The 72,089-nt window shown below is 36.4% G+C and overlaps 2 protein-coding genes across 3 annotated transcripts; both read right to left on the reverse strand.

Moving 5' to 3' along the window:
• Positions 1-5,079: 5,079 nt before the first annotated feature.
• On the reverse strand, positions 5,080-5,754 carry LOC131155963 (uncharacterized). The gene has a single exon (XM_058109439.1). The coding sequence runs from the start codon at positions 5,752-5,754 to the stop codon at positions 5,080-5,082; it is 675 nt and encodes a 224-aa protein (XP_057965422.1).
• An 884-nt stretch (positions 5,755-6,638) lies between these two features.
• Positions 6,639-36,272, reverse strand: LOC131157627 (uncharacterized). Of its 2 annotated transcripts, none has more exons than XM_058111937.1 (26): positions 36,019-36,272; positions 35,568-35,735; positions 33,134-33,299; positions 32,859-32,975; positions 32,633-32,766; positions 32,394-32,553; positions 29,789-29,856; positions 26,406-26,504; positions 26,149-26,264; positions 13,142-13,316; positions 12,944-13,054; positions 12,791-12,869; positions 12,545-12,688; positions 12,310-12,423; positions 9,803-9,924; positions 9,605-9,687; positions 9,397-9,521; positions 9,182-9,302; positions 8,865-9,002; positions 8,489-8,585; positions 8,272-8,397; positions 7,927-8,019; positions 7,624-7,729; positions 7,363-7,502; positions 7,158-7,244; positions 6,639-7,081 (listed from the first exon to the last, which is right to left on the reverse strand). In XM_058111937.1, exons 1-26 carry the CDS (start codon positions 36,175-36,177, stop codon positions 6,947-6,949), a joined length of 3,183 nt encoding a protein of 1,060 aa, XP_057967920.1. In that variant the 5' UTR covers positions 36,178-36,272; the 3' UTR covers positions 6,639-6,946. The 2 variants fall into 2 exon arrangements, with proteins under 2 accessions (XP_057967920.1, XP_057967913.1); XM_058111930.1 differs by having other exon boundaries at positions 26,406-26,534.
• Positions 36,273-72,089: the final 35,817 nt, after the last annotated feature.

Below are 72,089 nucleotides of genomic sequence, written 5' to 3' on the forward strand. Positions count from 1 at the left end.
TATAGGTAGCAAATAGCACACTCTGCTCCTCAGAACACTGCAGTACTACAAATATTTTCTCAATCTCCTTAACCCAGTTTTCAGCAACTGCCGGATTTGTTCCCCCTGAGAAAGCTGGAGGATTCATCTTTATGAATTTTTCTATCGAGCTACCGTGGCCTGCTGACGGACCACCCTGTTCCCTCGAACTCCTGGTAATTTCGGCCATAACTTGCTGTGCCACGCTGCGTAAAATTGCATTTGAATCATTGCCTACAGCGCCTGAGGGTCCAGCACCCTCATTCCCACTAGCATGGGCATTACTGCCACCAGGGTCCATCCTGAAAAAAAAGTAACTTAATTCAGAACCTCTTTTCTATACATATCACCCAACCAACCAATATAGTATATATTCCTAATTAATTCATCCCTCCTGATCTTAATTCAAGGTTCAATCCTGCAACCTAGATACCTAACCCGAAGATAGTTTACCATGACTTTCCTGAAATCTTCACTCCAGGAAAATCACACAAACCACCACAGAAGTCCTACATCTAGACTATAAAATCAGACCTCAAATTCCCTTATCCTATACTCTAGTATTATTACTACTGCACTCTAGAGTCTACAGAACCCAGTATCCTAGGCTCTGATACCAAACTGTAACGACCTGCTTAACTTATCAAATAATAAAATATTTATAATAATAAAGTCACCCGAACCCGTGGGTAACGGGGATAAACCTTTCACATACAGCAGAAACCTAAGCAGCAGTAAAATAAATTGCATTCCACAAACCATAAATATTACATAATACCAGAGTTAACTACATTCCCAAAATACTGTATTTACTTACAATCTCCAAAATGTGCAATGTATATAACTAAGACCCCACAACAAAACAATTTCATGGTCCTAGTGCAAGACTTACCCTCCTAATGGGGTAATCCAACAAAATCAACGACGGCCACGACTCGCTGGTCCTTCTGGATTTCTTGAAAATCGTTTAATGTTCGGGGGTGAGACACTTCTCAGTAAGGAAAAATAAACTAAATACAGCTGTGTGGCAACATGAATACTTAATGATAATATATATATATATAGTACAATCAATATACCAAAAAATATTCATTATTCAATATCTGCAAAAATGTATACTTTCATATTTATAATAAAACATACTAATCATAGCTGTCTGGTATAGCTAATAGTACTGAAAACATACCTAGGATGAATAACTAGCTGATGTCATGTATTACCCCCCATGACGGGTTGTGCAACCCGAAGGCGGGACTCGACAATGGCTGGCCGACCACTGCCGAGTCAAAAATGTTTGTAAGTGCGATGAGCTCGCCACACCCTGGTCCAGACTACCAGGTGGACGTTTACACTCTACACTGAAAGTCACATCAACTATCCATCTCCCATCCCCTCGTAGGGTGGTTAGCACCAATCTGATCATAGATATTTGATTTATATAGCTAGGGTACCGTGCTCCTGAATTGAACTAAACTAACATCCGAGTTCTGATAACATATAATACATGATAATATAGCGTTTAACATAAATGGATTGATAACATTTTCTATAATTTCATAAATACGGCCTCGCGCCGAAATCATACGTAAAACACGGCCTCGCATCTGCTATCAATCACAGCCTCGCGCCAAATACCTCATACATATCATTTTGAATAATAAATCATTATCATGTATTTTCAACATCATTTTGTGTAATAATTCATATTCCTGAAAACATGTTTCATTCATAACATAATCATATCATAATACTTCTCACGTAAAGTAATATTCATGCCACACATTTGCTGTATAAAGCCATACTTTATATTCTAAAATCATAATTTCTAGAATCTCGTATATATACATACATTTCAACATAATAGCAGTATTTTCTCAAATGTGCATTTTCTCCGTAATATACTGATATAATACATGCTTTACTAAAAATTAATTTACTGATAAATAATAATAATTTGCATGGAAAATAACTGCTTTAGTTTATTCCCTTACCTGACACTGAAAGAAACCCCCTAATATTTCTAGTCCTGCACTCGCAGGGTTTCCCGTTCAATTTCCTGAAAATAATAACTCGTAGAACTAAACTTTGGTATTTTTATGTGAATATCATTTCTTATAACTGCAGTAGGACTAAATTTGACATAAAAAGTCTTACCTCAACTCAGGGTTGAATTTTGACTAGCTTCCACCAACGATTTGCTCCGGCAGATTTGGAGAGAACTTCCCAAGGAGCGTCGTGGTGGCCTCAGATCGTCGATCCGACGAACGACGAAACCGAAATCGAAGAGAGAAGAGAGAGAAACCGTAGGGAGAGAGAGTGATTTTTTTTTTCTAAATATCTGCGTTAAAAATCCAATTTTTACTATTTATATGGTTGAATTCGTCGTTGAGACACGTCACCTTGTCGACGAGTCCTGTAGAAAGTTCATCGACGAACCTGTACCCTCGTCAATGAATCTTAGACTTCCAAAAATCCTCTCTCGGTATTTTCTCGTTGACGAAACTTGGATTCGTCGACGAGGCCCTCTTATATCCTCATCGACGAATCCCCTGTGTTCGTCGATGAGGACTTGATTAATTTTCTTGGTTATTTCTCCCAAAATGCAATGTCGTCGACTGCCTCCTTCTATTACCGTTTCCATTTCCTCTCCTCTCTATTTAAATTACATTATTATGATTCGGGTCATTACATGAAAGGCTTCAAATTCGATGCACGTTATCATTAATATGTGACAAGAGAGAATACCTAACTAGTATAAACATGAACTAGCATTTGCCACAAGAACTCCACTAGAACTAAGTTTTTAGAAATTGATTTAACTAGTGTTTGCGAGCATGAATTTCGGACTTTGAATTTGAATTTGGGTAGATTTGAATAAATTTGAATGCATTTTTATATTACTTTTTATCTAAATTCAACACAACTCCAAATCCAAGACCTCTCCAAACATAGGGTTAGGGAATCCCGAGTTTGGGAAATAGCTTTCAATCATGAGATTGGTTTTGAATGCCCAATGGCCTATTGATTTTGAAAAAAAAGAATTATAAGTCATAAATAAAATTTTGTAGAAATAATATGAGGAAAATGTTGCAGAACTGAAATTTGTTTCAAGGCACGTTACAATGTCGTTTTCCTTATAACGTCATTTGCCCACACCGAATTGGAGTGTATTGGGTTAGCAATACATTTTCAAGATACAATGAAGCCCATAATATGATATGATATCATTTGCGTTATACACAAATGAAAACTGATCACAAACACCCTTAGAGTAATTTAAACAAATGTTCGGGAATTCTATTTGTGCAGATAATAGAATCCAGATTTGAAAAAGATATAATTTGTGGAAATATTTGTAAGAAAGAGAAGGAGAGAATGATGAATTTTTTGTTGTTTTTTGTGAAGTTAGTTTCGTCTTTATATAGACAGAATCATGCTTTTTTCAAAAGGTTGCATCTGTTCCGAAAGGTTGCATCCGTTTCGAAAGGTTGCATTTGTTCCAAAAGGTTGCATCCGTTTTGAAAGGTTGCATCTTTTAATCAATTTTAAGAGATTATTCCACCTTATCATTTATTAATGACCTTTCCTTTTCTACTTTTTCCAATGTGGGAGAAACTCACATAACTTTAAATGCTTTAGAAAATTCATCAAAGGAAGACTTTAAAAAAAGCCACCCATAAAATCATATATAATAGAAAATATTTCAACATTCCCCCATCATTTTCAAAATATAGATGAAAAATAATTTATTTAGATAAGAGATAATTTATGCATAAATGAAGGTGTTTTTAGAACTTGAACCTTCACTTAGTAAATACATATCAAAGTTAATCAGGATTATATAGTAGACAAACTTTGAACTAACAATCCTCTTTTGATTAACTGGATACATATCACACACAAATTGTTAGATCTTTGGGTGTTACCAAAAGCCGATGCGTGGATTGGCCTTGCGTCTATATCCCAGTTTGATGAGTGATCTAGAGATAAATCCATTTCTCATAGGAAGCGGCACCATTTTCGACACTCATATAGGTAGGTTTATCAAAGGTACCCTTGTAATTAAAGTACCTCATAGAACCTTTTATAAACCTATTAAGAGCTTAAGCTCAACCTTCACCTTTTCACATTATAGGTACAAAACACTATTTTCCTGATGATGGATTATGTGATACACATATACTTTTTAGTGCTTTCAGTCACTACATATGATGTACTTTGCTCATTGAACTCAAGAGCTTGAAAATTTCAAGTGTTGAGTCGAGTTTCCATCATTGGTGACTATGAGTTATGGATTTAAATCCTATCCACTTTGATGTTTTCCAGACCATGTATCTTGCAAGTCCTTTTGTTAATGAGTCAGCCAAATTTTGGCTTGATCTCATAAAATCTACGGTAATTGCCCCATCAGTAATTAACTACCTCATATAGCTATGTCTTAGGCCAATATGCCTGGATTTACCATAAAGAAAGTGAATCAACAATATAAATAGAAATATTCACTTTATTGATATTAGGCTTAAATATACCCTCATATATATAGCATTTTCCCACAAAGACTCCACCCTTAAAGAGTACAAATTTGTCAGATTCAAACACTAACTTAAAGTCAAACTTATTAAGTAGGCTTCCAAAAACTAGATTCTTCCTAATTTTTGGTACATGGCATACATCAATGAGAGTCAAACTTTTTCCAAAAGCAAATTCAAAAGTGACATCTCCTTTGCCTTTGACTACAGCAGTGGACACATTTCCCATGTAGAGAACATTGCCATTTTCCACCGGTTTATACTTTTAGAATGAACTCTTGTCTTTGCAAACATGTCTTGTTACACTTGAGTCAATCCACCATGCACAGTCATCTTCAACAACATTGATTTCAGAAATTATTGCCACAAACTTGTTAGAGTTTGTTTCATCTTGCTTTTTCTTGAGAAGACGACATTCACTTTTGTAATGTCCAGGTTTTCTACAATGAAAGCATAAACCTTTCTTTTTCTTATTTTGATTCTTGACAAAATTGTACTTTATTTTTCGATTCCCTTTCTTGGGATGTTGGGACTATTTAGAATTGCCTCTTTCTTCCATCATATGCACTTTGGAAGTATGCTCTTCTGCACCTTTTTGGTTCTGCCTCAACACTTCCTCAATTTGGAAATGTTGGCCCAGTTGTTCAAGAGACATATCATCCTTCCCGTGTTTCAAAAATTTTCTAACATCTTTCCAAGATGGATTTAACTTATCAATAATAGATGAAACAGAAATGCATTCATCCATCTTCATATTATGTTGATTAAACTGGTTAAGGATATGCATAGTTTCATGAAACTGCTCTACAACAAACATATTATCAACCATGATATAATTAAAAAAATTTTCAATAAAAAATTTCATACTAATCGCATCATTTGTGAGATACTTAGCCTCAAGTGCATCCCACAACTCCTTTGTAGTAGCCATATTTTGATACAGATCGAACATATTGTCTGACATTGAATTGCAAATGTGGTCTTTGCATATATAATCATCTTGTTCCCATTTAAGTCTTGCACATCCTTCAACCAAAGTCTCATTCTCGTTCATAGCAGGTTTGGGGGTGGTCAGAACATACATCACTTTGAGACCCACAAGAAGAAAATGCATCTTTTTCTGCCAACACTTGAAATTACTTCCATCGAACCGTTCAAGTTTGACAAAATCCATAGCGAATTCCCTCAAGGTTGAAGAACCAGCCATTTCGCAAATAACGTTTTAAGATTGTAAAAATAAGATGAGGAAAATGCTGCAAAACTGAAATTTGCTTCAAGGCACGTTACAATGTCGTTTTTTCTTAAAACGTTATTTACTCCCACCAGATTGATGTGTATTGGATCAGCAAATGTTTCTAAGATACAATGAAGCCTAGAATATGATTTGATATCAATTTGCGTTGTACACAAATGAAAACTAATCACAAACACCCTTAAAGTAATTTAAACAAATGTTCAAGAATTTTATTTTTGCATATAATAGAATTTAGAATTGAAAAAGATATAATTTGTAAAAATTTTTGTGGGAGAGAATAATAAGTTTTCTGCTATTTTTCGTGGAGTTGGCTCTATCTTTATATAGACAAAATCATGCATTTTTCAAAAGATTGCATCTCCTAACTAATTGTAACATATTATTCCTCCATGTCATTTATTAATAACCTTTCCTTTTCCACTTTTTCCAATGTGGGAGAAACTAACATAACTTTGAATGCTTTAGAAAACTCATCAAAGGAAGACTTTAAAAACTCACCCATAAAATCGTATATTTTAGAAAATATTTCAATAGGATCTCAAATACATAACCATTTTACTCAAATTTGGCATGAAATATGATGGTTTTATTTATTTTCCAATGAAGGAGATCTTCAAAGTATTTACATTATTTGCATTTTAAAATGTTCGCAAAAAATAAATATTAGAGTAATTTGCAAATCTACTAAGTCGAATTCTCATTAGCTTTTGCTTAATTATTGAGAGCTAGGCATGCTTTGTGCGTCTTGACATGAGCTAGTGTGAAAGAATAATGTTTATGTGCTTAATTCAGTGATTTGAAGCTATATGTTGTCTAGTAGGGACAAAAGACAGCTCTTAAGGCCTTATCCAAGGACTCCATAAACCGGACAAAAGACAAAAGCTATATGTTTCCCTTAGCATACACCTAGAAAAAAGGAATGGACTTATACTAGATAATACAGTGTTTGATTCTTTTCTAACCCTACTCAGCTCAAAATTACAATTCCCCGCAGACCTAATTCAAAAACAAAATGATCTATTACCCAATACCCACCCCGGTGCTCTATAAATACTATGGTGCCATCCTGTAGAAACAAAGGGCAAAAAGAGCACAACCTACAGTCACAACAAAGATTCTCTACCCTGAAAAATACTATATATGCTTAATTCCCAACTCTAGGGGCCTTCAGAAAATAAACACTCCTCACAAACCCTCTTCCAACATCACCAACAGTTCTTAGCACACCAACTGGATCTTCTATGTCCCCGCCCATTCCCACCTCCTCTCGTCCTCGTTTCTGCAACACCAAATAACAAATAAAAGGGGTTGTTTTCGATACTAAATGAAGAGTACTGTGTGTGTATCAAGCATACCTTCGACTGGGATCTCTCCCATGTTAGGCCAATAGCATCACCTCCCAGAGAATCATACCACACCTTGAACACATTCAGGAACTCTTTCTGAAAATATATTATGGGAAAAATGTCAGCAAGAAATAGCTTTTGTGTTAAGATCAATGTCAAAAAGCTTGTGGGGAGAGAGAAGGAAAGAGATATTAAAGTTTTGCCTGATACATGCCTCTAAATCTCCAACAAAGCATCTCAGCGGATCAAAGTTCACCATTAGCTTATATTTCAGTTCCTCGGGGCGCTTCATGTCTTCAGCCAGCAAGAAGGGATGGAAATCCTTGCTAACATTCCCACTAGCCACATGCCTCCCTGTCCATGACATGCAATTAAGAGAATTGTAACACTCCTAACAACAAACTGAATAGAAAACAAGAAACATTTTGACAATAGAATAGCCATGACAGTTTCCAATATCCATCAGAGAAAATGCCTTGGTTTGGTTCAGATGGGAATAGAAGCCGCTGGGGGAAAGCCAATCTGTCCCTGTGGAGTAGAATTAATGCATCATAGTTGTTCAAAGGAGTTCGGAAAAGGCACTGCAAGCCAAAAATTGTCACAGAAATCCATTATTACAAAAAAAAAAATGAAATAAGGTCGGTCCAAATTGTAAACCTTCCATTTATAGCGGTGTGCGGTCAGTGTACAAAACTACAAACAAAAAGAGTGACTAACACACAAAGCAAGTCACCTAGCGAAAAAAAAAGTGTAACCAAATTTTTTTAACGTGTCTCACCTCCCAACCATAGGAATCAATTTGATGCTGCAATATGAGTTTGGTCAACAAGTTTGCACTGCTTCGAGCATAGGCCACCAATCTCCGCAGTTCCTTTTACATCAGCATTGTCAAAATGTCGGTTGAATAACAAAATCAGCATATTCACAAAAGAATGCATTTGGCAAGTCAGACTACTGATTAATAAGGAAGCATGAACAAACTTTTTTTAACCCTGGCACCCTTGCTGGGGCCCAAAGTAAGCCATTACGCCAAAAGTTCATGCTCCGAACAATGAAGAAACAGGATACTTCATCTTGTAAAAGAATAATATACAAACAAATTGAGGCTGAAACAATTACTTACAGATGATATTGGTGGGAATCTGGTCCAAGCTTCAGATACCCTGTCATATGCTGTGGCCAAGAACATTGCAGGGTTTAAATTTTGTGCATTTTCTTCACAAGCCTTTCTACTTGACATGAAATTCTCCTATCAAAATGAGGCACATTAAAAATATAAACACAGGCATGCAAGGAGCCAACATAAAATTATAGAAATAACAATCCATTGTGAAGCTTACAGTAATCTCTTTTTCATCATCTGGCGTCAGATCATTATTTATGTCAACCACCAAAGGAGAAAAAGTCCAGTCATACTCAGAAATTAACCGCAGGAACCTGCCAACCAAATTTGGTAATGCATATTATGAAATTGTCCACCCCAAACATGTGCATATAGGCACAAATAAGCCAGTCTAATTTGGTATATGAAAAAAAAAATTAAATTAATAGCAGCATATTAGTTTTATCTTGTTTAAAATTTAGTCTATTTTTCAGACATCATTCAGAGGTATAAATGATCCCTTCCAAGCTTTCAGCAAGCAAATTTGTGAAGACCAACACAAACATAACTAGCATTTACTTCCAGTAGAATGCCATAGGAATGAGAAATTCAACCTCAAAAAACCTGAGACTCGTGAATGAGGAGCATAAAATGGTAATGGTGTTGAAAAGACATATGCAACCAACAGCTCAACTGCCTCCTCTACTAAGCAAGCCGAGAAGAGATGCGAAGCAATCCATCGCTTGGCAAGCCTACCAAAGAAAGAAATAAGATGCACATTCTGGTATAATAATAATAATAATTACAATTATTATTTTAGATTACATATTCAAAATCTCACTGAACGACAGACCCATATGTTTTATTATTATTATTATTATTATTATTATTATTATTATTATTATTTTACATTACATATTCAAAATCTCACCGAACGACAGGCCCATATGTTGGATAACGTCCTTGCAAACCATTGATCATGCTAGAATGCTGGCTGCGGAAAAAAAGTTTCTTATCTGCAGAGAAGACCTGCTTCCCTTTATCACTTCCATCTATAATTAAAATGGGCTAAATAAGCACATCATCACAAGTATCTACATACCACATCCATAAATAAATAATCATAAGTCAAATTGAAATCTTTACTTTGCCTGTTCAGCAAACTCAGGCCTCTCTCATGCAAAATTTTAAGACGAAATGCATATCCAGACATAAAAACATCAACATCATCCTCAGTAGCAGTACATGTCATTCCACAACTGTTCTGGAGACTGCCACAATACAGTATCATCAGATAAGTTAACAAAGAAGAATATAGCTGCCTTCATAAAAAGTCAAACACAGCCTGACCCACCTTTCTCCAATTTTTATAAGGAAAGCAGATTTAGTCTTCTCCATCGCTACCTCATCCAATGGCCAATTCCCAGAACCTTCCAACTGGAGATCAAAGCAATAACTAAGTATTTAACAAAAATTCAATAAATAAGTACTTATAGACTACAAATAGCACTAGGAATGCAAAGCGAGATTGATTGATTACTGCATATCATGCCTGAATCATAACTTCCAGTGGTTGAATGCATGTTGAAGTAAGCTTTTGTAGTTTTGAAACACCACCCTTCTCGTATGCTAGGGGATGAGGTTCAGGAGGATATACCGAAGTAAACCGAAAAGCTGTAAAGAATACTAAACTCAGAGATTTTACCAATTTTTTTTTTTTTTAAAACATTCAAGTTGAAACATTAAAAGAAAAAAATAATAGAAGCCCAAAACCAACTTGATTTGACTACTAGGATTTTTCTACCAAAAACATAACCCAAAAATATGAGAAGAAAAATTGTTCTCTTAAGAGCTTTTCAATTATGGAACAAGAGATTTTTGGAAATTGTTCATTGTATACCAAACCACAACAATGGAACCAATTTTTTATTTTTTATAGAAGAAGAATATGCTAAGAGAGAAGAAAAGAATTACAAGCTAAAGGAGGACCAGAAATCCTTAAGAAATAAGAAAGCATCATAATAAAAGAGTACAAAAGAGGCAAATCAGAAAACCTAACAAAAACTAAAAAAGCCCCTTCTTAAACCCTTGTCAACGTTATTGATAGAAGAATTTAAATTAGCTAGCTCACACTGACACGCTCTCCCCTTGCTTTTACACTAGTCCAAATAAACTTCTTTCCCTCCAGGATCAGAGTCAATCATAAACCATTCTTGAGTTCTTGCCCAACAATTGTTGAGCTTCAATATCCTTTCCAGTAACCTCCCTCCTAGTCCCCAACATTTTCAGCCACATTATGCCCAGTATCTTCACCATTATCTTCAAAGAGATTAACACCTACCCTTCAAGTGGACTAGCCTGCACATGGGAATCCAACAAAATCTAAGTCATATGAAACATGGCCATAATGCTCACAAGATTCATCAAGTAAGAAGCCATCATCACATGCAAAACTGCAGTCGATATCACTTCCATTATCAGACTCATCACCCCATTTCTTTTTATTCTTGATGGGTCCGCTCTTGCTTTCCTTCCCACCTCATTTCAGCACCAGTTCATTTGGAGTTTGAACAACACAACCCTCAGAATTACTTGACAAACCCAGAGAGTTCACCATAATTCCCTCCATCGCTACCTGATGAATATATTTTTAACAGACCCACCCATATCAATCTTTCCTCCCCAGAAACAAACTTATTCCCACCATTATAACCCAAAGTCTCTTGATATCCATCTTTTCTGTACAATTCTGATCCTCCTAACTTCCACAACTGCCGATTCCCACATTATTAACCGCTTTATTCAAGAACTTATTGGACAACTGCACAACACAGGCACTAAGGTCTTCCAATTTTTAATTCAGACTCGGCATTAAGATGATTATTCATACCTGATCTATCAGCATTAATCCCTTGACAGATTGCTTGGTCCTGCTCCCAATGTTCCATCATTCTGATTTCGAAAAGGAATTTCCAGAGAAAGATCTGCTTTATTTGAAACAGAAATAGCCAAATGATAATCCTTCTTATTCTCCACTTGCATAGTATCCATATCGTCAAAGCAAAAAAGCTCCTTCATTGTGTAAGCCATACCCCTACCCTTAAAGAGAAATCCCTTCTTGTCATACCTAGGATTCGCTAAATGTCACTGCTGCCTTTCTACGATTCAGATGCAAATCAACAGACCCCTCTACCTATTACACATAAACCTCCCTCCCCAGTCAGCAAAAGAACCACAACAGTTCACTAACAGAGCCAGGTATATTAAAACATTTTAGAACATCAAGCCCTTCCCTCTCCTAGCAGGCCCAAGATGCATTTCAATTACTCAATAGGTCCAACAGCCTGATCAGAAGGCCCACTATTCTCTGGTTCAAACATCACCATGTTCTTTGTCGATGGTTCATTGGCAGGAAACCCTAGAACTGCATATCTCAATGACCTGCCGCCAACATTTCTCTTCAGTCAAACCGTACTGCAGCTGCTGGACAGCCTTCTCAATATTGCAAGACCAAACATTTCTTTGAAAAAAGTACAACAAAATATAAACAGAAGCATGACATGAAATCATTCAGCTTCTACACATAATGAACAGTTCAATGTCATGCAAAGCTTTCTATAAAGTAACTATAAATCCACAAAATTTTGTGATACATAGCTTTAATGAAAAGGAAGAAATGACAAGAAAATGTTTGCCAAAATTCATTACTAATTCCATCCATGAAAATGCATTTCACAATCATATTCTGCAGCAGCAACATTAAGATTCAAAAATATTGACAAAATATCTCAACCACAATAATTTGTAGCTGAGCACAAACAGAATATAATCCAAGTCTCACTAAAAACAAAAGATATCAATAGTATCAAAACAATGAATTTAAATTCCCACTCAATTTTTTCTAAGAATTAAACCAGAGAGGAGTGTGCATCTTGAGCATAAATACGAAGTTGTTGATATCTCTATTATAAACATGGTCCAGCGGATTATTGACCTATCCCTAACCCTAATACAGCATTAAATAAAGGAAACGCAGCCCTTCCAGAAGAGAAATGAAACCTGGGTCTAAAGGCTGCACACTAGATATCCGCAATGGAATGTCTTGGAGAAGGTGCAGACGCTTTGACAAAACTTCAAATGCCACAAGCAAACTTCCAGAAAATGATATGGGATCTGTAAAATAATCACAATTTTTTTGGGGAAAAATGAATAATTTATGAGAAAATAGTAGAGAATAAAAAAGATAGATATGTCTTGAAAACTAAAAACAGAGTGAAAAAGTAGCATTTATTACCTCCACCACCGTGAAGCAAAGAGAAATCAAGTTGATCCACAACATGCACAATATTTTCTTTTGATATGGAAAGATGTTGCAAAAGAACATGCTCAGTAATTCTTTTTATGATAAGATGTCTTTCCCACTGCTTGCATTCCCATACTATAAATTTAGGAAACAATAGTTATGTTAATCATTCTGTTACAAATTGACACAAGGATCAGCAGCCAACTAAGAATCAATCATCCATCAGTACCCCCTCACCTGTGCTTTCAGCAGTTGTACCATCTTTAAATCCCCGAAGCTCTGCTTTATCTCCCCAGAACTTACGGAATTTAAAAGCCTAATGCAGAACATGAATAACATTAGTAAATGTGCTGTGAGGCAACTGAAATAAAGATTCAAAGAATCAAATACCTCCTCTTTATTTTCACCACTAGGACCAATGTCAACCATTCTAAGTGCTTTGTCTAAAGAGCTGACTGAAATTCCAACAAGCAACGGCTCTCTATCGAACATTGAGAAACCCTAAAAGCATAACATTATGAGAACAAGTTTGTCTCAGCTACAGTAAGGCTATCAATCAATGGTTGAAGATTAAAATTATAGCCATACATTCTCTATATTGCAGTCTGTAGGGGTGTTTCTCCACGTAACACGTATGGACTTTGCCCTATCTTTTAACCCTTGATGCAGAAGAAAATGTATCTTCAGCTCGTACATTCTCCAACACTCTTCGTCCAAGCAAAATCCTGACGCGCAAAACTCAGCATTTCCCTTCAAGTTCAATCTAAAGAAGAAAAAACTCTCAAACAGCAACAAAGATACACATCTACTGAAAATAACTGAGAAACTCTACAAATTAGATAACAAAATATTGCCAGGGCTCTGGCAACTAGCAATTCGCAATAGGCATGCATTAACATATTAAAACAAGTCACTTCTCTAATCAGACCCATATGGCTTTTATAGATCTAGAGAAAACTTATGATAGAGTACCTAGGGAAGTGCTTTGGTGGGTATTAGAAAATAAGGGAGTTTGCAATAGATATACAGAGGTCATTGAGGATATGTATGATAGAGTAGTGACTAAGGTGGATGAGTGGTTTAACATTAAAAGATAAAGTAGGAAATGAACATATATGCAAAAATTTAGGCATAGCACCAGTTAAAAATAAGGTAAGGGAGGAGCGAATTAGATGGTTTGGGCATTTAAAGCATAGGCCTAGTAGAGCACCTATGAGGAGGAGTGAGTTAGTTATGGTTTTTGGCATGTAAGAGTAGGGGTAGGCCTAAAATAACTTGGAGTGAGGTAGTGAGGAAGGATTTAATAGCCCTTAATCTAATAGATAAAAATGCTCTGGACCGGGTGAATTGGCGGAAAAGGATTTATGTAGTCAACCCCACTTAGTAGGACTTAAGGATTGTTGTTGTTATATCTAATCAGACCCATACATGTGCTTTTAGTTGGCAATTGACAATAGGCATGCATTAACATATTAAAATAAGTCACTCGATCTAATCAAACCCATACATGTGCTTTTAGTCATTCCATAAAATGTATTTCTCTATAACGACATTTGGTTAACCATGCATTAAAATTTCAAACTACCATAGTGATGTAGGAGTAGGACAAGAAGCAAGACATGGGAAGATCTTTGTTGGAGAATAATTAAGAATTGGGTCAAGGGATTGCTGGGTTTAGTTAGCAGTTCATTGTATATTTAGTTTAATTAGTATAGGACTGTATTTGGGGGCTTGTTTGTAATATTTGTGTATCTTATGGGTGAATTTGTAATTTCATGTTGTTTTAGGGGTATATGTGTAATTTCATGTATTAAGAGACTTTCTTATAAATACTGTGTGGAAGTCATGTCGTAAGTTGTTCAACTTGAATTGAGAAAGTGAACATGTCTCCCCTTTTGTATCTTCTTTCTCCTCTCTTCCCTTTCTTCCCCTTTCCTCCCTTCTATCTCTCATGGCTGCAGATCCTTAATGCTACCCCTGCATCATTTGGTATCAGGGCCCAAAATCGATTTCATTCTTTCATTTCAATGCCCCCAAGTTCCACTTTCACTCTATTTCTTCCCTTCTTTTTCTCTTCCTTTTTCTCTCTTTTGTTCTGTAACTTCTCTCTCCCTCCTTGCTCTGCCTTTGAAAAAAAAATTCTGTTTTTTTTCTCTCCTCTACTCTGCTCTATTCTCAGTGTTGTTTTGCACAACTCTTTCCTTCTGCCCTCGTTCTTCTTCTTCTTCCTTCCCCATCGTTTTCTGTTCTGTCTGCCCTTCTCCATCCTATCTTTATCTTTCACTATTCTGTCCTTCTCTGTCTGTTCCTAATCCCCTGCTATCCAGCAGCATTTTCTTCTGATCCTCTTCTTCTGTCTCCTCCTCGTCTTCTCTTTCAGTTTCCCTCCCTTCATTCTACCACTCTGATTATGATTTCTGGGTCTCTGTTCTGAAATTTCATTTAGAAAGATAAAATTCAAAAAAAAAAAAAAAAGCAGTTCTGAACTTTTTCAAAATTCCAATTAAGTCCCTCTTTTATCAAACACCCCATTCCTGGAAGACTTTCGCAACATCTCCCACGCCATCATAATCAGAACCCCCTGAAACCCTCTCCCCTAAAATTTCATTGCTTACTGACCACCAGAGGGCCTGCATGTGCCGGCTGAAATATTTCCAGCCAACCACCCTGTGAAAATCCCAATCTCCTGCATTCTTCTCATCACAACACCACCCCATTGTAATCTCCATTCCTTTATCTCCCTTCGCCCCAAATAACATTGCTGGAAAGTTTCCATCGGCAACTCACACACACCATGCACGGGCAACGCACATGTGGAATTTTCCCCATGTCCTGCAACTTAAACTTGGGGTTCTCCCATGATATTTTGATCTACAACATGGTATCTTGTTGCTAGACATGAATTTGCAAGTGTGATATCTTGATATGAAAAAAGCTAGAAATTGAAATATCACTTGAACCATCAGCACTTTGGAATGTGGATTTGTCACTGACAGCAATAAAAATCAGGTTGCATCGCTGCGTTTGTGAGTTTTTTTTTGTGAATTTGTTTAGTTTCTGCATGGACTCTAGACCACATGTGAATTGAAGATGGTTCTTGAACATTGGGAATCAGATCTGTGGTTTGCAAAAATAAATCAAGGATGGTTAGCAAATCATGTTAAGGGCTTTGGGTGAATGGCCTACTGGAAAAATGAATGGCTTGTCATACTCTGGACATAATATCAAGCCATTCCATACCTTTCAAAAGTGTGGAGAAAATGTGTGCAAATTCATCATTGATGGAAGATATCCTATGAACGTGGTTTCTAGAAGTGGAGTACTCCTATGAAACTTCATCCAGAACCTCACCAAGAGCCTTACAAGATACCTTGGGTTGATAACTCTACTATACATGTTTGTGAAAGATGTTTAGTTCCTATACACATGGGTGACTATTTTGATAGTGTTCAGTATGATATCATATCCATGAATCTTCGCCATGTACTTCTTGGTTCTCCTTGGTCGGATGATTTGGGTGGGACTCAAGGATATGATAACACATCTTCTACTATAATGATAAGAATACCATTTTGAAGCCCACTCTACCAACCAACCAAGACAAAGAATCTACTAGAGTAACTCAACATGGTGACACTATAAGCAAGGAAATGCATCTGTTTGAAGACATTCAAACTCTTGCAAAAATTCCTAATATTGAGCTTGTCTTTCTTGACGAGTTCATTGATGCCAATTCTCAAATCAAGTCTATGCTGCTGCCAAAGGAATGTGGTTTCTTGCATCACTCAAGCACCACCTTTCGAAGAGTCCAAGTTTGCTTCTTACTTCTAATCCTCTTAACATTTCAAAACTTGAAGCCAATTTTTTCCCAAGTGGGGGAGAATTGACGTAAGACAAAAAGCAAGACCTTCGGAAGATCCTTGTTGAAGAATAATTAAGAAGAATTAGGTCAAGCACTTGTTGGATTTAGTTAGCAGTTAATTGTCTATTTAGTCTAACTTTTTTATAATAGTATGTGAAAAGCCATGGTGTAAGTTTTTGAATTTGAATTGAGAAAGTGAACATGTGTTTCCCCTTTGTATCTCCTCTCTCCTCTTCCCTTTCTTTCTTTCCCTTTCTTCCCTTCTATCTCTCATAGCTGCAGTCTGCAGATCCTTGATGCTGTCCCTGCACCAAATAGGAGTTGTAACTCCCAACCAGTTTCTTAGTGCCAAGTGTTATTTTTCAAATGACACAACAGAAGGAAATTCAGTAAAGCACAACCCAAATGATACGTTGTTAACATGTCATTCTAGTGGAACAAGTTTTTAGACACCAGAAAGTAAATGTTACTTAAGCACAAACCCATGAAGATCTAGTGATCTACAAATGTAGGGGAAATATTTACAAAATATTTGTTTAAATTGCAGCCAATCCCATACAACTACAGACCACTATAAGTGGTGTGACAAAATCACAGCAGTATAGACCACTATGGGGCACTTCAAACCACTACAACTGCATAGGAGCAGCTACAAGGTCACCACAGCTGCTATAGTCATTGTTAGAGCACTGAAACTGCTCTCTATGCTTTTCTTCTCATTTTCTCCCATTTTTTAATCCTTACATTAATCCCAATTGGAATTTTCCTCAGTTTTCAATATTAACTTTTATGATTATGATACTATAAATATGTCATAGATTACACAACATGACTATGTAAGTTACATTACATGCTTATTGTGTTCTATTTCATTAATTTTTTACTTATCAAATAATTTTATCATTTGACCTGATCAACTTATTTATTGATTTTGTATAATCAAACAATGGTCCGTTCATATTTATGGTCATAAAGTACTGAAAAGTAAGGGTGAGCCTCGACTCAATGGTAAGGGAGTCACACCAAAACCTGAATGTCAGAGGTTCAAATCATGAAACCGATCACTCCAAGCATGAGGTAAGATTGCATACATCAAGCCCTTCCTATAATGGCTTGGGAGTCTCATGCACTAGGTGTCACATTACATTTTCATGTAACTAAAAATGGAGAAGAAATATAATTTTCCTTGCCAATAGCATTTTTAACCAATATAAAATTTATAATCCTTACTAAACAATGTGGCTGAACTAAAAGAACCAAAAACCAAAACACACTAACATCTCATTAGGATGGACTGGGGGCATGAAACTCTACCAAAGCAGAAAAGGTTGTGCATGCATGAATACACACACACACACACAGAGCTATTTTTTTTAGATAATAAAAGATATATTAGATTGAGAGAGAGAAAGCACAAACAAAGTGGGCAAGAAATCCACCCAAAAAAATAAAAAATAAAAACAGAAAAAACAAAAAAGAATATAAAAGTAAAAAAAAAAAAAAACTTAAACAGCAATAAACAAAAAGAACAATTAACCAAGTAAACCCCTTTTCAATTGCTTCCCATTGTAATTCACCAACCACTTCAAATTTGCTATCTCCCTTTGACCCTTCTTCGCTTTGAACTTAACCGCAACAAACCGCACTTCCATTTCTGCAGCATCACTCATTTTCAAATCCAATTTATCCAATATCTTTTGGGCTTCAAAATCCTTCCTAGAAATCACCTCCTCCGGTATCGGTAAAATGCCGTCATTGCACTGCATTTTGTTATCCAATTCCTTATTATCAAACACAGAAACCCCCTCCAATCCTTCCAATGGAGATGGATGAACATATGAAAGGTCCCCAAGATCATCACAGGATTCAGAAACATATCCATATTGTTCCCGAATCTCATCCAACAGCAAACCCCCATCACACTCAAACTCACTTATGTCATCACTGTCATTATCTGAAAATCTCCCCATTTCTTTTCCTCCTTTCCTTTGCCAACTCCATTACTTCCTATATCCTTCATCTTAGCAAGTGCATCTTCCACAATACTCAATTCACCAGCAATATTTCTCCTTAAACACACAGCTGTTACACCTGCTTCCCCACTGTAACATAAAATACTCCTGCTTTCTGCTACAGCTTACACTTGAGACCATCTTAATTGATCTTCTGTTTATACCAAGAATATGAAACTACTAGCAGACACTCTCTAGCTCACTCATCACGATCTTGTCTTGACCTTCATGCTTGCTGCTCATCCCTGTCAACTCACTGATGGCAGTTTTGCACATCTGACTACCAGAATATGCTGTTATTTTACCCTACAATATTTACACTCACTTCAATTTAATACATGAGCAGGTACATTGTTTTGGACCATCTGGTCCACTCAAACATCTCAAAAACTAAAAGATTTATAATCCTAAATACAGTGAGTTCGTAGAAAGCATCCGTACAGACACCAAAATAGTCAATGATGAAGACAACTGATATGTGGATGACAGTTCTTTCAATAATGCATTTGGCACAAGTTAAAACAACTCTTTACAATGATTTTGGAACTCGAAGGATCATGATCAGACATACTGATTATATATTCTCTTTGGTCTGTATAATGGAATTGAGAAAAATAATGGAAAACATGCAAATATGAAAAAAATATCCTTTGAATATGAATGAAGTCAGGTAGCTAATCCCAAGAACTTTTCTTAGAGCCAATTATAACACAAACACCCTCCAATGTGGCGACATGGGGACGTAAAAAGGAAAGAGAGGGATGGGGTCACCTGCTTTTGGCATAGCGGGCCCCAGTGGGAGGCCTGCACAACGGGCTATTAGCTTGGTGGTAGAGTGTGACCCTGATAATTGCATCGTTGTGTTTGGGCTGTGAGGGCTCTTAGCCACATGGATAGTTCAATGTGCTCACCAATGCCAGACCCTAAGATGTGGATTATCCAAGGCACATTAGCATGGCACACTCCACATGTTCTAACCGGGGTTTGAAACCAAACTTCTCCTCAGGAGGATAGATGATGTAGGATGGTTCTAAGTAACCCTAGTCCTACGGTTGACCCTTTTTGTGGCACACACACAATATCACAATCTATGAGAAGAATTGAATTAACCAAGCATGAACATCACAAACATATTCTAATGATCACAAGTTGTTGAGATTTTGAAAACATATATGATTTGGTTCAAAGCCCTTAGTTGATCAATTCATTCAAGTAATCAAGTTCACTTTAAAAGATACTATATTATAAGTCTTAGATCACAAGTTCTGGCGTACAAATCAAATATCCCTAAGCATGGAACTAGCAAGCATGTTCATGTTGAAAATCAAGGAAGATTCAAAGAGAATGAACAAGGTTTTCCAATCAAGGTTTCGGGTAGTGTTTCAAGGCTTACAAGATACTTTTAGGGACTGTTTTAGATAGTCACAAACACTAAAATGAAACGAGTTTACCAAAAGGTTCGGAATGTCAAACACCAAGACACACGAGTACTCGATCACACCATGAACAAGCTTGTTGATCCTTACGAATCTTGAGACAAGAATGAATCTTGAGGTGGTTGTGGTTGTGAGCTATGAAAGAGGTGTGGGTGTGTAGTGTTGATGACGACGTTGATGTTGTCATGGTCTCTCACCACCCAATCTCCGTGGAGACGAAACGTAGCCTCACACTGCTCACTCACAAGGAGAGGAAAAAGATTCACAAGTTCAAGCAAAAGCTTCTTTTTTTAATTGATAATGCAAGATACCTTTTACAATACAAGTGATGGTATATTTATAGCCTTACATGCACACGACTTCTTAAATGTTTAAAGAAAATACAAAAGTAAAATAAAATATTTAAAACATAGGTAATGAGGTTCCTAGGAAATAGTTTGTCAAAGGAAATAGGTGCCTAGGAACTATAATAATTATGATAGTGGAGTCTAGGAACTTAAAATGAAATAAATGCTTCTTGAAAATGCAAGACTCTTTGACTTGCAAGCTGTCATCCTCTTTCCAAGCTAGCTTCTAAGAGAAGTTTCAATTGGTGCAAATAAAGTTCACATCAATGATGGACTTCAGGTGGTCGTCCACGTGTCACAAAATCCGTGAAAGATACTCGAGGTGCATGTTGATACCTATCATCTCTCCCTGACTAAAAAGAATTCTCCTCCGGAGAATTAGGTCGAAAATACTCGGTATACAGCTTCGGGTTAGAACACTTAATTACTACCCAGTTAAAGGCAGAATTGGTCTGTGTTACCAAAGCTGGAATCGAGAGTTCGATTACGCGAGGGGAAGGTACGAGCACCCCCTACGCGCCCGTTCTTACGAACGGTACCTAATTAATTATGAAATTATCCCTAAGTAAATTAAAAAAAAAAAAAAGTCTTTAAAATTACTTTTTTTGTGAATTTATAAAATATATGAGCAAAAAAACTAATCACAAAAATATACATAATATATATTCCCTCAGAACTAAAGGTATGTGAAGCCCGAAAGCTCGTACCCCCTTTTGAAATCATAGGGATGAAAATCGAGAAAATACTTTACAAAATACACTCCCAAATTTTGGAAATCTTATAGGGTTTTTCTAAGTATGAAAATACTAATTTGAGAGGTTTTTGGAACTCAAATAGTGTCAAAAAATGATTTACAAGTCTGAAAATATTTTTCTCGACTTTTTCTATTTTTTATGATTTTTTATATTTTTCCACATTTTGTTGAATTTTGAAATAACAAAAAGACAATCAGTGAAAGTCAAATCAAAAATATTTTTTAGAATTTTCCCCTAATATTCTATTTTTTATGATTTTCATTATTTTACAGAAATTTCAAATAGCTAATAAAGAAAATAGTATAATACTAATACTATATATCATAACATATAAATATTATATATCCAAACCTCAATGATACAGCCCAGGTATTAACAATGAATCCAACCTTAATAATATACCCCAATATGGAAATAATTAAACCTCACGTAAATCATATATAATTTACACAAAAAGAATGAAGTTATGGAAACAATTCGAATCATGAATCTAATTATGAAATATACACAAAAAAAAAAAGTAATATGCCATAAGATGGAAACCCTAAAAATAAGTATGGAAATAAATTGAATTCAATCAAGCAATATTCAATAATATGGAAATCTTAAAAGTTAACATACATTATATGGAAGCCCTAAAAACCAATATACAATAATATGGAATTCCTAAAATAAATACACAAGCTATATGGAAGTAATCAAACCCTAAACATGCAAACCAATCAAAACCCTAAATGTAATACATATAAATATAAGCATGAAATAACTACAATGTGCAAACAATGACAATATTAAATAATGTGCAAGCAAAGGTAGTATGACTTTAAATAATACAATGATAACGTTAAACACAATAAAATACAACAAAAATAACGTGGATGTACAATATGACGATAACTTGAATATACAACATAATAATAATAACATAAGTATGCGATATATAAAATATGACAACATAAATATGCAATAATAATAATTAAAACTCTACTACAATAAATGTACAAACACTTTGACAATAATATAAGACAAATACATAATAATAATAATAATGGAAATTCTATAATGTATACACAACAACTATAATATTAATAAATATATAATAGCAATATACAATAACCAATCTTTAAATGTTAAAACCCAAACAAAACCAAAAATATATATATGTATGTGTGTGTGTATATATATATATATATGCATGTGTGTGATGGCAGGCTATGTGCGTGTGTTCACAATCTGATGCATGCATGGGGGTCACCGTGGGTGTGTGTTTTCTGTGTATGTGTGGTCGTGAGAGTTTGTAGCAGACAGAGCTGGGCGCGTTAGTGGCTGGGAACTCACAGCAAGGGGCTTAACGGAGGCCGTGAGAGGAGTGAGAAAGGAGCACAAGGTGATGGTGGGGGGATGGTCCTCGGCTGCAACAATGACGACGAAGAAGATGACGGGCAGGACTGGAGAGCTTGGAACTTGGCCGTGGAGAGTTGTCGGAGTGAGGGCAGTTCAATTGGCCGTGAGGCCGTTCGGCTGGGCGGCAAGAGGAGCAACAAAGGAGCTGTTTGTGGAGTTGGCAGTGAGGATGACGACGGTCTGTGCTGTGTGTGGCCGAAGGGCAATGATGACGGCGTGGGTACCATGGCAGTGTTCGCAGCTGCGGAGACGATGGTCATGGAGGTGGTTACCGGGATAGTTGCTGGGGCTGTTGTCTGGTGTTGAAGCTAGGGCTAGGCAGAGAGGAGTGGCCGGTTGACAGTAGTGCCCGGTTGCAGGAGGTCTTCGGGTCTGCTGGTGGGAGCCACGGTGGCTAAAGGGAAGTTGCAGAGGGAGAGTAAGAGAGGGAGAGCAAAGAATAGGGGGAGAGAAAACGATAGGGAGAGAGGCTGAGGGAGGAAGAGAGAGACAGAGGGCCGAGAGACAGGGCGAGAAAGAGAGTTAGGGAGAGCTTGAGAGAAGAGAGATGGGGCTACCGGCTGGGGGGGTTAGGATTTCTTTTTTTTTTCTTGTTCGTGCGCGCCCCCCCCCCCCCCCAAAAGGTTCCTATCTGTGTGTATCCTGCTATATATAAAAAAAAAAATTCAAAACCCTAAAGAGCCCCCTTTTTTTGTTTTTTTATCTTTTTAAAATATTAGTGATAATAATAATAATAATAACAATAATAATAAATAAAAATTAAAATAAGAATAATAATAGTAAAGTAATAATAATAAAAATAATGATAATAATAATAATAATGGTAACAGAAGAATGATGGATAGTAACCCCTTTGTTATATTTGGCTCGGGCAAAAATAGGGTGTCTATAATCAAGAATATCTAACATGTAAGCATTAAAACTTATTTTCCTGAGAACTTCGAATGGTCCCATTTTTTGGCATGAAGCTTTCTTACCTTTCCTGAAGGAATCCGTTCAGGGCGAATTCAAACCACAACCATATCACCTTCTGAAAATTCCTGCAACCTGCGATGTACATCAGCAATAGACTTATAATGCTCATTGCTTAAATTAATTTTAATTATTATCTGAGAGTGTAAATCATGTATGTGCTATGCAACATCTCTCTTCAAACTAGCTATGGTCTTATCTCTACCGAAGTGACCCGCAGCACCTCCAACATGTAATTCCCAAATCAGTTGGTCACGTAGAGATGTGGATGGGATACACAGTCTAGCCCCTCTAAAACGAAATCCATCATGAATCACAAAGTCTGGGTGAGATTTAGGAACTTCCTGCAGCAAATCAGAAAAAATATCACAGAAGGCTTTACACTGAGAGTACCGTTGCTTGATGCTATTGAAGCCAACAACTTCCACCTGAAGAGTTTGTATGGTGGCTACAGCTCGGCTCAAAGCATCAGCAACCTTGTTCTCAACACCAACTCGGTGTTTGAGTACAAAGGTGTACTGTTGTATGTACTTGACCCATTTCATATGTCTATGCCCTAGCTTCTTCTGAGTATGTAAATACCTTAGGGCTTGGTGGTCTGAGTACAAAACAAACTCCTGAGGAAGGAGGTAGTGTCTCCAGTGTACAATGACTGTACTACAGGATAAAATTCCCTATCATAGGTAGAATATAGTTGTTTTGCCTCATTCAACTTCTCACTAAAGGAGGCTATGGGGTGTCCCTCCTAACTAAGTACTCCTCCAATGCCTACACCTGAGGCGTCACATGCAACCTCAAATAATTTCTGGAAATCTCAGAGATGTAGCAATGGTGCCTTAGTCATTAAATCTTTTATATCCAAAAAGGCTTTTGTCGAAAATTTCGACCATGTAAATTCTCCTTTCTTGAGGCAGTTTGTAATGGGGACCATGATGGAGCTAAAGTTTCTAATGAACCTCCTGTAGAACGTGGCTAACCCATGAAAACTCCTCGCATCATGTATGTTTCAAGGAGTAGGCCAATCTCTAATGGCTTTGACCTTATCAGGGTCAACAGAAACGCCATGCTCAGGTACAACAAAACCAAGGAAGATGACGTGTGCAGTCATGAAAGTACACTTCTTTAAATTGGCATACAACTTTTGCTCCCTCAAAACCTCAGACACTCTCCTCAAATGGACAAGGTGCTCCTTCTTAGTCTGGCTATAGATCAATATATCATCAAAGTATACTTCAAGGAAGTGTCCAATGAAAGGACTTAATACCTACGTCATAACTCTCATGAAAGGGCTCGATGCATTAGTTAGCCCAAATGGCATGACTAACCACTCATACAACCCATCCTTCGTCTTGAAGGCAGTCTTCCACTCATCTCTCGATCTGATCCTAATCTGATGGTACCCAATATGATGTAAGACGGTTCTAAATAGCCCTAGTCCTACGGTTGACCCTCTTTGTAGCACACACACAATATCACAATCTATGAGAAGAATTGAATTAACCAAGCATGAACATCACAAACATATTCTAATGATCACAAGTTGTTGAGATTTTGAAAAAATATATGATTTGGTTCAAAGCCCTTAGTTGATCAATTTATTCAAGTAATCAAGTTCACTTTAAAAGAAGTTATATTATAAGTCTTAGATCACAAGTCCTAGCATACAAATCAAATATCCCCAAGCATGGAACTAGCAAGCATATTCATGTTGAAAATCTAGGAAGATTCAAAGAGAATGAACAAGGTTTTTCAATCAAGGCTTCGGGTAGAGTGTCAAGGCTTACAAGGTACTTTTAGGGGCTGTTTTAGATGGTCACAAACAATGAATTGAAACGAGCTTACTAGAAGGTTCGGAATGTCAAACACCAAGACACACGAGTACTTGATCGCACCACGAACAAGCTTGTTGATCCTTAGGAATCTTGAGACAAGAATGAATCTTGAGGTGGTTATGGCTGTGAGCTATGAAAAAGGTGTGGGTGTATGGTGTTAACGATGAAGTTGATGTTGTCATGGTCTCTCACCACCCAATCTCCGGTGAGACGGAACGTAGCCTCACACTACTCACTCACAAGGAGAGGAACAAGATTCACAAGTTCAAGAAAAAGCTTCTTTTTTTAATTGATAATGCAAGATGCCTTTTAAAATACAAGTGATGGCATATTTATAGCCTCACATGCACATGACTTGCACATGGCTTCTTAAATGTTTAAAGAAAATACAAAAGTAAAATAAAACATTTAAAACATAGGTAATAAGGTTCCTAGGAAATAGTTTGTCATAGGAAATAGGTGCCTAGAAACTAGAATAATTATGATAGTGGAGTCTAGGAACTTCAAATGAAATAAATGCTTTTTGAAAATGCAAGACTCTTTGACTTGCAAGTTGTCATGCTTCTTAAAAAACCAAGACTCTTTGACTTGCAAACTGTTATCCTCTTTCCAAACTAGCTTCTAAGAGAAGCTTCAATTGCTGCAAATAAAGTTCACATCAATGACGGACTTCGGGTGGTCATCCACGTGTCACAATATCCGCGAAAGATACTCAAGGTGCACATTGATCCCCATCAATAAATGGGGCGGTTCAGGTAATATCCAATGTAGATCCAACTTTCTATTTATTCGTGGGATCTAGACAGTCCGGCCCCCGGAGGGGGGGCACCATGGCTCCTCTTTTCTCGAGAATCCATACATCCCTTATCAATGTATGGCCAGCTATCTCTTGAGAGACAAACCAGAACTTGTTGAACATCTCTAAAAATGAAGATATAAGTAACAACTGTATTGTGCATTAAATTAGACACACACCTGATGCAATAGTCATATTTGGCAGGGAAATCAACTTTAGTCATAAATATCTTCTCGAATCCAACATCTTTACACTTGTATAAGCAACTAATTGTCAAAGCAGCTTCTTCTCGGAGCTGAAAGTTGTAAAAGTAAAAAGTTTTAAAGATGAGGTCAAATTGTGCAATGTAATCCAAAGAGAGCACAAAACATCGAAGTGAATCCACATATGTACCAAATTAATGGGAAAGAAAGGTAAATATGGTGGTAAAAACTACCTCAAGAAAACCATTCCTTGTCATCCGGAATGCGAAATTGAAGTATGCAAATGGATCACATATGACCACTGGGAATGACTGCTTATATTTCATCCTTTTCTGCAATATAGATAATGATTGCATACTGAACTAGTACAGGCAGAATGCAAATTATGAAATAGCAAAATCGTAATTATGAAGAATAGTATATAAGCCGCAATGAAAAACATGGAAAAGAGAAACAAACAGAAAAACCATGCACACAGATTCACACATGCAAGAGGAAGAAAAGACAAATAGACAAGAAAATAAGTTGTAGTGTACAGAAATTACCAGAAACCGAACCAAAATCAGGCCAAAATAAGTTCAGTTTGGTCTTTCAGTCTTTAGTTTCGGTTATGGTTCTGGTCCTTAAAAAAAAATGGGTTTGATTACGAAAAGCCAAAATAATCAATAAAATATAAAAATTTTGTATATATCACACACAGTGCATTTATACTCAATATATTAATTTATTTACACCTTTATTGATCTATACATCTTCCAATTAATTAAGTTTTTAACTTTAATATAATTTTAAAAGTCTTTGGTTTGACTAATATCTGAAGACTGCAACTCTGCAAGAGAAGGCAAGGCAGGCTGGAGTTTTATAGATGTCTAGGGTCTACACTATTCTGTATTTGGGAGGATTGAGGATTTCTGTGTTGTTGTAGCCTACAACACACTGCAACCTCTCCTTGCATTCTTCTTGTCCCAGATCAGTCGAGTAGAAGACCAATAAATAACCCTGCAGTGCTCTTCTACAGCTGCATCTCCAAGTCATGGGCCTGCTGTTGACTTAGGCCAAAACTAGGGCTATTATTACTTAGAAATTCTTCATGTCCTTAATGTAGTCAATTTGTGTAGTTAAAATTTTTAAAAACCGAAAATAATCAAACCAAACCATTGAACTAATGGATTGAGTTCTTCTCAAATGGACGGTTTACAGTTCAGTTTCAGTTTAGAATTTTTCACTGATCGGTTTGGTTGTTGGTTTATGCAGACCGTATAAAACTGAGTACACCTCTAAATACAAGTGGATCCACCAAACTCTAAGGTTGCAATAACACACAACTAGATAATTTGGCAGCAATATGGGGATTTAAACTGACACTTTAATAATTTTTGGATTATATACTGATATGTCCTAAAGATTATAAAAAAGACATGGATATCCCGCTAAGGAAACATTTGGTTGGCAAAATGTCTATTCCTAGAAGTAAAGTGGTCATAGTACAGGAAATAGGGATTTCATAGTTTACAAAATGAAAAGTATTGTCAGTACAAAACAAATGACAATGCCAAAAAAAGATTTATTAATCCATTACATGGAGTCATGGTCTTAAATTTCCACAAAATTGTAGAAATTTCCGATTTATGTCACCCTCAAAATCGAAATGGCAGCCGATTTCCGTCTTGCATGATTTCCATTGAAATCTCAACAAATCATCCAAAATTTATCAAAATCTCAAATTTTTAGCGAAACTTGTCGAAATTTTAACTATACGATAAAATTACATCAGAATTCAAATGAGAAATTTAGGAGTGAAGTGAAATTTCTATCTTAATTTATTTTAAGAATTTTATCGAAATGAAAGATTATTACAAGTGCTTTTGAAATTATATGAAAAAATAAACTTATAGTAACATTTTATTCAACCATTCATGTCTAAATTATCATTATTTGTATAATAAATAATATTTAAATGATTTATGAATTTCATTTGTATTAACTGAATATGTTTAATGTATATTATCTTACAAATATGTTTGATACACATACTATTTTACAACTTTTCCACCTCATACAAAACATAGATGAATTTAATTTGTAATATATTATTCCTAAAACTTATATTATTATGTTTGTTAACCATTTCTAAAGTTTCACAAAGAATTCCATGTTTTACTACTAATTTCTTTCATTTTTTCAAATTAAAATCAAAATTGACATCGAAATCGAAATTTATGTCCTTTTAGAGCTTTGAAATTTGAGTTGAAATCGAAATTTAAGACCTCGCATGGAGTAGACAAGGAATGATTATTCCCAAATTTCACAATAGGTACGGCTATTCCTATCCTATCTCATGTTTGATGGAATAAAACAAAAAATTTTGCATGATGACTTTCTAGTAAGTTATTATATCTCAATACAATTTCTATTCTATTCCCACCTTATTCTATTCCATGAACCAAATGTAACCTAAGTCTTCAAAACAGACAAAGATTTCATGGAAAATTATTTTTCATGACACTTATATCGCCTCGTCAGTTGAGCATCCATTAGAATAGCATAAATGTGCTAATGTGTCAAAAATACTAAAATTTAGATTTTAGACCATTCTGCTTGACGTCAATCAGACATTTCGCCCCTGATGTCATTCAAAAAATAGAGATGGATAGCCTGGGTGTACAATCAAAAGGAAAAAAAGGGAGAATATGAACAATATTTGTACAAGGGAAATGAACTGCGCCAAGGGTGATTTGGCAATGAAAACACCAATGATCACTGCCAGGGAAGTGCATGGACTGCATGGTGCTATGGAGTGAATCTGAGTCAACAGAGACTGGCCATGGAGTGGATGATCATGGTTCATATAGCTGGGGAGAAAAGAAGGCAAAGAAGCTTACATCACCGTCAAAAACCATTGTGGTCGATAGCCTTCATGGCTGTGAAAATCCCTCCTCAAACAATTGTTTTTGTCTTCAAATTTGCTTTCATCCTCTCTTAATCCCTCCATCTTTGGCCATGAAGAGTTCAACCTGTGCTCTCCTAGAATTCAGCTTGTTTATATAAAAAAAGACACGGTCTCCTGGAATCCTGGCTGGAAACTGTTCTCTTATCAAAAGGCATACCTTCAATTTTTTCTGGTCTTGGAATTGTGCATAAGGCCACTTGAAAGGAAAGAGGAGCTTTTATTTGAGACCTGAGAGGGATTAAATACAAAGGCCTGAAAATTGCTGAGCGCCCCCCCCCCCCCCTTTCTTTCTTTTTTTTTTCTCTTTTCAGTGTATGAAATATTCCATTGTTAGGAAGGGCAAATTTATCTTTATAAATTGTACATAAATTTGTTATCCAGTTGTCACTAGAATGGGAGGTTTGCGTCATTTTTGGAAATTCATGAGTCCATTTCTTTTTTATAAACCTCAAGGGAGGTGAGGTCAGCCTGCTTTGCCCCACTTTTTAATACAATATTTATATTTTAGCTCCATTTCTATACTTGAAGAACAAACTTTTTGTTCACCAACTATTTTGAAAATAAAAAATAAGAAATAAATTGAATAAGGGAATGACTTTCAGATATTAATATGCAATCCTAGTTAAGAAAATAAATTAATCAACAAAGGGTTAGGAAGCAGCACACCTGTTCTGATATATTTTTTAGGCCTTGAAGCTGAAAACAAAGCCCATTATCCCATAATTTTGAAGTGGCTGCAAATACAAAATCAGTTATTATAAATAAAAATATTCTTATTAAGTAATGAAAGATTATGCATCATAGAGCTTGCTGAAAATGAAAGGAGAATAAAATAAGTGAAAAATAGCCCCTCAGTCCACGAGGAAAATACATAACATTTTTAGCAGCAGTTGATAGTTACCGTCAGTCCATCCATAAAGAAAACAAAAAATATGGTTGGTGGCAGTTAATGGTTACTGTCTCACTGACATCCGAAAGTAAAATAAAAAAAATAAGATTAGTGGCTTCGTTCTTTTTATCATCTTATGGATGTTACAGGAAGCTCAATAATTTCCTCATTCTTATTTATAACTTGGTAATTTTTTCCTTCCAAAAAAACATGTAATACATTTTTTATGCATTTTCTTTTTATTTAAAAATAAAATTTCCAAAAAACTTACACCTCACTTATGCCTTTAAGCACTTAAAATTGGCCCAGTCAATTTTTATAAATATAAACATCACAATAGGTAACCAAAACTCTATAAATTGCAATAAACCACAAATTTGTTGCACAAATTTAGCTGTTATAAGCCACTGCTGTGTTTTTTATTAGTAAATATGCAAACACATAATAAAATATCGCACACAATCATGCAACAACAACAATAAGCTTCCTTGGGAGTCAAAATCCTGGAGAACAGTGAGCCAGAAGCCCAAGCTCTACTGTCTATATGAGAAACAACAACAACAAGAACAAGTCTTAAGTCCTACTAAGAGGGATCAGCTATATGAATCATTTTCCACCAATTCACGCAATCAAGGGCATTTTCCAAGAGCTGTTAAATCCTTCTTCATAACCTCATTCCATGTTATTTTAATTCTACCCCTACCTCACTGTCTACATGAACACAAATAATAAAATAAACCTAAAAATCTCCTGCAAGGACTTAATCAGAAAAAAAGAAGTAAATCTGAGTCTCCAATAGTAAACTTAAACAAAACAAAGTATTATCAATTTATTTTAAAAGCATGCAACTATACTCCAAATTATCAATTCTACTAAACTAAGATAATGTAGCATTTAATTTGATTTTTATTTGGCATAACAAAGAAGATGGAAGTCCCTCTATTGTAAAATTTATGAACTTTAGCAAATAGCACCTAATTCAATTATTTCTTCCTTGCACATACTACTCGAAATAGACCCAAAAAGAAAAGAGAGACTCATCTAATGTCATGAGAACAAGACATTTCCCAATTTGTGAAGATCTCATCAACAAAGATGACTAGCTAATCAAAAAAATTTGTAAACCTTGCCACTATGAATTTGAGTGATATTTATTTTTCTACTGCACATTTGGATATTTATCATGGTACATTTCAGAACTGAAAAAAAAAAACAGAAGATACATTGACACATGCATATGTAACATAATTCAAGCAGGGTAAAATTAGCAACATTTCAAGTAAATTTAAAGAGGTAAATAATTGAATATCATCCCTAGGTGTATCTTTTAAAACCAATGATAAAAAGTTTGAAAAAAAAAAACATCAAATAACTATCAATTCTAGAAGTCCACAATATCCAAACAAAACAACCCCATATGACAAGCTGGGGTCGCTCAGCAGGAAGGTCACTTATGGCCACCCCTCACCTAAGCTTTGGCTCGAACTTGAGTCCCCCAAAACAACTACAGCAGCAGCATCAGCAACAACAACAAGAATATAAAAAGGTAAAAACAATTGCACCCATGCTTTATTATGCAAGTGGAAATTAATAGCAGTGGAATAATCAAGAAAATAATAACACTAGTAGATTTCGATATCTTCGATCTATTATGCAAGCAGAAGGGGAAATTGCAGAGAATGCAATACATAGAATGAAAGGAGGTTGGGTAAAATGGAGGAGTGTGTCAGGTGTGTTGCATGATCGTAGAATACCCGTAAGCCATAAAATTATTTTTTAAAAATAAAGGTTCTATAAAACAGCTATAAGGCCAGCCATGCTTTGTGGATTAGAACATATACGTAATATAAAATAGCAATGGTCGGAGACAAGATAAGGAAGGGGCGGCTTAGATGGTTTGAGCATTTGAAATGCAAGCCTAGTAGTCAATGGTGCGCCTATGAAGAGTGAGTTCTTGTATCTGGTGTTAAAAGGGGTAGGGGTAGACCTAAAACAACCTAAAATGAGGTAGTGAGGAAGGATTTAATAGCTCTAAAGCTAGAGGAGAAAAGTGTCGTTGATCGAGTGAATTGGCTGAAAAGGATTCACGTAGCGGACCCACCTAGTGGGAGTTAAGGCTTCTTGTGGTGGTTGTTGTAGTAAAAAACTTTGCCCCATTCCATCAAGCTCCATACTAAAAACACCCAATTATCCCATTCAAATGGATATAAACTTCTCTCTACACTCTAGGCTTTGTTGATTGCACTATGGCCTAAGGTTAAGGTGTCTAATTGAAAACAAGAGTTATGTTTCTCAGGCCAGTTCCTATTATTGACATCCTGATAGGCATTCTTCTGCTAAGAAAATAAGCTCAACTATGAAGGCACAAAAACTAAATCATACCAATAAAGTCCAAGGTAACACGAAATATCTGCATTGGCTTCATTGAACGGTTAATGCAATTATTTCCAGATTCTGTAGCAAGGAATGCCAATAGGACAGAGATTAAAAATCCATTCAAGCAGTCATAAGCGTATATTGAACTCCTCCGCCGAGCCCAAACCTACACCAACATAAGAAGAATTTAGTTCCGACTGCTTTACATAAAGCTATTGCCATAAAACCAAAAACTTACGAGCTACCTTTATCAAAATCAAAGCCTCTCCTAATTCCTTCCATCCTGAAAAAGTTTTATTGACAAATTCTGCATTGTCCTCAAGAAACATGTCTTCCAAAATACTACTATTGTACTTTGGTGTAGCTAGAGAAGTGATCCCTTGGAATTCCAAAAACAAATATGATTCAACCATAAAAATCAATGTATTGCTCAAAAACAAGAACATGGGTAGACAAGAGGCTAAATAATACCTAGCTTCAGAGAACAAAAACTGTTCCGTTTCAACTTCAACTTATAAATCTTAAACAGGGATTTTGCTGTAGGAATGATCCTTACAAAAAGCCCATGATTTTCAACAGCCTTAACAGCTGCATTAACAAAAGAAATGATAGCTTAATTTCAAATGTTAAGGCACATGAGAGAATTGCCTGCCTCAAAATTACAATATGACATCCCATTTCTTCAACTCAAAGCAATATGACTAAATGAGAAAGCATAATGAATATTGTAATAAAGAACAACAGACCTGGATAGACAACCAAAACAGGTTTTCGAGCCTCATTCTGGAAGGTGGACCATTCAACCTTATTTACAAATGAGGAAAGTTTCAAATATTTCTTGATTATGCACAGATAAAGGCACCGTTTGGCATGATAGCAGTAATCCAAATAATCTTCCTTGTCAAAACATGCCTGCCAAATGGAGAAAACTACATTATGTCATCCAATCATATTATCAGCTTTCCTGCATGGACTTTATGAATCCAATGAAGTTCAAAACCAAATCACCCATGGTTAAGGAACTAATAAATATTGTTTTCAAAAATTATGAAAATAACAGTAATCAAGTAGTATCTATTGATCTTCAATATTTTCCATCGTCAGCAAATAATGTTTGCTGCAGCTATAATGCTCCATATAAACTGTTGTGGCCCTTGATGGCTAGTGACAACATCAATCAGTTCTCAAGTTTGGTTTAATCCCACCAACAGTCACCATAAGAATTACCCAATGTCACAACATTTCCTGCATTAAATAACCTGGTTGAAAATTCATGATTGACTACCAGGCACTGGTCTCACCTATATATTAATCTCCTCAAGTCTCAATCATGCTGTTGCCCCTACCACCATTGTCATTATAGTGTGCCAAAAGCATAATTGTTAGAAACTTATGATTCATGATTCAATTCATATGATTGTGTCAATTCCAAACCAAATTGATTCAAATCTTACTAGCAAATCTAAAATTCGAATCTATCAATTCACCTCATGAATCTAAGGAATCAATTCACACAACTCTAGACTAATCATATCCTGACAGACCCAACTAGTTTACAACCCCAAAAACAGCATCTCTTCCCCCTCCCCCTTTATTGCCTTTATTTTTACATGATCACCTTCAGTTTTTGTCTGCATCAGTTTTGTGCTGAAAAATAGGAGAAAATAGCACTTAAGTCTTATGTTGCCTTCACAAAACCATTCTACACTCTTGGAGGAGTATAGTGTCCTGCCATTGAGAAGAAGGGGCAGAGCACTCATTGGCTAAGAGGGGTACTCATGTTTCGTTGTATTGTAAAGATTCAAAAGTTGATTTTTTTTTGTTTTTTAGTTTGTTTAATAATTATCTTTTTTTAAGTTAATTTTTCTTTTTAACTCGAGAAATAATATGCATGAAATATTATTTTTTTAATTGTTGATAAACACCAAAAGTTCAGTTTTTTATTATTCTTTCTTGATTCCGTCCCTTAAACAGCACAAAGTTCAATTTTTTTTAATAATATTTCTTGCTCAATCCTTAGTTTTCATTTGTTTAGGGAAAGCATACACATGAAATATGAGTTTTCATAAATTTAAATGCACTTTACCATTTTGCTTGTTGTACTTATATCAATATATGCATATCATTTAGAATTGATTTTGGAAATTTACACCAAATCTAACGATTTGATCTACTCAATTTGATTCTCAAGTCCCAAAATTGGAATTTTGATTCATGATTTGAATTTCAATTTGACAACAATGATCAGATTCAGAACTATGTTCTGTGACATTGAGAATTTTAAGGATGCCTTGATTTGAACCTCCAAAAGTCTTACAATCAAATGTTTAAGCAAACATTACCTCTGATCCCAGGCAAAATTGGGCAAATTCAAAGATAAACTGCATGCGCTCATTATCTTCTTACTCTATTTCACTTTTGAAACTTGTCAGATTTACTTTCCAGTTTCCAGATTAACTGGTAAAACTCAACACAGTGACAGTTCAATAAGGGATAATGTCAGTGTGCAACACGTATCGGTCACCAACAATCCAATGACACAGTCCCTATCACTTCTTAGGTGTGTCCGGCTTACTTTTACTTTTAGACACATGTCAGACACGGCAAAGCTAAAGTGTCCTACACTTACATGACACAATGGGTATTAATAAAAGAAAAAAGTTTAAAATTGTAGGGACCATGATGTGATATTATCAAATTTTGATGGATTTGTACATGTAAAAAAAGAAATATCTAAATTAACTGAACTAGTGGCTTGCATTGATCACATTATCGCAAAAACTTTGCACCAATCTATGAAGAGTCCAAAAACCAGAGGGATTAAACATCATATGCAAGTTCAGTGCCACTTGAATTCTATTTTTTATAAAGGACCATATTAGGATGAAAAAATATGTCATTAACACAATCATTTCTAAACTTTATGTTTTTTTTAGTCTCTGTATCCTTGACGTACTGTGTGTTGAATTTTTAAACATGTATATTGTCGGACACACTGCCCATGTTTTTGCTTCATAGAATTTCAAATTATTCTTCCACTTAAAATTTTCCAAATTCCAAATTTGGTACAAATGGATACAATTCTGTTCAAACAGGAACCCCCAAATAGATCGTTATGACTCCATTTCAAAGAAAAATGATAAAAAATAATGACAATTACAGGGGAGGAAATAGGCGTACCTTGGGTAACCTAATGAAAAGATCGACATTTACATCAGGCTTCGCAATGCAACGCATAGGATAACTGCCACCAATCACAAGAGATTTTGGCCTTTTGAACTTGAATCCAACATTGTGCGCATCCGCGCCTATGTCCCTGACAAAGCCCGGGGCTAAATCTGCCGTAACCTGCCAAAAATACAGCACAAACAATTCAGTGTCTTCGAAGGGTAAGTGATAGTATAACTTAAAAAACACATTTTCCGTTCGGTTACAGAGAAAACAATAGGAAAACTAAAGAAAGGAAAAGAAAACTTTGAATTACTCGTCTTTTGGCTTTTCAAAATACTAAAGCAACTGAACTGAACGCGAAAAATTAAGTAAACGCTTTTATATGCTTCTCGCATACTTTCTCGATAACCAAACGGAGATTTAGTGATTCAGAAAAAAGGAACGGAGAACTCTAGAAGACCTCTAAATCTTCAGGGATTTTATCAATGGATTCTTTGATGGCCGCAACAGCGCCATCGACAAGTTTAGTCGTGGCAGGAGTGTAGTCGAGCTGCACCTCCTTCAAGAGCGCTCTCACCTTCAACTCCATTGGTTCAGTACGCGAAGAATCGAACTCCATAGCTCTTCTTCGTCTGTGCAACACCCTTGCGGCTCTAGGGCTGAAAACAGGGTGGCGGGAGACAGAAAGATGACCTTTTTCAAGAGCTCCATGAACAAACCATTATTATCATTTGTCACCAAAGAAACTTTTTTTTTTTTTAATTGGACGCCCCTTCGTGGTTGGGCTTCCAAGCCCATTGAGATTTCCTAACGAGTTCTATATTTAATTAGTGAGCTATTTGAGGGCCTTAAATAAGCCCATTGGTAGTCCAGCCCACTTCGATTGATTGTTTCATTTTAGTTTCGGCCCAGGTTCTCGCAGCTCTAAGAGGGCCCGAAAGGGTGCGCAAGGTCCGGTGTAGTTGGGCAAAAAAAAATTGAGATTTTTTTTTTTGTTTTCTTTTTATTTTTTATTTTTTATTTAGCAAAAGAAAAAAAAAACACACACACGCGCGCGTTGGCAGCATATTTTGTTACAAGTTTCTATTATTAGTTTTTTGTTGTTCCACTAAAGTCCCTTTGTTGTGGAAAGTCTATTTTCCATTTTTAATTTTCAAAATAATCACATTTAAGTAATTTTTTAATTTCACAACATTTGCATAAAAAATAATAAATAATAATTTTTTTGTCATTATTCTCTTGTGAAAATAGTTTTTATTTTATTTTTTTTCAAATAATTATGAAAAATACCACTCCATATTTATGTAGATATATTGAAAAATATTTATTATTGTTCAAATTTTAAATTTATTAGCATGGATTTGGTTTGCGAGCACGAAGTTAGAGTCTTAAATTTGAATCTATGCAAATTTAAACAAATTAAAAATATAATTTTATGTAGCTTCTTACACATTCAGCCCAATGTCTATACTATCAAACACTAGGTATACATTATATGATTTTGAAAAAATTTAAATTTTGATCTTTTTTTATAACAATTTTGAATCTAAAATAAAAAATAGAAATTATTTTGCACAACTAAACAATTTTTTTTTTATTTTTTACCTTTTTAATGAAATTTTGGAAAACAAAAAAATAAAATAAAATATTTATTATTCTTAATAAAATTAAAATAAAAATGAAAATTATTTTTTTATGTTTATAAACGCTTGAACTACTATTTATAATCGGCAAAAAAAATATCCTACACCACTTATCATAATGAAAATTATATATACATATGACTATTTTCTAATATATTTTAAATAAAAATACTAATATTTTCTAATTAATTATTATGCTAATTATAATTTTAATTAACATTTAAATATTTTTTGTTAATCAAAATAATTTAACATTTTCAAAATTGTTAATAAATTTCATTAAATTTATAAACGCTTGAACTATACAATTCATAATTGGCTAAAAAAATATTCTACACCACTTATCATATTTCATTTAAAAGGTTCTCAAAAAGGTTGTTATACAAAAACACTTTTTACAATACCTAAGTACAAGTCAAATACCACTCTTTTATAAATATATTTATTTTACATAATAAATCATACGATTACTTTTTTTATGTATTTATAAACAAGGCTAATACAAGGTTATTGATCAAACTCAACTAATATATGGATAAAATAAACATGCATCTTCAAGAAATGATAATCAATTTAACACAAATAATGTAAAAAGGTACATTAAAAATGGGAAACCCCCACTATCAAAACCATATACTAAAAAGGATCACTTGAACTTCAATCAGGGCCGGTTCTTCCTAATACGAGGTTCTAAACGAATGATTTAATTAGGGGTCCTTAATATTTTGTTTAATTTTTATTTTTATTTAAAATTAATTTTTTTTAACTTTTTGAGATGCAAAATCAATAATTAACGTTTTATATTCAAGATTTTCAAGTATTTTTTTTTTTCTATTGATAACATGGTCAATCCATTTAATCTTTCTTGTGGCATAGTTGACCACAAATAATTTTTTATAAGTTTAAGTTTTGAAAAACTTCTTTCTACAGAAGCTACTGTCACAGGTATCGTTAATAAAATTATATAAGCACTAAATGTATTTGGAAAACAATCTATCTTTTTTATAAATATACTGAAACTTGAAAAAGAAAGAATTAAATTGCATTTACTTCACATTTTAAAATACAATTTCATTTTCTTGATAGTGGGAAAGTCAATGTATAGGAAGATAGCATCATAAATAATGTTAACATTATTACATTAAAAAAAAAATTTTGGGACCTCAAAATTTTTGGGACCCTAGGCAAACACCACAACAGCCTTAAGGTCAGACCTACACTGACTTCAATCAAATTGCCAATTTTTTTATACTAAAATTATCTAAAAAGATACTTGATTTTTTTTTTTTTTGTAAAGTTAATAATTGTTTATGCATAGAATATATTTATTTATTTTTCTTATATTAGTTCAATAAAATTAAAGCATATTTAATGACCCTATTTTTAGTTTGATTTCATTCTCTGCAAGCACTAAATAAATATATCAACATTAAAAAAAAATGTAGTTACAAATATAATTTTGTATTATTTTTTTAATTAGAACAAAGGCATTTTGGAACAAAGAAATCAAAAATTTTATAATTTACTAGATTAATCAACAAAGTAATTGTTCAACTGTTTTTTCAAAATATTGAGTAGGACTCATCCTTAAATGCAATTTAAATTTACTTTTGAGTATAATTATGGTACAATTTCTTATATATTGTTAACTATCTTTATAGAAAATAATTTATGGGCATGGCATGCACATGAAATTTGGTTTATAATAATTAATGTAGGGTTGAGATGTATGAAATCATCTAAATTTAAGGCATAGTAGCCTGCAACAAGAAATGCACAAAGTGACAATTTATGCATGGCTAGCACATAAGGTAATAATGACACAGAGATTTTGAACACATCAAAGTGTTTGGTTATGGGCTGAGAAATATCATATCATACGTTTCATTTATTTTAATATTAATGGTTTTGCTTTATGTTGTAATTCAATAGGTTTTAAGCCATTAAAGGTTAAAGATTGAAAGAACCTTTCTTTAAACCTCAAATTTAGTGAAAAAATGTTTAAGTTTTTTTTTTAAAAAATTGAAATAAGATAAGAATGGATTATCTCATGCATGGTGTTGAGGGATAAGTCAACAGGCCTAGGTAGGTTAATTGGCATTGGCAAAATGGTTGCCAAGTTGATCGAATTTGGAAGGTCAATAGGACCTTTTAACTAAATATGTCTAATGGCTAGTCATGGGTCGATCAACCTAGAAGAGCAATCAATCAACTGAACTAGCGTACCCTAACATATAAAAAATAACTAGTTTGATTCCAAAATTTATATATATGGCTTCTAAGTCCAAAGAAAGCAATAAGTAGATAGTGTATTGACATTTACTCATTCTCCCACTTTTAAACTCTCTCTAATCTCTCAAATCTGTTCATCTTATTCAAAGAGAGAAAAATAACTTTTGCGCCTTAATTTGATACTCTTAAGAGAGTTTCAAATCATATTTGATTTTAAAGTTGTACATCTTTTCTTATGAGAAAACCAATTTTCTTTGTATTCAAAACTTTTAGTATCCTTTCGTTTGTCAAAGCATGGGTGTAATTGGTGACCTTACTTTTGATAAAATAAAGGGATTTCTTAGTAAAACTTCAAGGTAGTTAGGCTTTGAAAGAGTGGATGTGTAAGTATCCGAACTCGAGTAAGTTCCTACATATAAATTTTTCAGCAGATACAAATAAATCTAAATTATTTTTATTACCAGAGCACTAATTAGGTTTATTACAAATATATGTCTCAACTATTAAAATACAAATTTCTAAAATTCTAAATTACACAAACATATTCTAAATTGTATTATGCTAAATTTTTATTCTACTCTACTCTATCTATTTCCGCTCAAGCACTTGTCATGCCAGATTTCTGGTACACTTTTTAAAATAATTTGAAATGTAAAATAATGATTGGGGTGAGATGATGTTAAGTAAGTAAATAAAATTATTATTAGTGTGTAGAAAAAATGAGCTCTCATAATATTTTAATTTCGTAAAATAATATTTAATACTATAACTTCAAAAATGCTTTAAAAATAAATGTAAATTTAAAATTTTCTACATAAAACTTTTACTATCATTTATAGCAGTAAAATTTTATAATCATATACTATAATTGTTAAACTAAACTTTTTAACTTTTAAAACTACAACTATAATACTCAATCATGTATATATACTTTTCCTTATTAAATCATTATTTAAGCACAAAAATGTCTCCGTTCACATAAACAAATATTTTTCCTTCAATTCATCAATAATTCTGTATACGTAATTAAATATGTATATACACGTACTGTAAAAACCACCCTTAGGCTTGTTAATCGTAAGTCATATTTACCCAAATGATTAGGTTGTACGGTCCGAAAACTAGACTTAACTGGCTAGCCGCCAAACTAAATCAACGTATATCATCATTAAGTAAGATTTTCTCTATTAAACTTTGATCCAACCCAGGTATGCACTTAGGAGAAATTCATTACCATATAAAACCACTCTACAAACAGCATAGATGTACTCTGATCCGTTTAAACTTTAAGTTGTGGTACCAAACATTCATAATTTTCCTATATTGTTTGTGTCATAAGGGATTTTGAAAATATTTTATTATAGAATTTATAAAATTACAATAATATCATGAAAATTTCATTTTTACTCATATTTTCATGAAATACGCAACGTAAAAAAATTAACTCATGTTATTTTTACTCATATTTTCGTGAAATATGCAACGTAAAAATAAACTCATACCACATAATTTTCGTATTAAAACTATTTTATTGAATAAAGATTAATGCTATAAAATACTCGAGGGGTTTAGAACATTTTTTGACTCAAAAATAAATGCAAGTATATTAAAGATAAAACTGGTATAATTAAACATGCGTAAAAATAAATTTTGGAGAATTTTATGAAAATAACTAGCATAATCAAAATTTACTTACAAATAAATTCGGATAAAAATTTAAATAAAAATTTAACATAATCAAATTTACTTACCTCTTACTTAACCTTATGTTACGATCACAATGAATATCTTTAAAAAAAATGAGATCCGAAAGAGTGGGTGAGTGAGAATTTAATTATAACAAAAATTCTCCCTCCACCACTAATTCTTTCACTCACTAATCATTCTCTTCCTTTGAATATTTTTTGTGAAAAATGAAGGTTGAGAGCTTTCTATTTATAGGAAAATTTTGAGGAAGAAAATGAAATTTGTAAAAGTGTGGAGAGAGAGGTGAAATTATAATTTTTTTAAAATTAATAAATAGGTATGAGATGAGTTAGGTATGAGATGAGAATAATGATCATGTGGAGGAAATGGGAGTGCTTACTCACACTCCCATTTAATTAATTTCTAATTAATTTACTTAATTAATTGATTAATTAATTATTTTATTTTATTTTTTATTTTTTTAAAATCATTATTATTATCATTGTTATTATTTTTAAGTTATTTCTTAGTTTTTTTTTTTTTGAAAAAAAATTAAGTTCTAATTTCGAAAACTCATATGGGTCTCACATGGTCTTGTGGGACCCAAGTTGGTCCTATGTAATTCCAATAGTCCTCACATGGTTTTATGAGTCCTACACAGCTTTGGGACTCATGTGGACTCTACACGGCTTCGAGATTCATGTGAGCCCCACACAGTTTTGTGGACCCTACATAAGATACCTATATTATTATTATTATTATTATTATTATTATTATTATTATTATTATAATATATTTCTACAAATTATGTCATTCAAAATATTATTTTATGTATATGTATTTATTTATGCGTACAAATAGTGTTTATCCTGTTTATGCTATGAAATTTCATTTTAAAAAAACCAACCTCTAGGAAGCAACTGAGCGGTAGTGGTCTCTGAGCACTCGCTAAGATAAGATCTTTCTTAAGCGTCAAATATGGAATCAAGGATCTTACAGAAAAACACTTCTATATTGATATTAACTTAATGGTCATTTTTATTATTATTATGCTTTAATCGTATATATATATTTTTGGATCATCACATTTTCCCCTCCTTATAAAAATTTTGTCCTCGAAATTTACTAATTTAAAATGAATACTGTATGATTGGTTGCACTATTTGAAAGAATAAACGATTTTACTAAGTCTTAGAATAGATTGAGAGTCAATTTGGCGAAATATTTTATATTGAGAACTGAAATGTGAATCGTTGGTCTAATAGGGGTTGAAATGGAAAAGAAATTCAGAAGATGTGGAAAAGGATAATTTATATATATATATATATATATTATATACATATCCTATAAATTAAAAATATATATATAAAATAAAATAAAATGAAATCTGGCCTTTAGAGCCTTAGCTTAACATCAACATCTATTGAAGTGATAGCGGTGTCACTGCTAACTGTCTAAGTTCTTTCTTGGCAGAGTTGACCTTTTGTAATGTCGCCAGCTTGGGTTGGAAAAAGGGAGATAACGCTCGTTTGTTCGGCAAAGGAGGAAGAGCTACCCTCTTCCCCTTGTGGCCTTTGGTGGGGATGCTCATAACGAGTCATCGGTGGCCCGTACATAAGTCTTAATGCGTTTTGGATCTCTTGACAATGGTGGAGTAGACCAACATTATCACAAACCCTTTGTGTGGTGACTGCGATGCTGCCATTGTAAGGGGTATGACTCATTGGTGTGATGTTAGTTGTAAGTTTCATAGATGGAATATTGTCGATAGAGATGAGGATACAAGTGGTTGAGAAAATGACATGGGCACTGCTCGGGGCGGTAGTGGCAGAGAAGGTAAGATGGATAATTGATGGGACAGTAGTTGAAATAATGACTTCTTCAACTTATCCTTGCTTACACCTACGGTTCTCAAACCAAATGCGTACATTTTTCGGTTCAATTGGACCATACAGTCGGAGTCGTGCTGCAAGAAAGATAGCCCACTCCACAGAAGGGAGTTCCCCTTGACTGCTGCGGAAGGCCTCCTCTAAAATCTCCGGTTGTGCCTTGCTGGGATTACATCTTTGGATTGGCAATCTAGTGTTGCTCTCAGCAACTTTGAGAGTTGTGTGATTTGACAACATTTTTAGTTAAATGAAACGAGTAATGAAACAATCAAGAGAAAAGTTGGGAAGAGATAATCTTTGCAAGCCAAAATGTGGTTGTTTAAGATGGTAGAAAGTTATGATGCTTAGAGTTCGAGGATGATAGACCCTTTTTATAGGGGAATGATAGCATGTTGTGGAAATCGAGAGAGAGCGACGTGTGCCGCGAGAATCGAGAGAGAGCGATGTGTGCGGTGAGAATCGAGAGAGAGCAATGTGTACTGCAGATATTGAGTGCGCGACGTGTTTTGCCAAAATTGAGGGAGAATGACGTGTGTTGCGAGATTCGAGGGAGGGCGACGCATGCCGCGAGTGACGCGTTTTGCAAAAATCGAGGGAGAACGATGTGTGTCGCTATAATTGAGAGAGAGCGATGCGCGCTTCGAGTGATGCATTTTGAAAAAATTGAGGGAGAGCAATATGTGTCGCGAAAATCGAAAGAGAGAGTGATGCATGCTGCGGAAATCGAGCGAGCGACACGTATTGCAAAATTTGCGTACTCAAGGTTTTGTTTATATTTCTACATCTTTATTAATGCTTTAACTATAATTAATTTCATCATTAAGTCACCACTTAGGTGGGTGGCCTAGTGGTAAGGAATCGGTTGTGCATCCATGTGATTGCAGGTTCGAGTCCTCACTATACCCAAGTGGTCTCATACCCTGGCCTTACTTCAAAGGTAAGTGAGTTAGAGCCGATGATTTCCACCCATGAGGCTATTTTTTTTTTTCTAACTACGAGAGTACCCCTTATATATATACATATATTATATTATATTCCAATATTATTAGTATTATTGTCATTTTAGTATTATTATTATTATTATTATTATTAGATCAAATATATGTTGGGTATGTTTGACCGATCGATGATTTGACATTGGTTAGTTATTTGAAAAAGATTAGTTAATTTTTATATTGCTTTTATTAATGGAATTTTTTTTACTATATAAAGTTTTTTTATATAATATAGTAAAATTTAAGTTGTATTAACTTTTATAAATTTATACAAAATAAAAATTAAATATTTCGTCAAAATTTATACTCCTAAATCAAACTTAGATACTTGATGGGAATTAAATATGCAATGAAAAAAAATAATATATATATATATATATTCATATTTCTCTCTCTAGATTTCTTCGCCGATCGTTGATGGAATCGAAAATCTGAAGTTACTACGGGGATCGTGGAAGGATTCTCTACAACTTCTACGGATCGAAATCTCATTTCGAAAATTTTCGGGTTTCAGTGTAAAATCGAGGTAAGACTTGGTTTTCAATTCTAATCCGGTAGTTTTGTAGGTAACTATCTTGTGAGTGTATTCTATACTGTGATTTGTAGGTTTTAGAACTCGGTTCGTTGTTTAGGAGCCTTCGAGTTTGGGATTTGGTATCCGGGGAAAAGGTAAAGGGAACTATGTTTATATTGGTTATTTTTGAAATCGAACTCGGTGGAACTGTGGTTCACGGTCTTGTGTATGTTTTGGCTACTCATTTGGAGGGATCTAATGGGGAAAACTATGAGTTTTTCATTATTACGGTTTTGGGAAAAGGGGGCGATGGGCTACATCCCTGGTTTTGTTGAAAATCGTGGGTATATGTTGATTTATACTGTGATATTGGGATGGTCGTGCCTTGACTTGTTTAAACTGTATTTGTTTGGAAAACCATGATTTAGATTACCAAATGGGTGTGGTTTGTTTGGTTATATGAACATGCATGTGTGTGTGATATGTTAAATGGCTAGTAGGAATAGGGTTATGAATTGTCCAGGTACTGAAAGTGTCCGGCTCTATATCTAAGGGTGTGTTTATCGCCTGCCACGTAGGCAAAAGTGTCCGGCTCTATATCCGAGGACGTGAGCCTATACCGACAGACCAGGCCGAAGCGTGTGGATCCACCAGTTAGTGCCGGTACGATGCCATGGGAGTCAGGGACTAGCCATGTGCCGGTGGCGCCGTGCTTCGTAGGTTGGCTGGGCCAACGCCAGATTGTCACGGACCGGCTTTGGGCCAAAGGGTGTGACAACACCGAGATTACTGATCTTGTGTATGTGTATGTGTGCGTGTATGCACTTTGGAAATTAGTACTGAAATGCATTTAACTGCGTGTATGTTATATCATGATAACACTCAAATGCCACACACCTATAGAACCTATGTTCTTCCTTACTAAGAGGTGTCTCACCCCTGTTGTACGTACATTTTTACAGGTCCTTCGAGTAACCGGAACTAGCGTCTTGGTGTAGGGAGTGTAGTGGCCGGTGGACTGTGTTAGCGCTTGGGTAAGTGTTAGGACTGTATATTTTTTTGGGTGGCCATTTTGAGATGTACTTGAGCACCCGTTTGTACGTTTTGATAGAGTCATGTTTTGCTCTTGTATAGACTCTGGTATGGTACTGTATATGTTTATAGAATAACCTTTTTCCGCTGCGTATATGTTTGTGATTGGATGTGTTTAGGGTGCCTGGGAACCCCACGGGGTTGGACCCTCATCCTTTGTACTGTATCTTTGGATATTTGATCGGATACAGGGACAGGTTAGATTACATTTTCACCCTTGGGTCCCATTTTGGGATTTGGGGCATGACATGGTATGTATGTAATCTATGTTTCTGCTACTTAGGTATCAAAGATGTATGACAGGTATATCCCTAGTACCCACGGGTCCAGGTTGATTATGTTTTATCAGCTTAGCAAGATATCAGGATTATTATGTTAAGAATGATATTTATGTATGTGGGAAAAAAAATTATTATGGTAAATAGGCAGGTCCTTACAATTTGGTATCAGAACCTAGGTTGCTAGGTTCTGTAGATTTTAGAATGCAGTAGAAACATTACCAGAGTATAGGACAAAAGAATTTGAGGTTTTGTTTTGTAGTCTAGATATAGGATTTCTGTGATGGTTTATGTGTCTTTCCTGGGATGACGATTTCATAAAATCCATAGCAAACTATTGTCGGGTTGGGTGTCTAGGTTGCAGGATTGAACGTTGAATTAAAATCAAGGAGGATGAATTAATTCAAGATATGATATACTAGTTAGATGAAATGTGTTGGATATGTTATGGTTATAGGGTCCTAAATATGAGTTTCTTGTTTTACCAGGATGGACCCTGGAGGTGGTAGAGCGCATGTAAGTGGTAGTGAGGGTGTTGGACCCTCGAGTGCAGTTGGTAGCAACTCAGACGTAGTATTACGCATCATGACTTAGCAAGTCATGGCTGAAATTTCTAGAAGCCCCAGGGAATAGGGAGGTATGTCTGCAAGTCACGGTTGTACGATTGAGAAGTTTACAAAGATGAATCCTCTAGCTTTCTCAAGAGGAACTAATCCTGTAGTCGTGGAGAACTGGATGCAAGGAATTGAAAAGGTGTTGGCGGTATTGCAGTGTACATAGGAGCAGAGGGTTATATTTGCCACATATAAACTGACAAGAGAGGTTGAGAGATGGTGGACGACAGTGAAACTCTTGGAGCAGGAGAGGTCAATGCCTATAGAGATGACATGGAACCGATTTAAAGAAGTCTTCTTTGACAGGTACTTTCCAGCCACTGTCGGAGAGGCCAAAGTGGAGGATTTTCTGAATCTGAAGCAGGGACAGCAGTCAGTCCAACAGTACGCGGCGAGGTTTATAGAGTTGTCTCGCTTCACTCCGTATATTGTTCCTGATGAAGTAAAGAAAGCAAGGTAGTGTGAAAGAGGTTTGAGGAGAGAAATACTTAAGCAGGTAGCAGTTTTGAAAGTGTAGGATTTTTCTGAATTGGTAAACAGAGCAGCTGTGGCTAAGGCTATTGAGTGGATGGATGCAGAGGAGAAGGGATAGAAGAAGAGATCCATGCCTTCAGGCTTCTAGTAGGGATCTAGGCAGGGTTAGTGGAGGAGAGGAAACTATGGTAGAGGAAAAAAGCTAGAAGTTGTAGGTCATGAGGTCCAGGCAGTAAAGACCTACCCTGTTAGTTAGACATGTGGGAAGAGACACTAGGAAGAGTGTCGAGTAGGGAGGGGCATTTGTTATCGATGCGGTCGACTAGGACATTTAATACAATATTGTCCTACAATAGCTGGTACTGCTCTTGCTCTCAGACCTTACAGGGGAGGTTACCAAGCGCCCCGTGGAGGTCCGCATAGGAATGTAGCCTCAGCGAGGGTTTATGCTCTGACTCTAGGAGACGTTGAGATTGCCGCAGATGTAGTGACAGGTACCATTGTGTCTACGGCCTATGTTAAATTTTCTGGAAATGAGATCCAGTTGTTAGATGTAGAATTGTTAGTAGCTACACCGTCAGGGTCAGTGATGAAGTGTCATAGAGTGCTCAAGGGTTATCTAGTAGAAATTCAGGGGAGGGTGTTACCAGCTGATTTGATTGTGCTAGATATGTATGGATTTGATATAATACTGGGTGTGGACTAGTTGACAGCTAAATATGCTAATTTTGACTGCCATCTGAAAGAGGTGATATTCAGACCATCAGACAAACAAGAATTTAAATTTATGGGATCGCAGGTGTGTTCTCCACCTCAGTTAGTGTCAGCCATGCAGGCGAGAAGACTGCTCCTAGAGGGATGTCAGGGGTTTATGGCCTTTGTAAATGAAATGTCTGGAAATGAATTAAAGCTTGTTAATACGCCAATGGAAAAGGAATTTTTAGATGTCTTCTCAAATGAGCTACCCGGTTTGCCTCCTGATCATGAGGTAGATTTCTCTATTAATCTACTTCCGAGGATGGTACCGAATTCTAAAGCTCCTTATAGAATGGCTCTAGCAGAGTTGAAGAGCTAAAGAATCAGCTACAAGACTTACTGTATAAAGGTTTTATTCGGCCTAGTGTATCACCATGGGGAGCTCCAGTGTTATTTGTAAAGAAGAAGGACGGGTCTATGAGGATGTGTATAGATTACAGGGAAATTAATAAGGTGACAATCAAGAACAGATATTTTCTACCCCGTATAGATGATTTATTTGATCAACTTTAAGGTACGTAGGTGTATTTGAAGATTGATCTGCACTCCGGGTACCATCAGGTGAAACTTAAAGAAGAAGACATCTCAAAGATAGCCTTTAGGACTAGGTATGGGCATTATGAATTTGTAGTTATGCCATTTGGTTTGACAAATGCTCCTGCTGTGTTCATGGATTTTATGAATAGAGTTTTTCACCAGTATTTAGATAAGTTCATTGTAGTTTTCATTAATGATATACTGGTTTACTCGAGGAGCTTTGAGGAGCATGGGACACCCTTACGGTTGGTACTTCAGATGCTTAGGAAAAAGAAGTCGTATGCCAAGTTTAGTAGATGTGAATTTTGGCTAGAGAAAGTTACGTTTTTGGGGCATGTTATATTAGGGGATGTAATTTTAGTGGATCCCAGCAAGATTAAGGTAGTGGTGAATTAGGAAAGGCCGAGGAACGTTTAGGAGATTAGGAGTTTCTAAGGACTGGCAGGATATTCCCGTCGGTTTGTAGAGGGATTCTCATGATTATCAGGGCCTTTGATGCGACTGACCAGGAAGAATGCCAGATTTGTATGGGATGATGAATGCGAGCAAAATTTCTAGGAATTAAAGCAATGGCTCGTCACTGCACTAATACTGATGATTCCATCACGGAGTGATGGTTATTTAGTCTATAGTGATGTGTCTTTTAAAGGGCTCGACTGTGTATTGATGCAAGATGGTAGGCTTGTAGCTTATGTCTCCCGATAGTTGAAAGAGTATGAAAAGAACTACCCTACCCACAATCTGGAATTGGCTGCAGTGGTACACGCTTTAAAGATTTGGAGGCATTACTTGTACCGTGAGAGATGCAAAATATTCTCCAATCACAAAAGTTTGAAGTACTTTTTCACTCAAAAAGAGCTGAACATGAGACAGAGGAGGTGGTTAGAATTTATTAAAGATTATGACTGTACTATCAGTTACCACCTAGGGAAAGCAAACGTGGTAGCTGATATTCTGAGTAGGAAATCAGTGGGACCAGCACTGGCAGCTATAGAAGTTCAGCATCCGGATCCAGATGGATCTAGAGAGACTCAGTGTAGAGTTGGTGGAGAGTGATCCTCGAGAATTTATTGCCAACCTGGTAGTGCAGCCTAGTCTATAGGAAAGGATTAAGATCGCTTAGAGAGATGACACAGAATTAGTAGAGCTAATAGCTAAGGTGCAGGATGGACAAGGAGAGGAATTTAGTATTTTTGATGACGGGGCCTTGAGGTTTCGTTCCTGGTTGTACGTGCCTGCAGATATGGACATCGGGAGGATGATCTTAGAGGAGGCTCATAGGTCCTTGTATATAGTTCATCCAGGTACTACTAAAATGTATAGAGATCTATGAGAGTCTTACTAGTGGAGCAACATAAAGAGGGAAATTGCTGAGTTTGTATAGTAGTGTCTGACGTGCCAGTAGGTAAAGGTTGAGCATCAGAGGCCAGTGGTCCAGTTGCAGCTGCTTTACACCCCATAGTGGAAGTGGGATCATGTATCTATGGACTTCGTGACGGGTTTACCGTCGATACTGCATGGTTAGAATGCTATTTAGGTGGTTGTTGATAGATTGACGAAGACTGCTCACTTCATTTCTATTAAATTCAACTACTCCGTGGACAGACTGACATAATTATACATTCAGGAGATAGTGTCCTACAGATGTGATGGCATGGGTTAAGCAATTAGACCTAAATACCGGGCGTACATGCCATGTCCATTTGGAAGTGGATAAAGGTTCTTAGTATAACAAGATAGTTTAGTGAGTCTGCATACTAAGAGTTTCGTTTTAAACAACAATCACTTCCTGACACTACAATCGTCTCAACTCCTAATCCTAGGAATAAAGAAAGGATAGCAAGAATGCATTTTCAGTTTGAGTTTGCTTTTCTTTAAGTCCTACGAGGTTTGCTTCACTGATTATCCATCTCATTTCCTTTTCTAGTCCTTTCTCGCTTCTTAGTAGGCAATTAAACCACATATGCCACACAAATTTGCAAAATAAGCAAGTATAGAATATACGTGAAGGATTGTGCTTATTTAATTCATATTTCTTTAGTGAGATTGGATCATTGGTTTTATGTGAGCAACCCGAACCCTTTTTGAAAAAAGTTTTCTCTTTAGGTCCGAAGGGTTGATTATGATTATTCGTATCATTTTTAATCTCAAGAGCAATTTTCGAATAATCATTTCTTTCTTCATCCAAGCATGCAATATTCAATATTTTCTTAACCTTTTTCTTTTCAAGAATCGCATTTAAATTTTTCAGCCCCTTTAATTGTTTTGCTATTCTTTTGTTCTCATTCTTTAGGCGTATTTCATGCTTAGAGATTATAACTAGAAACTTGTGGATTTTCAACAAAGTCTTTTCTAGTTCTTCATATGATAGCATGCTTTTACTATTCAAATCAGCACATGATTCACCACAAGGGTTATCACAATCATTTTCATGCGAATCATTGCATGCATGCTCAATAGGGCTATCATAAAGTACAACCGATGATTCATTCCTTAATAAACTACAACATTCAATATATGAATCATCACAAACATCATTATCAAACTTATCATGATATTCAACAGATGGTCCAGCATTTGATATGTCACAAAAACAAACATATGATTCATCGCAGAATTTTTCATAGTAAACATCGCATGAACCATTTACAGCATTATCAACAGATGATTCAGTATATGACCCAATACAGCATTCATTACATAAATCATCAGGAGGGCTAGAGTAAGAATCATATACCTCATCTTTGATGTCTAGCTCATGAATTACCTCCTCTTGATCATTTAAACTTGGAGCATCTAGAGGAGTTACCATTTCTAATTCCTGGGATTTTCCGTATTTCTTTTCCAGTTTATCCCAGATTTCCTGTGCACTTTGATATGCCACAAACTCAACAAAGATATCAGAATCTAAAGCAAGATGTAACATGTTCATGGCATTAGAACTAATCATATTAAAATCATTTTCATGTATTTGTGCACATCTTCCTTTGGCAGTTACAAGCCAGACCCTCCAGTCAATAGATTTCAAGAATATGGTCATTTTAACTTTCCACATGGTATAGTTGACACCACAAAATACTGGAGGGCTGGAAAGTGACTGTCCCTCAACGAATGGGGATACACCAATGTGAGCCATTGCGATCTTTTACAAAAACGTTTAAGTCAAGTGCAACGAGGCTCTGATACCAATTGTTAGAATTGGTGTATTCCCAAGAGGGGGGGTGAATTGGAATTTTAAAATTTATCACCTAGGTTATGCCGGATAAACAGTAGTATATACACAACCTAGGGTCTGCCTATTCAATTTCCAAATGCGTAGATAAGTATAATGTGAAATTTAAGTCATATGCATCATTCACCCATAACATACATGTGCGGCTAATATAAAGTACGGAAATATAAATGAACACACGATATGTTATCGGGGTTCGGCCAACCGTGCCTACGTCCCCGCCTCAAGCTCGCAAGCTAGAGGATTCCACTAAGAGCTCACTTAAGGGTGGAGCGGCACCGTTTACAACCAGGTCAAATTAACACAGGGCTGACCTCAACCTTAACCAGGTCAAATTAACACAGGGTTGACCTCAACCTTAACCAGGTCAAATTAACACAGGGCTGACCTCAACCTACACGCCTTAACAGGACGACGCACCTAGCTTTCCTAACCGGGTCTAAGCCAATCCGGGACTATTCCAGGGCTAGTCTCCCTCTTCAGGCCCGTGCCTAGAAATACAACCAATGTGTATTATACTGAAATGGTACAGTGATTGTGCTTTCAAGTAAAGCAGATATGTACCCAAATTCGCGCAATAATATACACCACAAATATGAAATAATTTGTAAGCTCAGTGTGGTCTAAGATGTCAACTCTCAAATAGATTTACTATCGTTGTAATGCGTGCGTGAGAGTGCAAACCTAAATGATCTTTGTATCACAAGATATTCAATCTAAGTGCTCAAACAAAGATATCATCCAGACTTCATATATTTCAATCAACAAGTTTTCTCAATACACATATGTATATGAAGCTCTAGCAACGTATAAGTTTGGTTTGCAAAAGGATATTCAATCTTTGTATTCAGCAAAAGATATATGAGTTAACGAGTATTGCAACAAAGATTTTATCACACTATCAAATATCTCATCAAATATTTTCAAGATTAATAACACAGTAGATATTTGAAAATGTTTTGCAACCAAAATACAAATACTATCTTCTTAAGATGTTGCAATGGAGGTGCAAATCTTAGAAGATCTATCAAAGTTTTCTTAGGATAGACTTATTAATAAAGTCCCCTAAGAATACTCAAGGTTTAGCTCTCAAGGATAATAAAACAATCAAATATGAATGGGAGAGCAAACCTACTTAGACTAGCACTCAATCAACTTACAAAGGGTTTAATTTGTATGAGAAGGTAAGTATGAGTGTAGGAGGCTTAAGAATGAGTATTATAGGGTTTTGGATTTTCAAAGAATTTTCCCTGATCAAAGTGGTTAAAAAATTTTTTTTCTTAATCTTTGCAAATGAAGGCATATATATAGGCAAGGGAGAAAATATGACCGTTGGGGACCTATAGGGTATTATTAGAAAAGTTTAATGGAGTTTAATGCATTTTAACCCTGTTTAGAAAAATATTAACCACGGTAAAAATGGGAACAACTCGAGAGGTCCGGTCGACCAAAAGTGGTTCGGTCGACCAGGGCTCAAGTAGCTCGGTCGACCGGGAGCATTTTGAACTGAGTGGTCGGTCGACCGGAAAAAGGCGATTTTCAAAAATACCGCGGTTCGGTCGACCGAGGCCTTTTTGAACTGCTCGGCTCGGTCGACCGGTTTGTTGGGAATTTTCCCAAGACCCTTCGGTCGACCAAATAGTTGGAGTACAATTTTGGTCGGTCGACCGGGAGGTCAAAATGTTGACTCTCAGGGTGTTCGGTCGACCGAGGTCAAATGACCTATAAGGGGTCGGTCGACCGGGACCGGATCAAATAGTTGACCCGGACCGGTTTCGGTCAACCGGGCCAATTTGAACTGAGTTGGCCGGTCGACCGAAGGTGCACCAAGTGTGCATTTCGGTCCCTTCTTGCAACATAAAAACCTTATTCAAGTGCCTATTACATACAAGTGCAAAGGTGAGTGTCCTAAGGTCACTTGGGGTCCAATTTTGAAGACACCGAAGAAGTCCGGTGTCGGTCGACCGAAGGTCGACCGAAGGTACATCCTAAGGTCTTTCTATGGTTCGGTTTGAGCTTACAAAGTAAATCATTCATGTGATGTGTGTGAGCTTATTACAAACTGAAAAACCATAATTACTATTACAGACAATTTCACTGGAAAATATTATAATTAAGAGTTTATGAAATTGTCTTCAAGCCTTTCTTGCTTTGTGCACATCTTGATCTTATCATTCTTGATTCCTACACAAAAACTCAACTACTCATTAGATACAATGAGTATTTGTCATAATCAAAACCGGGCGTGACCAATAAGGTCAACAGGTGCAACTGTCCACAATCAACCCCAAGGCCTCATTCAACAACTGCTTTCACCCTTTTCAGGTGTAACCATCGGTGCCACTTTTGGTTTGACATTATTTTCACTTGCATCCCTGGGTTGAATCTCCGTATCCGGAGGGAAATCTTCCTCCTTATTGCTCCATTCACTTACTGTCTCTACCTTGATCTTCAAAGGTTCTTCACTATGATTGCTAGGATTCCTCGATGTAAAGGAATCACAATCTTCCTTGTGCATTCTTGCTTGATCATATGGTGAAGTCTTAAGATTACTCATCTTCATAAACACATACTTCATTACAATTTGCTCAAGTCAACATATGACTCTTCCACCAGTTGTTGTACTTAATGAAAACCCCTGCTTGGAATGATCTTTGCGGGACAGGAAAGAAGTTAGCCTTGCCCAGAAGTTATTGATCCATTTCGAATTGCATAGCCACCCGATATGCTAGATACTTCGCTACACAACCTATTCCAACTAGCTCACAAGCACCCAAGCACCTAACGAAAGACCGTAGCTCGTCGTCTAAACTCAACCAATCAAACACAGATTGTTCTTTCGTTAACGTGCATTGTTAGCAATGGTTTTAAAAAATCATCACTAATAATCCATTATATTAGTGACGGTTTGTAAAATCGACACTAATAATCCACCCTTTGGGGGATCTTGAGTCGACTTATAAAGGTGAAGCTAGCGGATAATTTCTTCTCGATGAGACTGCCGGTGTGCGAGTCCTTTATACTTGGTAACCTATTGAACTTTTTTCCTTATCAACAAATGCATTATTAGTGACGGTTGTAAAAATCATCACTAATATAAGACTACTAGTGACAATCTTTTTCTTCAAACATTCTACTTAAAAGGACATGGGTTGCTCGTTCTATTTTATCTTGAACTCATCTAGATTCTCATATGTGGTGTTAAGCACACTAGCGAGGTTAGCCAATATATCACCTGATATATATCTGGTTTTGTTTCTCAGATAATATCAAGAATTGTTTTCATCTACCCACTACTACGAAGATAGTCTCATAATGACCCTGCTAAAATGTAGTCATCTTCACGAGCAACCCACCCATGTACGCAGTTAAAGAAAGAAAGAAGGAGGTTCAACGTGCCCAAAACATGTACTATGATTATTATTGTCATATATATAAATTTTTTATTAGTAGTTGTTTTAAATAAATGTACAATTTGTTCCCCTTACTATACGTTGTTATAGTAAGTTGAACTAAAGGATCCAAAGTACACTAAAACTACATTGGTTGATGGAATGTGGACAGTTAAAAGGTCACTAATGGTCTTATCAAATGTGATGAGGATGTGCTTTAAATTGAGTAGGCATTAATGAAGTCTTGAAATTTGTGATAATAATCCAATCAATTAATATCTTACTTTGATTAATTGCTTTTGTGAATGTTTTTATCTTTTCAGCACATCTTGTGAATAGAAAATAATGGATTTTCTTTTTTGTATAGTCTTGTAAAGGGGGTTTAGTTGTTAAAATGAAACTACAAATTAACTCCTTATTATTCTGTATGGTATAAGGTTGACTTCTTTTTTTGATTTATGAACTAATGTACTTAAATTTATTCAGAGATGGACATATTTTTCTTAGACACAATTTAATAATAGAGAACCAGCCTACCACCCTACTAGCTTCTGGTTCAGATTCAAGAGAAGGCGGTGATTCTAGTGTTGGAAGTGCTGCATGCCATGAGGATATTTATAGTTCAAATGTCAAGAACAAGTCAAGCTTGCCTCAGTCTATAGAGCAAGATTTAGATATGGGAGTGGAAACTTCACTTATGAATATAATCACTAGCTATGACCATTTCGTGTTAATTGACAATTTGGAGAAAGACATGTCCCCAAGAATAGTTGTTGAATTCATACATAAGCAGACTACCATATCAACACAAGTCTGCATTTTCCCAAGCTTGTCTTCATAGACATACACGAGGGGAATCATTGTGTTGGATTCTAAAGAGAAATTGGAAATTATGGGAATTTTTGGAGAATCCAAATCACATTATAACATCTACACGAGGGGAATCATTGTGTTGGATTCTAAAGAGAACTTGGAAATTATGGGAATTTTTGGAGAATCCAAATCACATTATAACATCTTCAATAGGAAGGTATCAACTTAATGCATTATTATTGTTGATTGTACAGTGTCCGTTTTTTCTTCTAGTTCTATATCAAATTATATTGGATTTGGAGTAATTGCTTTCATTAGAACTTATATTTCCTTTGTCAGTTAGCTTTCATTATTTTGTTCATTTTCTATAGGCCATGGGTGATAATTGAAAAGATACCAAGGCATGGATTGCTTAAACCATTAATTAGGAACTTGAAATCGAAGTCCTTGGCAAGTACATTCATTTTTATTTTTGATATTTTTTAAGGAAATATCATCAACTATAAAAGTGAGATTTTGTGCTACTGTTGGAGCTTTATTGTGAAATTGCATAATTGATTTTATGATTCTCATCTTGCAACAGGAATTACAGAGCACAAATGCTATAATTGGTGAAGAATTAAAGCCCTGTCACTCAGGAACTATAGAATATAGGATAGCTAAGGAGCTAAGGGATTTATTTGGGAAGTTTGTAGATCATCAGAAGCAACTGCACAAAAGGCTTGCATTAGAAGAGAGAAAAATCCTAGACCCGTCTACCCCATAAGTTCTTGCAGAGTTTAGACATGTTCGTGGATGACTTGTAACGACCCCAATTTTCCTACTATATATATATCTTTTATACCATTAATACTTTGACATCATAATACATAGTCAAAGTCCAGCCAGGCATTTAGGTATCGAGGATTTACCTGTTTATACATACATGTCATCTAAATAGTGAAACTATAACATAATTTATATACAATACCAGACTTTCACTGTTTCTACATATAAATATATATACCCAAAAAATCCATCCTATCCCCGACTCGACTACTTACCCTGCAACTGAGGTAATACCAACGAACTCCTTTATCACGGAGCTCGCTCCACTCGTTTATCGGGGTTTCCTGAAATATTTGAAATGTTGGGGGTGAGGCACCTCTCAGTAAGGGAAATAGACTAATATCAATGTGTGGTAATATAAGTTTTATCATATTATAAACATATATGAAAATAATATAATTGTAGTATAACTTAAGTTGTAACTGATAATACATGAAAATTTGTACTTATAAATATAATCTTACTATATCATAATGAATTATCGTATCATTTAAATCATTTGTTAAATCTGTATATTACTGAAATTTTACCCTGGATGTAAATCTGTATATCATGATTTCACCCCACATGATCCGGGTTGTGCGACCTATAGGCTGGACTTAACGTTGGTTGGCTTACCAGGTTAAGTCAAACATGACATAAATACGCACGATTGCCCACCCATCCTTGCTTGCCCATCCTGCTACACCCTCAAACCCATAATGGGTTAGTAACACAGTGGGTATCCTACTACACTGCATACACTTCTGGGCTAATCGGCCTCCGACCCACACTTCATGAATAGTGTGGTTGCACTTTCGACTATACACCAATCTGGTCCGCCCAGACTACTCTCGGACAACTCTAGGGGTTGGCACACAGTCGGTATCCTCTCTCCGATTGATTTAGCTAGCTACGGTATCGTGCTCTTAACATAAGTAACCATCTGGGTTTTGTAACTATATAATACATTTCACATAATATATTTCTATTCATAAATAACATTTTCATATTTATGAAATGAACTCTGACTTTTACATATTTTTGAATAAAAGCCGTCATTTCATAATTTATGAATAAATTGTCATATTAAAATATGGCTTTCACTAATCACGACATCTGCATCGGCTTATCATATCACGACATCTGCGCCGGCTATCATTACTTGGCATCTGCACCAACTGTTATATCATATTATACTATAAATATCTTAGCTTCTGTACTGTTTATGTTCTTTCTAAAAATTACTGCAAATCATACTTCTTCTATGAAATAATTACATATTCTAACATACTATTATAACATTAAACATATACTCATGCCACACGAGTGAGTTCTATTTTGTATTATACTATAACATGCTATAAAATCTATTTTCTTTGTTCAACACCAGTATTCCCAAAAACTACATTAATTTATAAATAAATTTCTAAACTATATACTGTATAATAAATATTATTTTTTTTTGAAAATAACTGACTTAATCTATTCCCTTACCTGTTTCCTAGGAAACCTGCTAATATCCTAAACCACGCGTACGGCGTCCCAAAACTCCAAACCCTGAAATCAGATTAACTCCAATTCAATCAACTTATACCCCAGTATAAAACCATCTATCACATTTTCTGGGCCCCCTAGAAATACCTAATAATCATATAAATACTAAAATAATTCACTTACCCTAATTTTGGAATGGAGTCTAAGAACTCCAAACCAACAATCTGCTCCAGCTAAGTTGTAGAAAATTTCCTTAGGATCAACGTGGTAACTTCTGATCAACGAAACGGGGAAAAATAGAGCTGGAATCGTAGAGAGAACGTGGAGAAATTGAAACCTAGAGAGAGAAAATGGAGGGAGAAGATTTTTTTTGCCAAAAAATTGATTTTTCACTATATATAGGCGATTGTCCACGTGGCCTCATCGACGAGACACATGTACTCATCGATGAGTCACAGAAGGGTGTTCGTCGACGAAGATAATGAGTTCATCAACGAACCTTAATGGCCTGAATTCCCTACTCTCGATATCTTCTTGTCGACAAACACGTGTACTTCATCGACGAGTTCTAGAAGGACGTTCGTCAATGAGTTCTAGAAGGACGTTCGTCGACGAGAATCCTGGGTTCGTGGATGAACTCTTGCTGATGCTCCTTAATATAATTCATTTTTATTCTTTACTTTTCCTTTATTATTTTATTATTATTATTATTATTTTTTTTGGTTTTTACATTCTCCCCTCCTTTTAAAAATTTTGCCCTTGAAATTTGCTAACTATACATGTACTAAACTTTAAAGGAAAAATTCGCTACTTATTTTATTATTTACCCTCACTTATGGCGGAAGAATACCGTGGTTACATCTACGGTTCTGGAAGATTACAATAACAAACCAAAATTCTCCCAAAACGAACAAAACATGAACCATTACATACAACTGATTAACCTACATAAAACAAAATCTATTTAGATGATTTCCTTACCTGTATTATTATCATTTTTTGGCTAATGCTGAACCCATTAAAATAAATGTGGATATTTCTGGTGCATCTTCTCCTCCAGCTTCCATGATGCTTCCTCCACTGCATGATTCTTCCACAAAAATTTTACTAGTGGTATTTTCTTGGTGCGCAACTCTTGTTCTTTACTATCTAGAATCTGCACTGGTATTTCTTCATATACTAAAGTGTCTTTAAGCTCTATCTCCTCATAATTGATTACATGGGAGGGATTTGGGACATATTTCCTCAATATAGAAACATGGAATATGTCATGAATTCGGGATAATGCTGGTAGTAGAGCTAATCTGTAGGCAACTAGACCCACTCTTTTAAATATTTCGAATGAGCCAATGTACCTAGGGCTCAGCTTACCCTCTCTCCCAAACCTCATAGCCCCTCTCAGCGGTGCTACTCTAAAAAACACAAGGTCTCCCACATCAAATTCCAACTTCCAACAAGGAGTATCTACGTAACTTTTTTGCCAACTTTGACTTGCATTGATTCTGTCTCTAATAAGTCGGACTTTATCATACGCTTGCTGCACCAATTCTGGCCCCAGAACTCATCTTTCACCCAATTCATACCAGTATAGCAGAGAGTGGCACCTTCTACCATATAATTCCTCGTAAGGTGCCATCCCAATGCTGGCCTAGTGGCTGTTATTATACGCGAATTCAACCAGTGGCATAAACTAGGTCCAATTACCCCCGAAGTCCAGTACACATGCTTGTAGCATATCCTCTAGTGTTTGGATCATCCTCTCCATTCGCCCATCAGTCTGAGGATGAAAGGTTGTTCTGAAAGATAATTAGGACCCCAAAGCCTCCTACAAACTCTTCCAAAACCGTGTCGTGAAACGTGAGTCTCGGTTTGAAACTATAGATAGTGGCACTCCATGGGGTCGAACTACCTTCTATATGTATAATTCTGTCAATCTATTCATGGAGTAGTTGACTTTAATAGGAAAAAAATGAGCAGTCTTTGTCAATTGGTCTATAATCAACCATATGGAGTTCTGCCCATGCAACACCGGCGGTAACCTTGTAACAAAATCCATAGAGATATAATCCCATTTCCACTCAAGAATGTGGAGTGGCTGCAACTATCCCACCGGTCTCTGGTGCTCAGCCTTTACTTATTGGCATGTCAAACACTGCTCCACAAACTTGGCTATTCCCCTCTTCATATCGCTCCACCAAAATGGCTCCCGAAGGTCCCAATACATTTTAGTGCTTATAGGATGTACTGTGTAAAGAGATTTGTGCGCTTCCTCTAAGATAGTCTTCTTTATTTCAGCATCTACAGGTACGCACAATTTGGTATGAAACCTCAGAGTTCCATCATCTAAAATACTAAACTCCTCTCCCTGACTATCCTGCACTTTATCCATAAGCTCTACTAATTCTGCATCATCCCTCTAAGCAGCTTTAATCTTTTCCTACAGGGTAGGCTGTAGTACCAAGTTGGCAATGAATGCCTGATGATCACCCTTTATTAGTTCCACACCAAGCCTCTCCAAATCCATCTAGATTGGATGTTGGATCTCCACTGTTGATAGTACTGTTCCCACTAATTTCTGGCTTAACGCATCAGCCACCACATTTGCTTTCCCCGGGTGGTAATTGATGGTGCAGTCGTAATCCTTAATAAGCTCCACTCATCTCTCCTGTCTCATATTTAATTCTTTCTGCGTGAAGAAATACTTTAGACTTTTATGGTCAGTAAAAATTTCACACCTACCCCCATAGAGATAGTGTCTCCAAATTTTCAGCGCATAGACCACTGCTGCTAACTCCAGATCATGGGTAGGGTAATTTTTTTCATACTCCTTAAGTTGCCGAGATGCGTATGCAATAACCTTCTTATGCTTCATCAACACACAACCGAGTCCCTTATGAGACGCGTCACTATATAACAAATCCATCCTTTCTTGATGGAATAGACAACATTGGTACAGAGGCAAGCCACTGTTTCAACTCTTGGAAACTTTACTCACACTTTTCGGTCCATTCAAACTTTACATTCTTCTTTATGAGCCGTGTTAGTGGACCTAAAAAACTTGGAAAAACCATCCACAAAATGCCAATAGTACCCTGCTAGACCTAGGAAACTTCGGATCTCCTGAACATTTTCTAGTCTCACCTAATTCACTGCTTCTATCTTCCTTGAATCTACTAATATACCATCCTCGAAAATCACATGTCCGAGGAAAGTGACCTGCCTCAGTCAAAACTCACATTTCTTGAACTTAGCATATAGTTTCTTTTCTCTTAGTACCTGTAGTACTAATCTCAAATGATCTTCGTGTTCTTCAAAAATGTTTGAGTAGAACAGTATATCATCAATAAAGACAACAATAAACTGATCCAAGTACTAGTGGAATACCCGATTCATCAAATCCATAAATGTTGCTGGTGCGTTAGTTAGACCAAATGGCATAACTAGAAATTCATAGTGGCCATATCTAGTCCTGAATGCTATCTTTGTAATATCTTCTTTTTTAACTTTCACTTGATGGTATCCTGACTGAAGATCAATCTTGGAATAGACTTGGGTTCCCTGTAACTGATCAAATAAGGCATCAATTCTAGGAAGATGATACTTATTCTTGATCGTCACTTTATTTCTCCCTATAATCGATGCACATCTTCATAGTCCCATCTTTCTTCTTTATAAGTAGAATTGGAGCTCCCTGAGGTGATACACTAGGCTTGATAAATCCTTTATTCAACAACTCCTGCAACTGGTCTTTCAATTTTTTCAGTTCTGCTGAAGCCATCCTGTAGGGTGGTTTAGATATCAGTGCTGGCCCTGGAAGAAGATCCACGATAAACTCAATCTCCTGATCTGATGGTAAACAAGGTAACTCTTCAGGAAATACATTTAAAAATTCTTTGACTACTAGAATATTAGCAAGCTTTAATTCTCCCTTTAACATCTCCTTTACATAAGCTACATACCCCTGACAACCATTCTGAAGCAGCCTCCTCGCCTGAATAGCCGACACTAATTTTGGCGAGGTGTATACACGCGATCCAAAAATTTGAATTCTTGCTCTCCCGGTGGTCTAAAAATCACCTCTTTTTGATGGCAATCAATGCTAGCGTAGTTAGCTGCTAGCCAGACCATATCTAATTTCATATCAAATCACTGTATCTCAAATATCACAAGATTGACTGGTAATATATTCTCTTGAATACTCACTAGATAGTTTTTAATCACCCTTTTACATCTCACTACCAACCCAGTTGGAGTGGCTATTGACAAATCAGTATCTAGCGAATTTGTCTTAATTCCTATTAGCTTGACGTATCCCAACAACATGAATGAATGGGTGGCACCTGTGTCAAATAAAATAACAACTTTATATGATAAAGCAATGAGAATACCAGTCACAACGTCGCCTGTAGCCTCAGCATCTCCTGGCGTCAGCGCATAAACCCTCGCCGAGGCTGTGTTCCTTTACTAGCCACCACCCCTGGGTTCTTGGACATTCCCTCCAAATGGTCAGCGAGTAGGAGCAGTACTATAACTGCATACGACAATCCTGTGCTACATGACCCGGTCCACCACATCAGTAGCAAATATTCCTCCTTGCTCGGCATTCTCCTCTGTGTCTCTTTCCACATGTAGAACAAATTGGATATGCCTGCTCGCCCTAAATCTCTCGTCTCTTGCCTCTAAGCTCTACCGTATCTTTCACCCCTCCAAGGACCTCGTCGAGACCCTACCTGGAGTTCCAGAGGCATGGGCCTCTTTCTTTGACTTGACGTACCCACATCTCTCTGGCTGCTTTCCTCTGCCACCGTGGCCCTGTCCACTAATTTGGAGAAATCCTGCACCTTTAGGACTGCCACCTGTTTATGGATGTCATGCCTTAAACCCCTCTCAAATATTCTCGCCTTCTTAACCTTATTTGGAACAATGTAGGGAGCAAAGCATGATAGTTCAATAAACTTTACTGCATATTGTTGAACCATTAGTTGCCCCTATTTCAAATTCATAAATTATGCTATCTTAGCTTCTTGAATAGTAGGAGGAAAATAATGATCAAAGAACGTTTCCTTGAATCGGTTCCACGTCATGGCCACTAGTACGAGTCTCTGTTCCTTAAGCCGCACTTGTCAACTTATACGTGGCATAGAGGACCCTCTGCTTATCAGCTTAGTAAAGCACTGTCAGTATTTTCTCAATCTCTTGCATCTAGTTTTCGGCCATTGCAGGATCAGCTCTTCCTGAAAACGCTGGAGGATTCATTTTGGTGAACTTATCTATAGTGCAACCCTAGTAAGCTAGTGGTCCTCCTTGCTCCCTAGATCTCTGTGCAATCTTAACCATAACCTGCTGAGGCACACTATGCAAAACTGCTTTTGAATCACCACCGCCCACACTAGAGGGGTCTGCACCATCATCACCACTTGCGTGAGCGTTGCTACCCCCAGGGTCCGTCCTGAAAAGAAATAAACATAGTTTTAGGACTTTATCTACGTAACATAACTAATATATTTATTTGACTGAAATCTCATATCATTAATTTAATATGATGTCCTTATTCTCAATTTAAAATTTAGCCCAACAATTGAGAAACATAACCCGAAAATAGTTTACTATGACTTTCCTGAAATCGTTACCCCAGGAAAGACACATAAATCACTACGAAAATCCTACTTCCCGATGACGAAAAAAAACCCTAAATACTCATCTTAACTTCCCAACATTGACTCACTAAATTCCTGATCTATTCCTATACTCTGGTATTTATTCCACTGTACACTAAAATCTACAGAACCTAGCAATCTAGGCTCTGATACCAAAATTGTAACGACCTAAATTTTCTTACTATATATATATTTCATACCATTAATACTTTGACATCATAATACATAGTCAAAGCCCATCCGGACCTTTAGGTACTGGGGATTTACATGTTTATACATGCATGTCATCTAAGCAGCGGAACTATAACATACTTAATTTATATATGATACTAGATTTTCACTATTTCTACATATGTGTGGGGACATATGTGCGCTCCTCACCACAAATTTTATTGGCTGTTTAGGCAAGGACGTTGCTATTAGAGGGATGCGAGGGATACTTGGCCTGTGTAAAGAAAGCATCAGAAGGGGAATTAAAGTTGAAAGATATCCCGATAGTGAGGGATTTTCCTAATATATTTTCAAAGGAGTTGCCGGGACTGCCTCCTAATCGTGAGGTAGAGTTTACTATCAATCTATCTTCGGAAACATCACTGATTTCTAAAGCGCCATACAGAATGGAACTAGTGGAATTGAAATAGTTGAAAGAATATATACAAGAATTATTAGACAAAGGGTTTATTAGGCCTAGCATGCCACCCTGGTGAGCACCGATATGGTTTGTAAAAAAGAAAGATGGGTCGATAAGAATGTGCATCGACTACAGAGAAATAAATAAGGTGACCATAAAGAATAAATACCTGCTTCCCCGCATCAATGACTTGTTTAACCAGTTACAGGGGACACACACATTTTCCAAGATTGATCTACGATCCGGGTACCACCAAGTGAAGGTCAAGGCAAAGGATGTGCCGAAAATAATGTTCCAAACTTGGTATGGCTATTATGAGTTCTTGATTATGCCGTTCGGACTGATGAATGCTCTTGCCATATTCATGGACCTAATGAATATGGTCTTCCATCAGTACTTGGATTAGTTTGTTGTAATTTTTATTGATGACATATTGGTGTATTCCAAGAGCCCCGAGGAACGTTTGAGGATAGTTCATCAAATACTGACAGAAATAAGGTTGTATGCGAAGTTCAAGAAGTGTGAATTTTGGTTGAAATAGGCTACTTTCCTTGGACACATGGTATCTAGGGATGACATTTTTATGGATCCAAGCAGTATTGAGGCGGTAGTGGATTGGGCACAACCAAAAAATGTGTTGGAAGTCAGGAGTTTCTTGGGATTGGCAGGATACTATCGTCGGTTTGTAGAGGGGTTCTCCAAATTGTTAGGTCCTTTGACAAAATTGACCAGGAAAAGTGTGAAGTTTGAATAGACAGATGAGTGTAAAAAGAGTTTTTTAGGAGTTGAAGCAGCGACTCATCACTGTACCAGTTCTGACAATTCCTTCAGGAGAAGGGGATTTTGTAATCTACAGTGATGCGTCACAAAAAGGGCTCGGTTGTGTACTGATGTAGCAGGGGAGAGTTGTGGCTTATGCTTCATGATAGCTTAAAGAATATGAAAATAATTACCCTACCCATGATCTGAAGTTAGTAGTGGTGATTTATGCATTGAAAATTTGGAGACATTATTTGTATGGGAGTAGGTGTGAGATCTTTACAGATTATAAGAGCCTGAAGTATTTTTTTCACACAGAAGGAATTAAATATGAGGTAGAGGATAGTTAGAGTTAATTAAAAATTATGACTGCATCATTAGTTACTACCCAAGGGAGGCTAATGTGGTAGTTGATGCTTTGAGTCGAAAATCAAGGAATGCATCAGTGTCGGCAATAGTGACTCAGTATCTGAACCAGATAGATTTAGAAAGGCTTGGTGTGGAGCTAGTAGAAGGAAATTACCAGGCCCTCATTGCTAATATGGTATTTTAGCCCACTTTGCAGAAAATAATTAAAGCTGCTCATATGAAAGATGTGGAGTTAATTAAGATTATGGATAAAGTTCGGACTAGTTAAGGAGTGGAATTCAGTATTTCAAATGATGGAGCTTTGAGGTTCCGTACCAAAATTTGTGTGCTTGTAGATGTTGAGATTAAAAGAACTATCCTGGAAGAGGCACACCAATCCCTTTATACAGTACACCCGGGAAGCACTAAGATGTACATGGATCTTCAGGAATCTTTTTGGTGGAGCAATATGAAGAAGGAGATTACCAAATACGTAGAGCAGTGTTTGACATACTAGTAGGTGAAAGATGAGCATCAGAGACTGACAGGATCATTGCAGCCACTTCACATCCTTGAATGGAAGTAGGAGCACATTTTGATGGAATTTGTCACAGGGTTACAGTCGAAATTGCATGGACAGGATGCCATTTGGGTAGTTATTGACAAATTGGTGAAGATTGCTCATTTTCTACCAATCAGAGTTAACTACTCCATAAGTAAATTGGAAAAGTTATATATACAAAAGATAGTTAGACTGCATGGTGTGCTAGTGTCCATTGTATTGAATCGAGACTCACGGTTCACATCTCAATTCTAGAGGAGTTTGCAAAGGGCCATGGGTTCTCAGCTAACGTTCAGCACAACATTTCATCCTCAGACTATACAAATACTGGAGGATATGCTGCGAGCATGTGTGCTGGACTTTGGAGGTAGTTGGATACATTTTATGCCATTAATTGAATTTGCTTATAATAACAGCTATCAGACCAGCATTAGGATGACACCATATGAAGTATTGTATGGTCAGAGGTTCCGATTCCCATTATATTGGGATGAAACTGGTGAAAGACGGGTTTTGGGGCCAGAGATAGTTTAGCAGACTTCAGAGAAGATCAGAATCATTCGAGACAAAATCAAGATGGATGGAAGTCTGCAAAAAAGTTATGCTGACACCCTTCGAAGAGAGTTGGAGTTTGATGCAGGGGATCACGTGTTCTTGAAAGTTGCACCGATGAAAGGAATTATGAGATTTGGGAAAAAAGGGAAGCTGAACCATAGGTTTATTGGACCATTTGAGATATTGGAAATAGTGGGTCCAGTTGCCTATAGGTTAGCATTACCACCGGTGTAAAAAAAATCCATGACTTATTCCATTTATCTATGTTGAGGAAGTACGTCCCAGATCCCTCCCACGTGATCAGTTATGAAATACTGGAGCTTAGAGATAATCTGACATACGAAGAAGTGCCAGTGCAGATTTGGACCGGAAGGAAAAGGAATTATGCACAAAAAGGATCCCATTAGTAAAAGTACTCTGGCGCAAACACGTAGTAGAAGAGGCTTCATGGGAATTGGGGGATAAGATGCACTAGAGATATCCACACTTATTTAGCGGGACCCAAAGTTAAGTTTGATGGTTTTGTTTATTGGCTTGTACAGTGTAGAGTAGTTAGTGTTTTTGGTTTTAGGTTATAAATGGTATTGGGAGAGTTTTCTTTTATGTGAATATGTAGTGACCTAGAGAATTAAAATTGGGAAATTAAACAAGGCCTTGTCGACGAACACATGGGACTCATCGATGAGAACATATGAGGGGCTCATTGATGGGGACGTGTCTCATCAATGAGAACATACCGAGAGGCTATTTTCCCATCTCTAAATTTTGTCGACGAGAAGCAGACATTCGTCGTCGAACGTCCTTTTTGACCTTGTCGATGAGGTGACGTGGCTCGTCGACGAAGGTCAGTGTATAAATATGCCTGAACTTCATTTTTGGCCGAAATTTCATGCGCAGACTCCCTCTTCTCTCTCCTCTTTGGTTTCCCATCCTTCTCTCTAGGATTTCGGGCCGATCTTCTGCCTATTTGACGATCTAAAGCCACCACGCCACTCCTAGGAAAGTTCTCTACAAATCTACTGTAGTGGATTGTTAATGGGGCTAAGTTGGAATTCATCCCAAATTTAGGGTAAAGCTTTTATTCAGTATTTGACCTTCCCTACAGTTGTAGAAAACGTAATATGCGTAGAAATACTGAATTTATGTTTTGGAAAATGTTGATTTTAGGGTGTTGAATGGGGAACCCTGCGGGTGCAGGACTGATTATTTTGGGGGCTTTTCAGAAAGTCAGGTAAGGGGATAAACTAAGCTAGTTGTTTATGAAAATATATGTATAGCTTTACAGCATTTAATTTCATGAAAATAAATATGTATATATATATATATATATATATATATATATATGAATTATGTTGGGAAAATACTACTACAAATGATGATATGTTTTAAATATGCGTAAAACCCATTTTGTGTGGCATGAGTAGAACTTATAATGAATTATTGTTTTCTAGGAAAATGTTAAATGATACAAAGTTTTACAATGATAAATCGGCGTAGGGGCCAAGAGTTTTATATGATATACCAGCGTACGGGCTAAGAATTTTATATGATATACCAGTATACGGGCTGAGGATGTTCTCACATGATATACCAGCGTATGGGCCGAGCCATTTACATGATATGCTGGCGTACAGGCCGAGCCATTTATATGATATGCCGCCGTATAGGCCGAGCCTCTTATTTGATATGTGATATGGCGTACGGGCTGTGATTGATTAAATATGAAATGTCGGCGTACGGGCTGATGATTTTCATGCTATATATGCAAAATGATATGATGATATTAACTTGGCATTTATTATTACGAAATAGCCATGTATCACTGTTTGAAATATGATATATGTTATTAGAACCTGGTTGGCTTCGTTTAGGCTTGCACGTGCACGGTACCATAGCTATGTGTTCATGATCATCATGATATTGTGTTATTGCTGTCATACGAGGTAGTGTGAGGATGGATAGTCGATGTGGTTCATTGAAGCGTTGGTGCCCCTGGTGTATGGACTAGGTCTGGCAGACCCATCGTACTTACAGACATTTATTTTGACTTGGCAGTGGTCGGTCACCCATTGTTAGGTCCTGCCTTCAGGCCATATAACCTAGTCGTGTGGGGGTAAGACGTGACACCAGCCAGCTAATCTTCCAGGGTTGTTTTTGTATTATTATCATATGAGATGAATTATGTATATGGAAATCTAGTATGTTCTATCATGATTATATATGTTTTTCCCAGATATGATACAGACAGTTTCACTAAATATGCTTATGTATGGTTTTATGTATAACACGAAAATGCTCATGTTGCTACATACTGGTATTAGTTTATTTCCCTTACCGAGAGATGTCTCACCCCCAAATTATATGAACGTTTTAGGAGCCCTAGATACGAGAGCGGATAAAGCTCCGTAGCATTTGAGTTCAATCGTTTTACCCTGTATGAAGGGTAAGTCTTTAGCTAGGGTCAGATGGATTTTTGAGTGATGACCCTAGGACTAGTTTTGATTGTTTTGGGATGTATATGATGGTTGTAATAAACTTTGGTATTGTGTTGAATGGTAATATGGGATGTATATGATTTTATGTTTCCTACTGCTAAGGCTTCCATGTTGTGTTTCTGATGTATCCCTGGTACCCACAGGTTTAGGTTGATTATAATTTTCTAGGTTTATTATATCGATTTTATTGTAATGAAAAAAAATTGTAAAATAAGCAGGTCGTGACAGTTTGGTATTAGAGCCTAAGTTGATATGTTCTATAGACTTTAGAGTCCAGCGGAAACGATACCATAGTATAGGAAAATGATTTAAGGTTTTGTTCTACAGACTAAAGGTAGGACTTCCATGGTGGTTTCTGTGTTTTTCCTGAGATGATGATTTCAGGAAAACCATAGTAAACTATTGTCAAGTTGTGTTCCTAGAATGTAGGACTGAAGTTAGGAATGAGTTGAGGAAGTTAGGATAAGTAACTATGTTAGGTGTGTAAGCTATAAGTATAGGGTTCCTAAGTTATGTTTATTGTTTTTCGAGATGGATCCAGGAGGAGGTAGTGCCCATGCGAGTGGCAGTGACGGAGCAGGGCCCTTAAGTGTAGACAGGGCTGATTCTGATGCAGTACTACGCAGCGTGGCTAAGTAGGTTATGGATGAGATCGCTGGGAGCTCCAGAAAGCTGGGAGGTCCATTTGCAGGCCATGGGAGCATTATAGAGAAATTTACTAAGATGCATCTTGCAGCGTTTTCAAGAGAGGTTGATCCTATAGCTGCCGAAAATTGGATGCAGGAGATTGAGAAAGTCTTGGCGGTGTTACAGTGTACGGAGGAACAGAGGGTCCTCTTCGCCACCTATAAACTGACAAGAGAGGCCGAGAGATGGTGGACTGCTGTAAGACTTCTAGAGCAGCATAGGATGACGCCGATAGCCATCACATGGGACCAGTTTAAAGAGTTATTCTTTGACAGGTATTTTCCAGCTATTGTTAGGGAGGCTAAAGTGGAGGAGTTCCTGAATCTGAAGTAGGGACAGATGTCGGTCTAGTAGTATGCGGCATGGTTTATAGAGCTCTCTCCTTTCACTCCGTGTATTGATCCTGATGAGGTGAAGAAGGTGAGACAATTTGAGAGAGGATTAAGGAGAGGCTTATTCAAGTAGGTGGTAGTGCTAAAGATACAAGATTTTGCTAAATTAGTCGACAGAGCAGCCTTGGCAGAGGTCGGTGAGCGTATGGATGCAGAGGAGCAAGGACGTCAGTGGAGGAGAGGAAATTATGGTAGAGGGCTGAGATAGGAAACTGGGGATATTGAGGTTCAAACAGTGCAGAATCCTTCTTTCTGTTAGACTTATGGGAGGAGGCACTAGTGAGAGTGTCAATTGGGACAATCTATCTACTATCGCTATGGTAGACAGGGACATATGGTGCGAGACTGCCCTTTACCACCAGATATCCCTCTTGCTCCTAGACCATACTGGGGAGGCTATCAGGCGCCACGTGGGGGCCAACAGAGGAATATGGCTTCAACCAGAGTTTTTTCTTTGATGCCGGGTGATGCTGAGACAGTCGGCGACGTGGTGACAGGTATGGTTAGCATGTTTTTCTTTAAAATTATTGTATTATTTGATTCAGAAGCCACACACTCGTTTGTGTCTCTAGAGTGCACTAGACTATGTGGGGTAGAAACACAATTGTTAGACACTGAACCTTTGGTATCCACATCGAATGGGTTAGCAGTGAGGTGTAGTAGGGTGCTCCGGGGTTGTTTAGTTAATATTCAGAGGAAAATCTTGTCTACTGATTTGATAATGCTAGATATGCATGGGTTTGATGTAATATTTGGTATGGATTGGCTAACAGCTAATTTTTCCAGCATCGATTGCCATGCATGAGAAGTGATAGTCATACCTCTAGGAAAAGCGGAATTCAGATTTGTAGGGTCACGAGTGCAATCCCTACCTCAGTTAGTTTCAGCTATTCATGCAAGAAGACTACTACTGAGTGGTTGCCAAGGATTCGCGGCCTTTGTGAAGGAAATTTCAGGGAATGAATTGAAACTTGCTAGTACGCCAGTAGTAAAGGAGTTTACGGATGTTCTTTCGGATGAATTACCAGGCTTGCCACCAGATCGAGAGGTAGAATTTTCTATTGATTTGCTTCCAAGTACAACGCCGATTTCTAAAGTACCTTACTGAATGGCGCAAGCAGAGTTGGAAGAATTGAAGAATTAGTTGTAAGATTTGCTTGATAAGGGCTTCATACGACCTAGTGTATCTCCGTGGGGAGCTCTAGTATTATTTTTGAAGAAGAAAGACGGGACTATGAGGATGTGTATAGATTATAAGGAAATTAACAAAGTGACAGTCAAGAACAAGTATCCTCTATCCCGTATAGATGATCTATTTGACTAGCTCCAGGGTACACAGGTGTATTCCAAGATTGACCTCAGATCGAGCTATCATCAGGAGAAAGTGAAAGCAAGATGTATCAAAGACAGCCTTTAGGACCAGATACGAGCATTATGAATTTCTCGTTATGCCGTTTGGTTTGACGAATGCTTCTGCGGTATTTTATGGATTTGATGAATAGAATTTTTCACCAATATTTAGACCAGTTTGTTGTTGTTTTTATTGATGATGTACTGGTTTATTCAAGGAGCTATGAGGAGCAGGAGACACATTTGAGACAGGTTCTATAGATCCTTCGGGAAAAGAAGTTGTACGCTAAGTTCAGTAAATGTGAATTTTGGCTTGAGAAGGTTGTGTTTTTGGGGTATGTCATTTCAGAAGATGGTATTTCCGTGGATCCTAGTAAAATTGAGGTGGTAGTGAATTGGGTTAGATCGAGGAACGTTCAGGAGATTAGGAGTTTCTTGGGGTTAGCTGGGTATTACCGTTGTTTCGTTGAGGGGTTCTCAGCATTATCAGGGCCTCTGACATGACTGATTAGGAAGAATGTCAGATTTGAGTGGGACTACAGCTGTGAGCAAAGTTTTTAGGAATTGAAGCAGAGACTTATCACAACACCAGTGTTGATCATTCCGTCAGGGGGTGAAGGATATGTCATCTACAGTGATGTGTC

The sequence above is a fragment of the Malania oleifera genome, chromosome 1, assembly GCF_029873635.1.
Source record: "Malania oleifera isolate guangnan ecotype guangnan chromosome 1, ASM2987363v1, whole genome shotgun sequence".
NCBI lineage: Eukaryota > Viridiplantae > Streptophyta > Magnoliopsida > Santalales > Ximeniaceae > Malania > Malania oleifera.

Bases quoted from the DNA above. Each gene is read 5' to 3' on its own strand.
- LOC131155963 (XM_058109439.1), bottom strand. From the start codon at position 5,754: ATGGCTGGTTCTTCAACCTTGAGGGAATTCGCTATGGATTTTGTCAAA.
- LOC131157627 (XM_058111930.1), bottom strand. From the start codon at position 36,177: ATGGAGTTCGATTCTTCGCGTACTGAACCAATGGAGTTGAAGGTGAGA. The intron at 13,055-13,141 runs GTATGGCTATAA...TTATGCTTTTAG, and splicing joins CAGACTGCAATATAGAGAAT to GGTTTCTCAATGTTCGATAG. The intron at 9,522-9,604 runs GTGGGTCAGGCT...GTATTGTGGCAG, and splicing joins CTTATAAAAATTGGAGAAAG to TCTCCAGAACAGTTGTGGAA.